The sequence below is a fragment of the Schistocerca cancellata genome, chromosome 1 (assembly GCF_023864275.1).
Source record: "Schistocerca cancellata isolate TAMUIC-IGC-003103 chromosome 1, iqSchCanc2.1, whole genome shotgun sequence".
Lineage (NCBI taxonomy): Eukaryota > Metazoa > Arthropoda > Insecta > Orthoptera > Acrididae > Schistocerca > Schistocerca cancellata.
Window position 1 is genome coordinate 148,085,070 of NC_064626.1, and position 72,089 is coordinate 148,157,158.

Consider the following 72,089-nt stretch of genomic DNA (forward strand, 5'->3'; position numbering starts at 1 on the left):
AGTGGAATTCTGCATGATCTGCTGAAGTGTTGGAACATTGCTGCTCTCAGTGACCAGCTGAATGGCTGTTTTCAGCTCAACAATGGTTTTGGTGTTATTGCTATTAACTGCGTCTTTAGTATAGCCCCACAAAAAGGAGTGCATGTGTTCAGATCTGTAATATATTGCGGCCAATTGAGGCCCGTGCCAGTGGCCTCTGGGTACCCTAGAGGTCGAATGTGGTCCCCAAACTGCTCCTCCAGGGCATGACTATTTCTTGTGCATCAGTGGAGTCGAGTTCCACTGTGCGTGAGAAACATCTTGTCGAAATCAGGGTCACCTCGAATAATGGGGATAAAATCATTTTCCAAAACCATCATGTGCCATTTGGTAGCCACCATGCCATCAGTGAATTTTTTTTTGGTCATCAGTCTACTGACTGGTTTGATGCGGCCCGCCACGAATTCCTTTCCTGTGATAACCTCTTCATCTCAGAGTAGCACTTGCAACCTACGTCCTCAGTTATTTGCTTGACGTATTCCAATCTCTGTCTTCCTCTACAGTTTTTGCCCTCTACAGCTCCCTCTAGTACCTTGGAAGCCATTCCCTCATGTCTTAGCAGATGTCCTATCATCCTGTCCCTTCTCCTTATCAGTGTTTTCCACATATTCCTTTCCTCTCCGATTCTGCATAGAACCTCCTCATTCCTTACGTTATCAGTCCACCTAATTTTCAACATTCGTCTATAGCACCACATCTCAAATGCTTCGATTCTCTTGTGTTCCAGTTTTCCCACAGTCCATGTTTCACTACCATACAATGCTGTACTCCAGACGTACATCCTCAGAAATTTCTTCCTCAAATTAAGGCCAGTATTTGATATTAGTAGACTTCTCTTGGCCAGAAATGCCTTTTTTGCCATAGCGAGTCTGCTTTTGATGTCCTCCTTGCTCCGTCCATCATTGGTTATTTTACTGCCTAGGTAGCAGAATTCCTTAACTTCATTGACTTCGTGACCATCAATCCTGATGTTAAGTTTCTCGCTGTTCTCATTTCTACTACTTCTCATTACCTTCGTCTTTCTCCGATTTACTCTCAAACCATACTGTGTACTCATTAGACTGTTCATTCCATTCAGCAGATCATTTAATTCTTCTTCACTTTCACTCAGGATAGCAATGTCATCAGCGAATCGTATCATTGATATCATTTCACCTTGTATTTTAATTCCACTCCTGAACCTTTCTTTTATTTCCATCATTGCTTCCTCGATGTACAGATTGAAGAGTAGGGGCAAAAGGCTACAGCCTTGTCTTACACTCTTCTTAATATGAGCACTTCGTTCTTGATCGTCCACTCTTATTATTCCCTCTTGGTTGTTGTACATATTGTATATGACTCATCTCTCCCTGTAGCTTACCCCTACCTTTTTCAGAATCTCGAACAGCTTGCACCATTTTATATTGTTGAACGCTTTTTCCAGGTCAACTAATCCTATGAAAGTGTCTTGATTTTTCTTTAGCCTTGCTTCCATTATTAGCCGTAATGTCAGAATTGCCTCTCTCGTCCCTTTACTTTTCCTAAAGCCAAACTGATCATCACCTAGTGCATTCTCAATTTTCTTTTCCATTCTTCTGTATATTATTCTTGTAAGCAGCTTTGATGCATGAGCTGTTAAGCTGATTGTGCGATAATTCTCGCACTTGTCAGCTCTTGCCGTCTTCGGAATTGTGTGGATGATGGTTTTCCGAAAGTCAGATAGTATATCGCCAGACTCATATATTCTACACACCAACGTCAATAGTCGTTTTGTTGCCACTTCCCCCAATGAATTTAGAAATTCTGATGGAATGTTATCTATCCCTTCCACCTTATTGTAAGGCAGACTGTAAGTCCTCCAAAGCTCTTTTAAATTCCAATTGTAATACTGGATCCCCTATCTCTTTTAAATCGACTCCTGTTTCTTCTTCTACCACATCAGACAAATCTTCACCCTCATAGAAGCTTTCAATGTATTCTTTCCACCTATCTGCTCTCTCCTCTACATTTAACAGTGGAATTCCCGTTGCACTCTTAATATTACCACCGTTGCTTTTAATGTCACCAAAGGTTGTTTTGACTTTCCTGTATGCTGAGTCTGTCCTTCCAACAATCATATCTTTTTCAAGGTCTTCACATTTTTCCTGCAGCCATTTCATCTTAGCTTCCCTGCATTTCCTATTTATTTCATTCCTCAGCGACTTGAATTTCTGTATTCCTGATTTTCCCAGAACATGTTTGTACTTCCTCCTTTCATCAATCAACTGAAGTATTTCTTCTGTTACCCATGGTTTCTTTGCAGCTACCTTCTTTGTACCTATGTTTTCCTTCCCAACTTCTGTGATGGCCCTTTTTAGAGATGTCCATTCCTCTTCAACTGTACTGTGTACTGCGCTATTCCTTATTGCTGTATCTATAGTGTTAGAGAACTTCAGACGTATCTCGTCATTCTTTAGTACTTCCGTATCCCACTTCTTTGCATATTGATTCTTCCTGACTAATGTCTTGAACTTCAACCTACTCTTCATCACTACTATATTGTTATCTGAGTCTATATCTGCTCCTGGGTACGCCTTACAATCCAGTATCTGATTTCAGAATCTCTGTCTGACCATGATGTAATCTAATTGAAATCTTCCCATATCTCCCAGCCTTTTCCAAGTATACCTCCTCCTCTTGTGATTCTTGAACAGGGTATTCGCTATTACTAGCTGAAACTTGTTACATCACTCAATTAGTCTTTCTCCTCTTTCATTCCTTGTCCCAAGCCCATATTCTTCTGTAACGTTTTCTTCTACTCCTTCCCCTACAACTGCAATCCAGTCACCCATGACTATTAGATTTTCGGCCCCCTCTACATACTGCATTACCCTTTCAATATCCTCATACACTTTCTCTACCTGTTCATCTTCAGCTTATGACGTCGGCATGTATACCTGAACTATCGTTGTCGGTGTTGGTCTGCTGTCGATTCTGATTAGACTAACCCGGTCACTGAACTGTTCACAGTAACACACCCTCTGCCCTACCTTCCTATTCATAACGAATCCTACACCTGTTATACCATTTTCTGCTGCTGTTGATATTACCCGATACTCATCTGACCAGAAATCCTTGTCTTCCTTCCACTTCACTTCACTGACCCCTACTGTATCTAGATTGAGCCTTTGCATTTCCCTTTTCCGATATTCTAGTTTCCCTACCACATTCAGGCTTCTTACATGCCATGCCCCGACTCGTAGAACATTATCCTTTCGTTGATTATTCAATCTTTTTCTCATGGTAACCACCCCCTTGGCAGTCCCCTCCCGGAGATCCGAATGGGGGACTATTCCAGAATCTTTTGCCAATGGAGAGATCATCATGACTCTTCTTCAAATACAGGCCACATGTCCTGTGGATACACGTTATGTGTCTTTAATGCAGTGGTTTCCATTGCCTTCTGCATCCTCATCTCATTGATCATTGCTGATTCTTCCGCCTTTAGGGGCAATTTCCCACCCCTAGGACAAGAGAGTGCCCTGAACCTCTATCCGCTCCTCCGCCATCTTTGACAAGGCTGTTGGCAGAATGAGGCTGACTTCTTATGCCGGAAGTCTTCGGCCGCCAATGCTGATTATTTATCAAAATTTAGGCAGTGGCGGGGATCGAACCCGGGACCAAAGGCGTTTTGATTATGAATCAAAGACGCTACCCCTAGACCACGAGTAGACCTTCAGTGAATATTGCACTGATTAGTCCTTATTCCGTGACTGGACACTGCACACAACACAGTTACCTGTTGAGGGTGAAGAGACTTCTCGATTATGAAATGAGGATTCTCAGTCCCCCAAACCAACCCAAATAAAAGTCGGCTTCACCACTAAACCAAACCATATTCACATCAAAGTCCTGTTTGTCAATTCTGTGGACAATAGTGTTGGTGAAATTCAACAGCTGTTCCATGGCCCTGGGGCATAATGAGTGATGGGTTTGAATTTTGTTTGCTAGGAGATGCAGATATTGAACAACAATTTGTTGCAGTCTCTCTTAGTTGATTTCCTCCTGTTTGGATGACTGACATTTCCAACACTGTCATCACGAACACTACCTGTTCTCCCAAACTTGCGAATAAAATTATTGATCGTTGACACCCTTGGACTGGTTGTTTTGAGCTTGAACTCAGTTGCAAATTTCCTTTGAGCTGCAGTTGGGCTGTTATTGCTCACATAGTAGACCATCACAAGTGCTATACCCTCAGGCATGCTGTACAGTGATATTTTCATGTGCAAATGCCTGACTACAACAAGATATATTCTCATGTGCATACTAAGTTCCATTGTGCCCTTGGCCAACTGTGCAGTTTGAATGTCCTAATGCAAACTGTTCAGAAGTGATGTCAATTTTATTTTGTATAGTTTAATAACTGTCACGCTGAAAATCCAAAATATGTAATGTGCCAAAAAAATATAGAATATAGAAATGCTAACTCCCATTGTGACTTGCAGGCATGAATGCCCCCAAGCATCACCACTGCTCCCACATGTGCACAATCATTCCTCAAGGTGCCTAGTGGTTGTGTGCCGATAGGCAGATTGCAGGTGAGAATATCTGCTGTAAGAATGAGGTAATGTTTCTGCAGTGGACTCTCCCCCAACATAGTAGTCAATAATAGAGTCAAGCAGTCAGAGCCGATATGTGTGTTTGACAACACTTTGGTAATAACTACAGTACTAGTGTAATACATCAGAGATCAGGACCTACTGGTCAACTATGTAGGCTGTCTCATATTTACAGCAATAGGTTCTACTAGATAATGCTCTGGATGATAGGTATCAGTAGCACAATCATGCTAGTTAGGTTTTATCCCAGTCCAAATAATATGTATTGCGCTGTTCAAGAAGTGCTTTTATTTATTTTTCTTTCAAGCCTTTGATCACAATAATATGACAGAAATGATATAGCCAAATACCTGTTGCATATAACCTACACACACACACACACACACAAACACACACACACACACACACACACACACATTAATTTTTAATATGGAGTAAATGAAAACAGTTTTTTTCCTTGGGCATGCACAAATATTAGTCACTTGATATAACGTGACTTGGTCCTGCTTTTGCACTGTTCGTATCTGCAAGATCTTGGCGAAGATATGTCATCCACTGTGCACCAATGGTCATAACCATCACAACACTTATCTACAGCTGGTTTTGCTGATGGAATGTAAATTTTCATTTTTTTTCTTCACAAGTTGTTCAGTTTTCAGATTGTAGGTTAACACGTCGCCTCTGCTGGAAAAAACAAAAAGTAACTGGCATCCCAGAGCCATGTCTATCAACAACTATTATAGTGAATATGCAGTCAAGCCATGAGTTCCATCTACACATATTTTGCTCTTGCAGTATACCAATAGCTGTTTATCTTGAAATCCAGTCATAATAATCAAAGCAATGACTTCATCTTCAAAGTTGAATTCAATTTGATTCTGCTGTTCGAAGTACAAAATCTCTCTGTCACTGTTGTGTAAATCCTTCTTTTCGAGTAGGTGTATTCTTTTCATTCGTGCCGTCACTGATGCATGCTGTACATCTTGGAGAACTTGTCCCACAGGAACACCCTCTGATAACTACCCATGAAAAACATATTTAGTTATTTATTTAACACAGCTTATGTAAATCTGATTCTCTGCTGAATGATTTCAAAGATGTGAGAAGTTTCATTTCTCTTACCCGCCAAGACTGCTCTCTCATATGTTGTGAGCAATATCCTTTGAGTGTCTGTACTGTGTCCCACATGACTGAGAAACAGTTTCACCATGCATTTGCCAGTTGTTATCAGTTGTGTGGTTGATGGACAAGCACTGACTGTTTTGTTAATTCTTATGTTTTTAAGGAACAGAACCCTTGTTCCCTTGTAGCTGAATTCAAAGGAGCTGTTGTTCTGAACATTCCATCACATAATACACACAATTCTTCTGTTTGTATGAAGTCTTCCATTCTTCAAACACTGAAAAAGTGTGATACAGGGGTTATATTGTTAAGGAATTCTGCATTTACATTTGACAAGGAAACAACTAAAATAAATACTCAAACAAATACAGAATATTATTAACCTACATTGTTGCCAAATTCTCTTTCTGCGCAATGGAAATGAAATACAGAGTTATCTGTCATGTGTTTCCCCAATTTATCATAAGACACAAAAGACAGGAAACACATGGGCATTTAATGTGATGTTTTATAATATTTTCACCTACTTCTACCACGTTTTATAATATTTCCATCTACTTCTAAGGTGCACCTTGAAGGAAATATCAAAGTGTTAAGAACTAATGTTTGTAAATCTCACAGAAAAACTAACAAGTAGTATATGTATTATAATATGTGATACAAAACAGTAATTTCAAAGTTGATGCACATAAAATTCCTGTGGTTGCAGACTGATATCAAAGTGAAACAAAGTTAGTGTAGTAAGATACTTGTCCAAAAAATTCTACAACATGCTATACACTTTGCATCAAAATGTAGTGATTTTGAGTGTCATGTGCACTTGACAGTCACGTGCTCACAACTAAATCATAGTGTGTGATGTGCTGATTGTCGAATTCTCACACAGGGAGCGAGGCCCACAAGACGGACAGGCTGTGGCTCATACGTCACATAGATGAGCCCGAACTCACTCACTCACTCACTCGCTCGCTCAGCTTGGCAGACAAAATGGATTTGTGAACCTTTCAACTCGCAGCTGGGTGCGTACCTACTAATGAGAATTGCATCTTCTATTGCTATCTACTATTATGAATTCTTACTTATAAACAGTACTACAACAAAATTTAATTTAAGATCAGTACTTGATATAAATGGAATAAGGGCTTGTTCATAGCATTTAGTTTCTTCTGCTTAACAGTCCTCATTTCATACAAGAAGTTCTAGTATAATGAAAATGATAATCATTTTGAATGATTTTAATTTTATTGTACCCCAGTGCTGCCATAGAAAATTACTAGAAGGTGGACTTCGAATCACTGTAGCACAAATAACAGTAAGACTCCATTATAGCAGATTCCAGTAGAAGATGCATTGCTTGTTTGTATGTACGCACCCAGTTAAGAGTTAACAGGTGTAGAAACTTAGATTGTCTACTGAGTTGAGTGAGTGGGTGAGCTCAGGCCTAGCTTTGTGACGTACGCAGCACAGGCTGTCTGTTTCATAGGGCTCAATGTGCGCTGTGTTGAAAACGAGAGTTTGTCAAGAATAGTTTTCAAACTGTTGAGTGCTCTCTTGTGAGAAGAAATGCATAGGCCCTTTGCTTTGTACACTACTAGCCATTAAAATTACTACACCAAGAAGAAATGCAGATGATAAACGGGTGTTCATTGGACAGATATATTATACTAGAACTGACATATGATTACATTTTCACGCAATTTGGGAGCATATATCCTGAGAAATCAGTACCCAGAACAACCGCCTCTGGCCGTAATAATGGCCCTGGTATGCCTGGGCATTGAGCCAAACAGAGCTTGGATGGTGCGTACAGGTACAGCTGCCCATGCAGCTTCAACACGGTACCACAGTTCATCAAGAGTAGTGACTGGCATATTGCGGTGAGCCAGTTGCTCAGCCACCATTGACTAGACGTTTTCAGTTGGTGAGAGATCTGAAGAATGTGCTGGCCAGGGCAGCAGTTGAACATTTTTTGTATCCAGAAAGGCCCATACAGGACCTGCAACATCCAGTTGTGCATTATCCTGCCGAAATGTAGGGTTTTGCAGGGATTGAATGAAGGGTAGAGCCACGGGTCGTAACACACCTGAAATATAACGTCCACTGTTCAAAGTGCTGTCAATGCGAACAACAGGTGACCAAGATGTGTAACCAGTGGCACCCCATACCATCACACTGGGTGATATGCCAGTATGGCGATGACTAATACACACTTCCAATGTGCATTCACCGCAATGTCACCTAACACGGATGCGACCATCATGATGCTGTAAACAGAACTTGGATTCATCCAAAAAAATGACGTTTTGCCATTCATGCACCCAGGTTCATCATTGAGTACACCATTGCAGGCACTCCTGTCTGTGATGAAGCATCAAGGGTAACCACAGCCATGGTCTCTGAGCTGATAGCCCTTGCTGTGTTCAAATGTCGTCGAACTGTTCGTGCAGATGGTTGTTGTCTTGCAAACGTCCCCTTCTGTTGACTCAGGGATCAAGACGTGGCTACACGATCCATTACAGCCATGCAGATAAGATGTCTGTCATCTCAACTGCTAGTGAAATGAGGCTGTTGGGATCCAGCATGGCGATCTGTATTACCCTTCTGAATCCACCGACTCCATATTCTGCTAACAGTCATTGCATCTCGACCAACGTGAGCAGCAATGTCGCAATACGATAAACCGCAATCGCGATAGGCTACAATCCGACCTTTATCAAAGTCAGAAATGTCATGGTACGCATTTCTCCTCCTTACATGAGGCATCATAGCAATGTTTCACCAGTCAATGTCAGTCAACTGCTGTTTGTGTATGAGAAATTGGTTGGAAACTTTCCTCATGTCAGCACATTGTAGGTGTTGCTACCGGTGCCAGCCTTGTGTGAATGCTCTTGAAAGCTAATAATTTGCATATCACAGCATCTTCTTCCTGCCAGTTAAATTTCACATCTGTAGCACATCATCTTCATGGTATAGCAATTATAATGGCCAGTAGTGTATTTGAGTGGTGGCTCGTGAGTGTAGCTGTACAGTTCCTGTGTACCGTGAATTCTGAAACGTACGGTACTACTTTCAGCACTGGTAGTATAGTATGGAAATGTTTGTGTCTCCTTCCTTGCTAGATTTCGAATTAGCAGAGTCATCTTCTTCATTTTGCCGTGTGGGCTCTCTGTTAATTTGTCTGCTGGTTCCATATGTGGATGGATTTTCTGGTGTGACAATTTCATTCGACACGACGAGTTTCAGATTCAGAGGTATGTGAGGTGTGTCTGCGTTTTTGATCACTGTTTTTTCTGTGTATGTGACCAGGATTGTTTCTGGAGTCAGAATTTTAGTTTTTGTGGCGCTGTGGATGGTGCATTGCTTGTTTTTATTTACTGGATTTGGAATTTTTTCTGCCTCTATTCAGCATGTTGGCACTGTGTTTGTGGCATTGGTTAATAGTTCATGGTGATTATAACTAGAAGAGTGATTATAGGACAATGAAGCTTTGTGAAAGTGTTAGCAACATCATTGCAGAAGAGAAATAGCGAATAAGCCATTGAAAGAACCACATTTTCATTTCCACATGAAGGGGTAGCACTTTTTAATTGTGCACACAGTGTACATTCCAGGTTACAAACATTGCTTGATGTGATGACCGTCTACATCCATGACAGCCTGGAACCGCACTAGAGATTGCTCTATTGTTGCCTGAAACAATGGTGGGCCATGGAATGTGAGGGTGGGGTGTAAGCTACCCCATCCGCTATGCTCATCTTCAGTCTCCAGTGTGTGTCAGGATGTCCTTGAAGTAACCTCACAGCCAGATATCACAGGGATTCAAATGTACTGATCTTGGTGGTTAGGCAGTTCCCAAATCGCCAGTTAATTCAGACTTCTGAATCACATTTTTCAACCCTGGTGCAGAATGAGGACCTCTCCATATTCCTTTAATGTGCCAATACTTGTGAAGAGCAGCTGCGCTGTTGCTGCTTTGGTAAAACAGCTTTACGAGTGAAGCCCTGCTCGCCTTGTCCAGACCCACATTCATTGTCTGCAACTAACCACCTCGTACAGTGACGGCAACTGTCATTTGTGACGTCAGCTCAAGCAGAGGGGGCTGTGCTGTAATGTGTGATTTGTCAGTGAGGATCATTCTCTCCTGCTCATGGTCATTGTAACCTGCCACTAACGCTGAGGCTGCTTTCACACAGGCAACTTCACCGCAGTGAGTCAGCCATGCTGTTTGATCACTATGATACGTGACTGTAGTGCATTTGAGCCACACAGTTGAATCGCTGGGCAGGTGACTGGGCTGCATGGCAGAAACTCTATGGCAACAGTGGTCTCTGCGCTTTTGTGAGGCAGTTACAGAATGGATTCCCCATGTTATCGAAGTCAACAAAAGTACTGGTTTCATCCTATTTTAACTACTAAAAGCACAGCACTTTTCACAATCTATAAAAAACTGAGGAAACGAGCCAGCCGATAGATTGGCAAAGGCTGCAGTCTCTCTTCCTCGGCCTGCTGTTGGCATGGTTCACTTTGCCGATCTACAGAGCATTTTAATCCATCGTGTTGCTCTTTTATGACAGTCACATTGGTTTGCACTTCCCAATAATAAATGACGGGACATAAAATGTCTTCCCTGTGGTTGGTCTTTTTACTTCTGGCCTCTTTGTTGGTAGGAGGTAATTTTAACTAGACTCCTGTTTGGGCACTGTTTTTTCCAGCCGTCAACATCTTTTGAGTGGCGATCCTCCCCTGCTTTGTCCCCATTGCTCTCTGTTTTGAACGGTGAGACACCTTTTACTTCAGTGCCCCTATCTCAATCTGCTACATGCCCGTTTACAGCTGTTGCTTGATATGTCTTCCCTTTTAGCAGATGATACACACTCAGCTGATCGAATCCTTGAGTTTATGTGTTAGTGAGATGACATTGATCATTTGAAGCTCTTTTTGGGGAAAACAACCCCCCTTCAATAGGAATTTTGTATGATTTCCTTCTGTTTTTAGTTTTCTCATTGAGTTTAGCTCCCATTGCTGCTGATTTAAATTTCAGTTTTTTTAATCTTTACTAAACCACAGAACGGGTGCTTATGACTGTAGCAGCTTTGTGCCCTAAAACCATAAGAAAACCATCCACAAAGCATTACTGCCCTCAGTCTCAATGCAGGAGGCATACCTGCTGTCACCATGTGTCTCTTGCAGTTAACTGGTGTGTACAGGGTGTTAAGGAATTCCTGTGCAAACTTATGGGACCTGTAGAGGGAGTAGGTACACAATATTTTGAATAGAACACACACACAGGTGATATGGTGCAGTGAAAGACTGATAGGCCAAGGTGGTCAAACAGCGTGCCTGCCACAATTGCCAGATTTAATTCCTGTGGATAACTTCATATGGCATAGTGTGCAAAGTTTCTGACACCCATAGAGATGGGGGTAGATCTGTTGGCATGAGTCCTGACTGTTCCACTAGAGATTCAAGAGACATCAGTGGGGTGGAGTGTACGTGCTCCAGGTACAATGGCTGTAACGCTAGTGGTCCCCATGTTGAGCCTCTGTTGTATCACATCAGTACTGTTCTGTAAGTGCAATATGCTGGGTTTCTCTTCGTTTTGGTATAATGTAAGAACATAATGTTAAAGTGTTAGTACAAATGTGCATAAGTGATAAATAGATGTTTACTTAAGTTTCCTTTCGAATTGTTGTCTAATAATTACACTACATTGTATCTAACTAAATTCTTCTAGCAGAAGTGGATGGGTTAAACATCTGAATTGAAAGTGTTGTAGGACTGAAACAGCAAATTTCCAGACATGGATTCCTATTAAAATAATATGTACTCAATCCCCTCCAGAAGTCCTCAAAGTTTGTAACAGGAATTTTGAACACCTACTCTTTCACAGTTCACTGTCCACTGCAGATTTTGTGTTAATTACTCTTATGCTGAATATCCTTACCTTCTGTTCAGGCTAGAGTACAGACATCATACAAAGAAACATGTCTGATATTGCCAGTGAATCTACTTCACAGCAATTATAAAACTGTTGCTTACAGGAAATCAGAGTACTGAAATTAATTATATGATAAATGAAGACATTTACATTTGTGAAAAGAGTATTGAATAGAAAACAATGATGTGTCAGAGTCACTGTTCTGGTGTTAATTTTCAAGGAAACTGTTTCCTCTACAATACATGCCTACTGAATAAGAAAGAAACACTTGGATTTCATATTCTGTGTACAGTTTTGAAAAGAAAAAATATTTTTTGATGAAATATATGGAAGGGGGTGGAGTGGATTGATGGCTCATTGGGTGTAGGCCCAGAGCCAAAGGTCTGGGGTATCAGTCCTGGCTGCAATGTGTAGCCGTGTGGTCTGAGGTGTCTTGTCATGGCTCAAGCAGCTCTCCCTGTTGGAGGTTCGAGTCCTCCCTCATGCATGGGTGTGTGTCATCCTTAGCATAAATTAGTTTAATTTAGAATAAGTAGTGTCTGAACTTAGGGACCGATGACCTCAGCAGGTTGGTCCCATAGTCCTTACCACAAATTTACAATCTTTATCAGTCCCCTGTCACCCAATAAATTTACATTTGTTGCCTATTTTGCCTTTAGCAGAGATTTATTAATGGGGGAAATGTCATTTTGCTCTGTGATATGGAGTTTATATTTGGGTCACAGACCATTTTCTGTAAATGGGTTTAATGTGGATTACAGAATTAGCACAATTGTCATTGAGAAGTGTAAATTGATACAGTTCCAGAAGACCAGGCATCGGACCTCATAATGGGCAGCAAAATCTACTTCACTGATGGTGAGGAGAGCTACATAGGAGTCTGCACAAAAACTAGAACAGAATGCACTGGGCTCATGAAGATGATGTCTGGAAACACAGCGGAATAGTTATTCTGTCACAGAATGGGTAAGGTTTGAAATGCTGCTATCGGCATGCCATGTTACTGCCAGAGTCACATGCAGGTATTTCCTCAGTGGATGTGAGGCTACTACTAGATGTTTAGCACTCAACCTCCCTAAAAGGGACATGACCCCCTCCTTTAATTTCCTGACCTGAAGGGTAAAAAGTGCCTCCAATTTACACTGGTTTCATGCAGCTTTGCATGCAGTCTATGCTATGCAAGCATCTTCATTTCTGTGTACACTACATCCATACTTAACTGTATTCAAGCCTTGGTCTCCCGCTGATTGTTACCCTTTACATTCCTTCCAGTACCAAACTACTCTGATGTCTCAGTATGCGGCCTTCCATGCAATCACCTTAGTCAATCGGCCATACTTTTTTCTCTCAAATTATTCATCATCTAGAGTAATTAAGATCTACCCATGTAACCTTGAACCATGTATTGTAGCACTTATTTGTTAGTGTGTAGAATAATAAATGAATACAGTTGTCCATGGTCCTGAGGTTGTGCACCGAGTGGTGTAAAATGATAGACAAATATCTATTGATAGTTATTGCCACGGCAACTAATGTGTCAACATATTGTGATGATACTTGTAAAGGCCTCAAAATAACAATGCAGTGATTAGTCACAGATAACGCATCTAATGTGCATAGCACTTCCAAACAAATTGCACTGCATTTTGTATGAATATTTGTAGTTATTAAGAGTAAAAAATTTTGGCTTATTTCTTGTCTAGAGACCATGCTCTGCCAGTTTAGTTTGTGTTGACATTTTAGTAAAATAATAGAAAATTACACCAGACCAGGCTTTCATCACATAGACTACAGTAAGTTTTGATGAAAAAATGTCTGGAAGTAGTGGTACATGGGTTGAAACTAAAAGTATTTACTGATGATTCATAGTTAATTCACAGATGACTAATTGCAACAGTGGTAACAACAAGAAAATGAATTTCTGCACAAAGTAAGAAGAAAATATTTCAGTCCAGCTCATTACATGTAGGGAATTAGTCAGCATAACTTTAAAGTATGTAATCCTTGACCCTACTTACAATGTTTTTATTCAGCATTGTATTGGTTAAGCTGTTTCAAAAATAAAGTGATGTGGTCGAGAAAGATACACTTTACCCTATTGGAATCATAAACAAAGAGCAGTAATTAAAATTTCTCTGCTCCTCGGAACAGATACCACTATCCAGAGATTCATAATTTTGTCGTGTTTCTTTGGGGTTTTTAAATGTTACAGCTGTTACCTATTAATCGTAGACACTTGGTGTCTGAAAAATGTAGTCACAGGTCCCTCGCAGTGCCACTGAGATGCAGACTTCTATTTGCACCCATTTCTAGACAAGAAAAGGAAAAAATACTGTCAAAATAATCTTATCAGCTAATATGAAGGTTCAAAATGTAAACCTTTGATGTTCATGTTTCTTATAATTGACCAGTACCCATACAGGATCAGTAATGGGCATTGCAAACACAAGAAAAATTAAATGGTAGATAATGAGTAGATGTCACCTTCCAGCACCATATTCTTTTTGTCTGAACTGTATACCAGGGTTTTAGGTTAGATGATCTTGGGCAAGTACAGGAAGGGCAACAGCCTCAGAGGGTGTGGGGCAAAGTCAGGACATGTTGGGACCAAGCAGGAATTGGTATTGTAATTGTAAACTCTCGAAGCTGCATTGGTAAAGTACCAGAACTTCAAGTGCTGATAGAAAGCACCGAAGCTGAAATCATTATAGGTATGGAAAGCTGGCTGAAGCCAGAGATAAATTCTGCCAAAATTTTTACAAAGGCACAGACGGTGTTTAGAAAGGATAGATTGCATGTAACCAGTGGTGGCGTGTTTGTTGCTGTTAGTAGTAGTTTATCCTGTAGTGAAGTAGAAGTGGATAGTTCCTGTGAATTATTATGGGTGGAGGTTACACTCAACAACCAAGCTAGGTTAATAATTGGCTTCTTTTACCGACCTCCCAACTCAGCAGCATTAGTGGCAGAACAACTGAGAGTAAATCTGGAATACATTTCACATAAATTTTCTCAGCATGTTATAGTCTTAGGTGGAGATTTCAATTTACCAGATATAGACTGGGACACTCAGATGTTTAGGATGGGTGGTAGGGACAGAGCATCGAGTGACATTATACTGAGTGCACTATCAGAAAATTACCTTGAGCAATTAAACAGAGAACCAACTCATGGAGGTAACATCTTGGACCTGCTGATAACTAAAAAGACCCGAACTTTTTGGCTCTGTAAGTGCAGAACAGGGAATCAGTGATCATAAAGCCGTTGCAGCATCCCTGAATATGGAAGTAAATAGGAATATAAAAAAAAGGGAGGAAGTGTTATCTGCTTAGCAAGAGTAATAGAAGGCAGATTTCAGACTACCTAACAGATCAAAACTAAAATTTCTGTTCTGACACTGACAATGGTGAGTGTTTATGGAAAAAGTTCAAGGCAATCATACAAAACATTTTAGACAGGTTTGTGCCAAGTAAAACTGTGAGGGACAGGAAAAACCCACCGTGGTTCAACAACAAAGTTAGGAAACTACTGCGAAAGAAAAGAGAGCTTCACTGCAAGTTTAAATGCAACCAAAACCTCTCAGACAAACGGAAGCTAAACGATGTCAATGTTAGCGTAATGAAGGCTACGCATGAAGTGTTCAGTGAATTCGAAAGTAAAATTCTATGTACCGAATTGACAGAAAATCCTAGGAAGTTCTGGTCTTACATTAAATCAGTAAGTGGCTCAAAACAGCATACCCAGACACTCTGGGATGATGATGGCATTGAAACAGAGGATGACACGCGTAAAGCTGATATACTAAACACCTTTATCCAAAGCAGTTTCACAGAGAAAGACCGCACTGCAGTTCCTTCTCTAAATCCTCGCACAAACGAAAAAATGGCTGACATGGAAATAAGTACCCAAGGTATAGAAAAGCAACTGGAATCACTCAACAGAGTAAAGTCCACTGGACCTGACGGGATACCAATTCGATTCTACACAGAGTATGTGAAAGAACTTGCCCTCCTTCTAACAGCCGTGTCCCGCAAGTCTCTAGAGGAACGGAAGGTTCCAAATGATTGGAAAAGAGCACAGGTAGTCCCAGTCTTCAAAAAGGGTCATTGAGCAGATAGACCTATATCTCTGACATCGATCTGTTGTAGAATTTTAAAACATGTTTCTGCTCACGTATCATGTCATTTCTGGAAACCCAGAATCTACTCTGTAGGAATCAACATGGATTCCAGAAACAGCAATAGTGTGAGACCCAACTCACTTTATTTGTTCATGAGACCCAGAAAGTATTAGATACAGGCTCCCAGGTAGATGCCATTTTCCTTGACTTTCGGAAGGCATTTGATACAATTCTGCACTGTTGCCTGGTAAACCAAGTAAGAGCCTACGAAATATCAGATGAGCTGTGTGGCTGGATTGAAGAGTTTTTAGCAAACAGAACCCAGCATGTTGTTCTCAATGAAGAGACATCTACAGACGTTAAAGTAACCTCTGGAATGCCACAGGGGAGTGTTATGGGACCATTGCTTTTCAAAATATATATAAATGACCTAGTAGATAGTGTTGGAAGTTCCATGTGGCTTTTCACAGATGATGCTGTAGTATACAGAGAAGTTGCAGCATTAGAAAATTGCAAAAATTGCAGCAAAATGCAGATAGGCCCTTGGTGCAGGGAGTGGCAACTGACCCTTAACATAGACAAATGTGTTGTATTGCAAATACATAGAAAGAAGGATCCTTTATTGTATGATTATATGATAGCGGAACAAACACTGGTAGGAGTTACTTCTGTAAAATATCTGGGAGTATGCGTGCGGAATGATTTGAAGTGGAATGATCATATACAATTAATTGTTGGTAAGGTGGGTACCAGGTTGAGATTCATTGGGAGAGTCCTTAGAAAATGTAGTCCATCAACAAAGGAGGTGGCTTACAAAACACTCGTTCAATCTATACTTGAGTATTGCTCATCAGTGTGGGATCCGTACCAGGTCGGATTGGCAGAGGAGATGGAGAAGATCCAAAGAAGAGTGGCACATTTCATCACAGGGTTATTTGGTAAGCGTGATAGTGTTACGGAGATGTTTAGCAAATTGAAGTGGCAGACTCTGCAAGAGAGGCACTCTGCATCGCGGTGTAACCTGCTTTCCGGGTTTCGAGAAGGTGCGTTTCCAGATGAGGTATCGAATATATTGCTTCCCCCTACTTATAACTCCTGAGGAGATCACGAATATAAAATTAGAGAGATTTGAGTGTGCACAGAGGCTTTCTGGTAGTCGTTCTTCCTGCGAACCATACGCGACTGGAACAGGAAAGGGAGGTTATGACAGTGACACGTAAAGTGCCCTCCGCCACACACCATTGTGTAGCTTCGGGGTATAAATGTAGATGTAGATTATTATACAAGATGAATATATTCAGCAAGCATTTCCTAAAGCCGTGTTGATAAAGAAATTTATCTTTTAGGAAAGCTGTTCTTTTATTTCTTTATTTATTTGTCCATATAAATCTCTTTTTAAGTACATATATTGCACACGGGATATTCGACAGAAAACCTTTTTAGCTATTGGATTTTCAAATATCAAACATAAATTTTATAAATTTTTATGACAAATTGGATCTATACAGTTAATAATTACAAATTTTTGAAATACTGTATATTTATAACTTATTTCTACAATTAGAGATACAAATTACATTTTGCATAAGATACTGTGAGACTGAATAGTAGCAGTTTTTCAGAAGGCAGGATTTCACAGACTTTTTAAAGCTTTGTAGTTCAGTAAGAGATTTTATAAGTCTTGGTAATCTGTTGTAAAGTTTTGTTCCTGCATGATATACACCTTTTTGGCATAATGTGGTGTTACAATGATTGACATGTATGTCACTGTCTGACTTGGTACTGTAATCATGGACACTTTTGTTTTGAGGAAAAAGGTTTTCTTTTCTCAGTATGCTTTTTTTGACATGCATGACTATTTCCAGTATATAAATGCCGGGAAGGGGTAGGATTTTTAGATCTTTAAAGAAAGATTTGCATGATTTTCTGCTGCTCACTTGTTTCATTATTCTTATAATTGCCTTTTGTTTCCTGAAAACTGTTATGGCCTGATGTACATTTCCCCAGAAAATGATACCGTACTTCAGTATTGAATGTACATGAGCAAAGTATACAGCCCTAACTGTTTCTGCACTAGTACTGTTGCAGAGAATTCTTACCACATAGCTCATTTTTGCTAGTTTTGAATTTAGGGCTGTGATATGAGTGTTCCATTTAAGATTTTCCTGGATATGAATCCCAAGAAATTTGGTTTCATTGACAGAAATAATGTTTTGATTATCTATACATATTACAGGTTGTGCCGGATTTTTTTCCCGGCAACAGTTGCATAGTAAGAATTGAAACTATTTGCAACTTCCCTAAGGTCAGTGACATTCTTGCCATCATGTGATATCGCAATATTTTTGTGAGTTGTCTTCTTCCCAGTAAGATCCTGCACAGCTTTCCACATGGACTTAGTTTTATTGGATGACTTCATAATATATTTGTCATTTTCCTTAATTTTTGCCTCCTTTATGATGCGTTTCAAAACTAGCTTGTATTTTTTGAAATAATTAATAAATTCTGGACTGCTGTTAGTTTTTGACTGCAGAAAAAGTTCCTGTTTCCTTTTACAAGATACTCTGATGCCTGGTGTAATCCAGTTTCTGAATCTATCTGTGCTCTTGGAAATAACTTTCCTTTGTGGAAAAGCTATGCCAAAGTTATGCTTGAAAATGTTCAAAAAATGTTCTATCTTTTCGTTAGTATTAGAGGTATCATATACTTCTCTCCAAGATTGTTCACTGATTAGGTACTGGAAGCATTCAATATTTTTCCCACTATAAATCCTTTTATGGATAACATTTTCTATACTGGTCGAAATGTGACTTACAGGTATCGTCAGTAATTGCGAAAGGTGGTCACTATAGCCGGTATCAAAGTTTTCTGATGTATACTTGTCCATGTTTACACATACCTGATCAAGGAGAGTGACACTAGTTTTAGTTACATGTGTTGGAGAGCTAACAGTAAGACAAAGATTGTAGGCTTTTATAACATTTAAAAACGTTTCCCTGTGAGGGCTATGGCTCAGAAAGTCAATATTAAAATCACCACATAGTACCACTGTTTTCCCAGTTGTCTTAAGTTTGCCTAAAGCAAGGTCCAATTATTTGAACAAAACACTTATGTTGCTAACAGGAGATCTATACACACATAAAATAATAGTGTTTTCAGACATTAATTCTACAGCTGAGATTTCAAAGTCTCTTTGCTGTTGACAAGTTACATTTTATTTATTCTGTACTTCTGACACTGCTTGTTACTTAACTACCTTTTTTTCATTTCTGAACCTAACCCACTCATGTCACTAGACTTCATTCATGTAACATGTTTTACTTTGTCTTGAAGCCTTTTCACAAGAAAGCATTCATTACTGTTTTTAAATATTTTCCATGTGATGGAATTGAATTGTCAATTAAATGTTTTATTTCCCTTTTCCACATTTTAATTTTTCTTGCATGTACAGCCTAAAATGTGTGGATTACAGCCCTTTTCTCCCTTAAAATATCTCCATTTCATCTTCCATTCATATATTTTACCTTTTACCTTTGCAGTCTGTTTACTGTAAGTAATCCTTGACTTGGAATTGGCTCCATCAGTCTGCATGTAACTTTGCTATTACACAACAAATTAAAGTTGGGGTAACATGTAATCAACTTAACAGAGAAAAGCATTTTTCATAAAGCACTACCACATATGCAAGAGAAGTCTTGAATATGTGGTAACACTGAGGGGTTGAAACATCCGATGATAAAACTGAAACCAGTGACAATTGTGTTTGTTTCTCTGCAGGTGCTAAAAGTTTAATTTCATTCTTGGGGAAATGGAAAATGCAAATGGAACTTCAAATATGCAGTCAGTAACAAGTAAGAAATGTAAATTTCGCTTGGGATTGACTTTTTGAAACTAGGTTAAAGAAAGCCAATTACACTTTAATGCTTGACTAATAGCTTGATACAAAGACCACATTACGTTCTTCTGTATAAAATAGCAGCTATGTATATGAAGATGGAATAGTTATACAGCCTATTTAAGATTCACAAGACATTTTAGATAAACATCAACATCACATTACACTTTCTTCCCCTTTCAAATTTTTTCCTCGCCCAAAAGGATTACTCTAAAAAATGAAACCTTAGATGGCAATGAAAGAATGCAAAAGAGCATTCAAAATGCCAAAACTGCAAAAGTTCTCAATGTTTCCCATCTTCATTGGCCACTCATATTGTTGGCTATTAAGAGATCCCCTTTAGGCAATCTGTGTGCTGTTAGCTTTACAAAACTTCATGTGACATAAAGATGTCTCCTGATTGACTCAAACCACTGCATGCTGCCAAAGTACCTCTACAATAAAAATTTTTGCTCTAATAGAGAATGCCCCGTATATAAAAATGACACCTGTGTAGAATTTAAAGTGTAACCTTAAACATAAACTACTGATGCATTTCCCCATTTGTAGATAAGATTATAGAATGCTTTGACCTTCTAATGCTTATGAGGGGAAAATCCCAAATTTTGTTGAACAAAATTGTGTACCCTCACATAAGCTTACCATAAGCACACATTTACCATTTACTGAACAGATAACGGTTGCATATTTTGTATAAGCATTTCATTCTTGTTGTAAGTGAGTTTCAAATAGGTTACTGATGAAAAAAGTATTTTCACTACCTGCCAATATTGTGTAAACTGTGAAAAATTTTCAGTTCTTTCAAAATTGCTACAGTAAAATATCATCAAAGCAAATAACTTTAGCCGTAGATTTTGTAATTCAAATTTATTGAATTTTTCAGAATTTATGAAATTCCTTGTCAACATACTCCTGTTGGCAAAATGTTTTGATACCACTTAATAAGAAGATATTAAGATATCAGTCATCTTTGACCACATTGATCTGTTAAGCTTTCCGTAGTCACATCTGTAATAGGAACAAAATGCTCCTAATTTAACCAGTCAGCATCTAGTCAATAACAGAGCATGTAACAATTTAAACATTCATTTACTTTCATTGTTTTTGTGTGTTCCTTGGTTATGTTTGCAACACTGGCCACGATGCAGAATATCACTGCAGTCAGAAGCGGAATTTCATGTGTGGAAACAATGTACTATTTACTTAACAGGATTTTTGTTTTGATGTTGGCATACAACAAAATTTGACAAATGTCAGCCAGTCACATATACACTATTTATTCAGAGTCATTGGCAGAAAAAGAGTTTTCAGGTAGATTTGATTTAAGAATTTTTAACATCGTCAGCCCCATGAAATATTAAGTGAACCATTTATTAACTATAACTTGAAAGTCATAAGCTTAAAAGCTTCTTCAAAATATGAGTCATGGACACATTACACAAATCCTGATGAATGAAATATTTTAATTTATATTCTAAAATGCTGTCAATTGAATTTTAAATCCCATATTCATTGGAGAAGCCCTTCTGGTTGCAGACATTTGCTCATTCTTAAATATATTGAATTTCCTTCCCCAAACCAATAGTTCATCAATCAGTTACCTGTCCTATATATGAGGTGTTCTGGCAATGACATACTTAGCCATGGTGAGTGGTTGGTGTTCACTGATGCAACGGAATGACTGTAGACATGGGCAACATTGCTTTTACAGAGTGGGTGCTGAGCTGCAGTCAATAGAATCTGTAAACTTGGATGGCAGTGATCACAGGGTATGAAGGAACATGCATTTGGAAGCAAATGCTGTGGGGAAACTTCCTCGTAAATTTTGGTCAAGGATTTATCAGACGACAGATAAATAAGCAGGGATAGGCCATGCACTGGGATGAAGAGGCACCAAATTCATTTTTCGGCTACTGTGATTTAATGCAGTCGTTACTAAGCCAGGCTGTATAGACCCCACAAATTCAAAAGCACAGAAACTACCTTAACAGAAGTAGTGGATTAAATTTAGATAAGTGGTGTGCCTTAGTACTGAGTAAAACATACATAACTCTTTCCCTGTGTAAGATCCATAACACTCACTGGTGGGACACTGCAGTCTTAAGTAGTGGCCTGATGTCACTGTCACTATAGCATGGACACATAGGCAAATAACCCCTTAACAGTTTTTTTTCCAAATTGTTCTGAGGAATAGTTTCTATCAATGAAAATCTAGACTGACATGGTACATAGTCATACAAAGACAGCTTTTAAAGTTGAAAATGAGTTTCAAAATTTCGAATATCCCCAACAATAAATCTTGAGTATGAGATCTGTTCAAAAAGTTTCGAAACACTCATAAATTCACACCAGTAGTGTGTTGGAGCAAGATGCTGTTGGCACCCCTGGTCGCATTTGTGTTTAATGCATAACTGTCAGAAGTTTCATTGTTGTAGGTCTGTCAGTTATCGTTCAGTACTATATTGAGCAGAATGTTGCCGAAGAGTTTGCGAATTTCGAGAAAGCAGTTAGAGGTGAAACACATCTGTGTTAAATTTTGTGTGAGACTCAAGAAAACCTTCACAGAGACACATCAGATGAGGCAGGAAGCATATGGTGGTGAGTGCTTAAGCCATAGCATGTAGTCAATGGTTCACACAATTAAAAAATGGCATTATGGAAGTTATGTGATCCTCATTCAGGATTCTCTGACGTCTACAGATGATATTCATGTCAGGAATGTTGATGAAATTGTGCCTACCTGTTCAGACTGACTGAAAGAGTGCAGAAGAATGTAAGATTTCAGTTGGATCATGTTCTGAAATCCAGACACAGCACCTTGGAATGTATCAGGTTGCCACCAAGTTCATCCCATGGCTCGTGAAACCAGAACAACCTTCCCCTTACAATCTGTAAAGAGCTTCAGGATTGCACAAATGAGAGACGTTTAACAGAATCATAACTGGTGATGAGACATGGACCTATGGTTATGTCACTAAATTAAATGTCAGCTCCTTTTCTGAAAGCATTGCTTAAACAAAACAGGAGAGTCTTAAAGTGTCTGTTTTGAGTATCCGAAGCTGCACACAGTAAAGATATCCGTTGGCAACTACCTTAACTCAAATAAGGCATCCACACTACAAATGTAGACCAGACATTCTCTATCAGCTGAACACTTGACTACAGTGCCTAAACAGATGTATGCAGTGTTCTATTTTTTTGAAGGTCTGTTCTTAAGTTGTCTGAGTGTGCTCAGGATTTTAAGTTCCTGCCTAAATAATAAAAACGTGAACTTGGGGGTTTTATTTTGAGGTGTTGAACTTGCTGAGCTTGTTTGGGTTTGTAATTGTTTTGTCACTGAAGCCTGAGAAGCTGCCAGTGTTGGAAATGTCTTGAAGCATAGTCCAGTGACCACACTACAAAATTCAAACTATGCAGGTATTGTAATTGAAATCTACAAATAATGGGACTCTCAGATAACACATCTGAAAGGTTGCCATTTACGAAGTATTTAACTGCAAAAATTGTTAATAAAAACACTCAATTTATGAAGCAACCAATTTATGAAGCAACATGAATTACTCTCATCGGCCATACTTCAAAAGATTGTATTTATCCAAACAGAATTTTACGATGATAATAAATGTCAGCTTGATCAAATGATAAAACATATCTAAGATATGGGTATATAGTTATGAAATTCTAAGTACAAAACAAATGCTGCTGTTCATTCACATCTGGTAAGCTCAGTGCACCCTAAACACATCCTTCCAACTGATGTCAGGGCCTCAGTGATACCTCTCCATTACATTCTTTGTGTGTTTCAATTAGTCTCAAATTCTAAGCCAACATCCCATAATATTGTAATGGTTGTGGAGTTGGGCAAGTTAAGTTTGCATTATTTGCATGTGTAATGTGGAGAGGTTATTTTAAAAGTTTTGCCAATCCTAACATTGACAAGCTCTTGATTTATGTAAAGAATAATTAGCTGCATATGTGGTATTGAAAATATATGCTTGTATTTTTATACTACAGGTATTTGTGCACTGGCAGTTAAACTACCTCAAGACAGTTTCTAATTGTAATACATCTTTGTTCCTCTATTATAAGATTATGCATATTAATGAGTATCTTATGATAGCATTTTAATTTTTACAGTTTGGCCAATAATTCAATGAACATTGAAAATCAAATTCTTATTGCCACTGTGCTTCAAATGGTACCAGATAACAACATAGTAAAATATTGCTAATGTCTCTTAATGTAACTGATTGGTATGCTCAGATGGTGCAGTTGATTGTAAAAATGTAGAGGTGATGATTCTTATAGACCTTTCGTATACTGTGGTAAATTATGTGTACATATCCCACAAAAAATATCATAGCTGATGTGCACAGGAACAATGTTAAACTGAAATGTGTATTTGATTAGGTGAAGTTTCACTGGTGTAAAGAGGGAGAACTTTTCCCAAGCAGGACTCTGAAATATGTGAGTACTGTTACTTTGGGGATCATATGTTCTCAGTGCAGGGGAAAATGTCTGTTAAGACATACATTAGTTACAAATACTGACTTGTTTCACATGTTTCCATCATGATACAAAGCATGAAGGAGTATTATTAGAGATTTGGTTTATGAGAACTGCATACTGCAGGGTTTAAAATAGATTTTGTCATGCAGATAATTCTGGAAACAACTGTGAAGCACTCATTCTCAATCACAGTCTTCGAGAAGAGCATGTACTGGTTGGACTGGGGAGACAGGAAGATTGCCTCATGTCACAAATTTAAGGGGAAGAACTAGAGTCCTCATGTGATGGCTCAGCTCACATTTACAGAATAAAGGACTACCACACTGCCCTCCATTCCTTACTAAGTCTCTGGTAGAGGCTGAAATCTTTCTTCCTATTTATCTTGTTTTGGAGATGGGTAAAAAATTAATTAGTCAGTCTGTAGAATGTGTAGTTTAATTCTTCAAAGTATTTGAAATATATTTGTTGAACACTGTATTTCTTGTGCTGTAAGGGTCCCCCTAATCAGTGCCCTTTACCTGTGGATTAACTCTTCTCGGGGGACTTCTCTTTTGTGTCAAAAGGTGCTGAAAGAGATTTGTTATCCACTGGAATAACAGATAGTTTTCTTTCGATGCCTATAATGTAAAAGTCTAGATGACAAATTACATCTGTATGTATTCCAGTCAGACAAGAGCCCATATAGACAATAATTTGCCCAAATATAACTTCATTTGTTCTCTGGTGAGGATTTCTTTGACAATGTGATCACCACTCTCCCTGGCCTTCAACCAAAGCACCAAAGAGGAGAATGCTCCGTCCAGCAGGTACATGTAGCTGTTTATGGCTCGCCTCCCTTGTAGAACAGGATTGTTAAAACTCTGATCTGCACAAACCATAAAACACCTCTTGAAAGTTGGCTATTTCTACTTCTACCTTAACATGCAAATATCATGTCAGCCAGTGGAAAGTGGGATATCTGATCCCAGAATGTCACAGATCAAAGCAGAAGCCTAGAGCTTCCATATTTTATGTACATGTCAGATTATGTAACTCAGATAACAAACGCCAAAGAAAAACAAGCAAAGTCACAAAGCAAATGGTATTATCAGCTATGAGACCAAAACTGTTCCATCAGTTGTCTGTAGAGGTAGACTGTAATAGAAATTAAACCTGTTGTGGTTTTACAATGTATATCTTGGTTGAAACTATTGTAGTTCTACATTACACAAGTTACTGAAATTTCCCCAAAACAAATTTTTCATATTTATTGATAAATGTAGACTTCTGAGTTCAGAATTAACCTTGCTTGGTATCAGCCACTTTGTATATTGCTGGGTTAAGGCTATCCTGAAGTTACTTCTGTGCAGTTATGAGAGACATGGGAAAGAAAAATAAACACTTGTGCCATACCTATACTCAATCAGATCACCTTTCCCATCTCTTTCAGGGTAATTCAAGAAGAGAACAAACTTCATTTCCACTGAACTCAAAATTATCTTCCACTTAAATCTCTTACCTGATCCATATTCACAATTTTTGTCTGGGCACAAAATCCAGTGATCGTTCCCTGTCCCAGGATGGTTACATTGATCTTTCTAGTAAAATTATATAGCTCTCTCTGGTTGACAACAAAGTGCATCACCATTTCATTTACTGTTGCTCAGTTCGAGTCACCTCATGTAACAATGAGGTCAAAAAAATTAATCTTGTTCCTGATTTGTTATAAAATTAAAATCTCTGGAGTGCAGCCCAGTCTGTTTGCTCCATGATCAGAAGTCTTGAAACTTCACCAAGAACAAAATTTTCTGTAATTCAGTTCCTCTAAAATGTTGTACAATGAGTGGAAATTCTGTTGACAACTTTGGCATTGAATCGTTGGTTCTCGTAAAGTTTGTTCACATCACAAACCAAATCTTGAGAAATTGGAGGTAGTTAGCGAGGCAGTCCATTATATTACAGATGGCATTCCACAACTGTCAGGTGATACAGTTCTCTTAGATGTTATAAACTTCTAAAACTTGGCACACAGATGAAACAGCTGCAAATGGTGTCTAACTGAGTTCAACACATGCTGGAGTAGAAATGTATTCACACTAAAGTGATCGCATGATGTTCAATTTTTTATGAGTGGGCTTTATTTAAGACAACCCCATAAAAATAAAAATGAATTGATGGTGACTTTAATGCAAAAGGTGGACTGCATCTGCAAACTAAAAAAAAAATTATATTGCAGCAAGGAATTAAATTTATGAAAAGAATATGAAGCAAGGGTTGGCCTCCTCCTTTGATGAGCATATTTAGCATGCTTCTCACTGTGTGAACAACATTCTGAGACCTTTACCTTACTGGAAATATTGCTTAATTACCTTCAGTGCAAGTTATCAAATGTAACCCAATCAGAGGACTGGCCAAACATTTCATGAAATATGACCTGGAACTGGGAACTTAATTTTTTCCAGATGGAGAATCCCTGTAAAGACGCTGGCTGAAGTGGTATTTGTGTGCTGCCCATAACAACTCTTACACATGTGTCTGCCCTGTGGACAAGGAAATTGGTATCAATTAGCATTCGTGCAGAGGTGAGATATAAAAAAGTTAAACGGCAACTTGTATTGTAATTAATTTTGCAATTTTAAGTTACTGTATAAACTGAGAGCTTTAAGTTCACATTTAAACTAGGGGAATGAGTACTGCTTCACTTGTGCAAACTGTACTGTCTGCACAGATTTCTTTTTCCTTAATTGTATTTTTATTTACAAGTTGTTACACTTTCCGAACTTTACACACTGATAAAGGACATTCCCGAAGATTGGCTAAAATTTACAGATGCACAAAACTTGGCACAGACTTCAATGCGAGATGCCTTTAATAGGTTCCACAATGAAACATTGTCTTGAAATTTGGTAGAAAATCTGAAGAAATTCTGGTATTATGTAAAGTACACAAGTGGCAAGATGCAGTCAATACCTTCGCTGCACAGTGCCGATGGTACTGTTACTGATGACTGTGCCACTAAAGCGGAGTTATTGAATGCAGTTTTCCGAAATTCCTTCACCAGGGAAGACGAATGGAATATTCAAGAATTTGAAACACAAACAGCTGCTAGCATGAGTTTCTTAGAAGTAGATACCTTAGGGGTTGCGAAGCAACTCAGATCGCTTGATACGGGCAAGTCTCCAGGTCCAGATTGTATACCGATTAGGTTCCTTTCAGATTACGGTGATAAAACAGCTCCCTACTTAGCAATCACATACAACCGATCACTCACCAATAGATCTGTACCTACAGATTGGAAAATTGCGCAGGTCACACCAGTGTTTAAGAAGGGTAGTAGGAGTAATCCATCGAACTACAGACCTATATCATTGACGTTGGTTTGCAGTAGGGTTTTGGAGCATACACTATATTCAACCCCCCCATGAACCATGGACCTTGCCATTGGTGTGGAGAGGCTTGCGTGCCTCAGCGATACAGATGGCTGTACTGTAGATGCAACCACAACGGAGGGGTATCTGTTGAGAGGCCAGACAAACGTGTGGTTCCTGAAGAGGGGCAGCAGCCTTTTCAGTAGTTGCAAGGGCAACAGTCTGGATGTCTGGATGATTGACTGATCTGGCCTTGTAACATTAACCAAAATGGCCTTGCTGTGCTGGTACTGCAAATGGCTGAAGGCAAGGGGAAACTACAGCCGTAATTTTTCCCAAGGGCATGCAGCTTTACTGTATGATTAAATGATGATGGCGTCCTCTTGGGGAAAATATTCCGGAGGTAAAATAGTCCCCCATTCGGATCTCCGGGAGGGGACTACTCAAGAGGACATCGTTATCAGGAGAAAGAAAACTGGCATTTACGGATCAGAGTGTGGAATGTCAGATCCCTAAATCGGGCAGGAAGTTTAGAAAATTTAAAAAGGTAAGTGGATAGGTTAAAGTTAGATATAGTGGGAATTAGTGAAGTTCAGTGGCAGGAGGAACAAGACTTTTGGTCAGGTGAATACAGGGTAATACATACAAAATCAATTAGGGGTAATGCAGGAGTAGGTTTAATAATGAATAAAAAAATAGGAGTGCGGGTAAGCTACTACAAACAGCATAGTGAACGCATAATTGTGGCCAAGATTGACACAAAGCCCACGCCTACTACAGTAGTACAAGTTTATATGCCAACTAGCTCTGCAGATGATGAAGAGATTGATGAAATGTATGACGAGATAAAAGAAATTATTCAGGTAGTGAAGGGAGACGAAAATTTAATAGTCATGGGTGACTGGAATTCGTCAGTAGGAAAAGGGAGAGAAGGAAACATAGTAGGTGAATATGGATTGGGGGGAAGGAATGAAAGAGGAAGCCGCCTTGTAGAATTTTGCACAGAGCATAACTTAATCATAGCCAACACTTGGTTCAAGAATCATAAAAGAAGGTTGTATACATGGGAAGAAGCCTGGAGATACTAAAAGGTATCAGATGGATTATATAATGGTAAGACAGAGATTTAGGAACCAGGTTTTAAATTGTAAGACATTTCCAGGGGCAGATGTGGAGTCTGACCACAATCTATTGGTTATGAACTGTAGATTAAAACTGAAGAAACTACAAAAAGGTGCTAATTTAAGGAGATGAGACCTGGATAAACTGACTAAACCAGAGGATGTACAGAGTTTCAGGGAGAGCATAAGGGAACAATTGACAGGAATGGGGGAAAGAAATACAGTAGAAGAAGAATGGGTGGCTCTGAGGGATGAAGTAGTGAAGGCAGCAGACGATCAATTAGGTAAAAAGACGAGGGCTAATAGAAATCCTTGGGTGACAGAAGAAATATTGAATTTAACTGATGAAAGGAGAAAATATAAAAATGCAGTAAATGAAGAAGGCAAAAAGGAATACAAACATCTCAAAAATGAGATTGACAGGAAGTGCAAAATGGCTAAGCAGGGATGGCCAGAGGACAAATGTAAGGATGTAGAGGCTTATCTCACTAGGGGTAAGATAGATACTGCCTACAGGAAAATTAAAGAGACCTTTGAAGAGAAGAGAACCACTTATATAAATATCAAGAGCTCAGATGGAAACCCAGTTCTAAGCAAATAAGGGAAGGCAGAAAAGTGGAAGGAGTATATAGAGGGTTTATACAAGGGCGATGTACTTGAGAACAATATTATGGAAATGGAAGAGGATGTAGATGAAGATGAAATGGGAGATAAGATACTGCATGAAGAGTTTGACGAAGCACTGAAAGTCCTAAGTTGAAACGAGGCCCCGGGAGTAGACAACATTCCATTAGAACTACTGACGGCCATGGGAGAGCCAGTCATGACAAAGTATACCATCTGGTGAGCAAGATGTATGAGACAGGCGAAATACCCTGACTTCAAGAAGAATATAATAATTCCAATCCCAAAGAAAGCAGGTGTTGACAGATGTGAAAATTACCGAACTATCAGTTTAATAAGTCACAGCTGCAAAATACTAACACAAATTCTTTACAGATGAATGGAAAAACTGGTGGAGGCGGACCTCGGGGAGGATCAGTTTGGATTCCGTAGAAAAGTTGGAACACGTGAGGCAATACTAACCTTATGACTTATCTTAGAAGAAAGATTAAGAAAAGGCAAACCTATGTTTCTACCATTTGTAGACTTAGATAAAGCTTTTGACAATGTTAACTGGAATACTCTCTTTCAAATTCTGAAGGTGGCAGGGGTAAAATACAGGGAGCGAAAGGCTATTTACAATTTGTACAGGAATCAGATGGCAGTTATAAGAGTTGAGGGACATGAAAGGGAACCAATGGTTGGGCAGGGAGTGAGACAGGTTTGTAGCTTATCCCCGATGTTATTCAATCTGTATATTGAGCAAGCAGTAAAGGAAACAAACTAAAAATTTGGAGTAGGTATTAAAATTCATGGAGAAGAAATAAAAACTTTGTGGTTCACTGATGACATTGTAATTCTGTCAGAGACAGCATAAGACTTGGAAGAGCAGTTGAACGGAATGGACAGTGTCTTGAAAGGAGGATATAAGATTAACATCAACAAAAGCAAAACGACGATAATGGAATGTAGTCAAATTAAATTGGGTGATGCTGAGGGAATTAAGTTAGGAAATGAGACACTTAATGTAGTAAAGGAGTTTTGCTATTTAGGTAGTAAAATAACTGATGATGGTCGAAGTAGAGAGGATATAAAATGTAGACTGGCTATGGTAAGGAAAGCGTTTCTGAAGAAGAGAAATTTGTTAACATAGAGTATAGATTTAAGTGTCAGGAAGTCATTTCTGAAAGTATTCGTATGTAGTGTAGCCATGTATGGAGGTGAAACATGGACGATAAATAGTTTGGACAGGAAGAGAATAGAAGCTTTCAAAATGTGGTGCTACAGAAGAATGCTGAAGATTAGATGGGTAGATCACATAACTAATGAGGAGGTATTGAATAGAACTGGGGAGGAGTTTGTGGCACAACTTGACAAAAAGAAGGGACTGGTTGGTAGGACATGTTTTGAGGCATCAAGGGATGACAAATTTAGCATTGGAGGGCAGCGTGGAGGGTAAAAATCATAGAGGGAGACCAAGAGATGAATACGCTAAGCAGATTCAGAAGGATGTAGGTTGCAGTAAGTACTGGGAGATGAAGAAGCTTGCACAGGATAGAGTAGCATGGAGAGCTGCATCAAACCAGTCTCAGGACTGAAGACCACAACAACCACAACTGTATTCAAACATTATGAATCACCTCGAAGAGAATGATATATTGATACATAATCAGTATGGTTTCAGACAGCATTGTTCTTGTGCAACGCAGCTGGCTCTTTATTCGCACTAAGTAATGGCTGGTATCAACAGGTGTTCTCAAGTTGATTCCATATTTCTGGATTTCTGAAAGGCTTTTGACACCATTCCTCTCAAGTGACTTCTAATCAAGCTGTGGGCCTGTGGAGTATCGCCTCAGTTGTGTGACTGGATTTGTGATTTCCTGTCAGGAAGGTCACAGTTCGTAGTAATAGATGGCAAATCATCAAGTAAAACTGAAGTGATATCAGGTGTTCCCCAGGGAAACATCCTGGGACCTCTGCTGTTCCTGATCTATATAAATGACCTGGGTGACAATCCGAGCAGTTCTCTTAGGTTGTTCGCAGATGATGTTGTGATTTACCATCTAGTAAGGTCATCCGAAGACCTGTATCAGTTACAAAGCGATTTAGAAAAGATTGCTGTATGGTGTGGCAGGTGGCAGTTGATGCTAAATAACGAAAAGTGTGAGGTGATCCACATGAGTTCCAAAAGAAATCTGTTGGAATTTGATTACTCGATAAATAGTACAATTCTCAAGCCTGTCAATTCAACTAAGTACCTGGGTGTTCCATTGGCAGGACACTTACAAGATGCAACAAGTCCACTAAAGAGACAGCTTACACTACACTCACTCGTCCTCTGTTAGAATATTGCTGCGCAGTGTGGGATCCTTACCAGGTGGGATTGACGGAGGACATCGAAAGGGTGCAGAAAAGGGCAGCTCATTTTGTATTATCATGTAATGGGGGAGAGAGAGTGGAAGATATGATACGCGATTTGGGATGGAAGTCATTAAAGCAAAGATGTTTTTCGTCATGGTGAGACTTTCAGTCACCAACTTTCTCTTCCGAATGCGAAAATATTTTGTTGAGCCCAACCTACATAGGCAGGAATGATCATCAAAATAAAATAAGAGAAATCAGTGCTCAAACAGAAAGGTTTAGGTGTTCGTTTTTCCCGCGCACTGTTCGGGAGTGGAATGGTAGAGAGATAGTATGATTGTGGTTCGATGATCCCTCTGCCAAGCACTTAAATGTGAATTGCAGAGTAATCATGTAGATGTAGATGTAGATGTAGACATAGAAGCATAGTATTTTCTCAGTGCACTTCTTACCTAAGGATTCTGGTAGCTGGAATCAAAATTTCTTGTAAATCATGCATTTTGCATTCTTGTAGATATATTTCCATAGAAACTTCAATCCTGAATACAGATTTCATTATAACTGAGAAGTGAAATAACAATTTCCATAAATTTAACATTAGAAATTGTTCACTATAACTACTTTCTTACAACGGAAAATCTTGGACGAAATGTAACATTATGAAAAAGATAGTTGCCACTCACAATATAGATGTGGAATTGCAATTAGGCACAAAAGATGACAGACTTTTTCTTGTGCTTATCTCTGACTCAACATCTCTACTATATAGTGAGTAGCAACCACCCTTTTGGTACTGTAAAAATATTTTCATAAATTTTCATCCCCCATTGAACTCCATTAGGGGTTCAATTTTCAAAAAAGAGTGACACATGTTATTTATTTGTAAGAGTCAAATAGTGACATCTGTATATGGAGATCGAATAAAAACTTTAATAGTTTTTAATTATGAAAAACATTTCAGCCACTATTGATCTCCCATAAGTGTTAAATTTCGAAAAATGCTGAAACACGCATTTCTTAATTTGACTGAGGAACAAAGTAAAATTTTCGTAGGTGAGCTTAAAAACTGCCTCAACAGTGACCTGTTAGAAAAATCTTTCATCCCTATTCTACTTTGTTTGGGCTGAAATTTCAAAACATCCTTTCTTGGACACCCTTTACAATTTTAAAGTTTGCATTTAGTGGTTCCGGTTGGGTAGACAGGTGAGACATTTCCTTCACATATAGATAAGAATGCCACTGTATGAACAAGCCACTGTGTACTAAGTGGTGCTTGCAACAGCTGGTAACCATTCAGTTGTGCTGAAGAAGGAAGTGGTGGTGGCAGTGGCTGGGAACCACACAATCCAGGCAGAGCACTGGCTGCTTGGCCAGCATACCCAGTCAGTCATGCTGACCAGAAGTGTCCACCATGCCAAAGCAGTCATCTGTGGCTCCATGGGTGGTAACTAGTCTCTTGCAGTGGTGGGCCTGACTGGTGTCACCACATGTCCATTGGCACTTGATGCGAGTCTGCTCTGGAGAACATCAGCCCCATAGGACTGCTATATCCTGGCTTCGCGGAACCATTTTACTGCAGCTGTGGCTTTGATTCAATGCATCTATATTTTTTTGTCTAATCTTAAAAGGGAATCTTATGGACTTTCTTCTTAGATTATTTTCGTACTTAAAGGTCTTAAAGGATAATGTATGGATATCAACATTCTGAAGCAGTATGATGGAATTAAATAGCCGACAAATTTAACTAAAATGAAATTTTTTATACTTAACGGCACACAGAAGACTTAAAGTAGATTTTTACTATATTTGAGTGGTGTCACACAGGATTAGGAAACGTGTCTCCACACTGGATGTCAAATCCTGCAAGCATGAATACTAGGGCAAGTCTGCAAAATCTCATGTTTCAAAGGGCAGGCCGTGATATTCAGATCAGATTTTCTGTAGATTTTGTACATTTTTCTTTTTTTAAAAATATTAGTCCATTAGGACAACATAATGTGTAAGTAGTAAGTCATACTACATAGGAGACAGAAAAACTTGCAAGAGAAGTTCTTCATGTCAGTGATGTACTAGTACATGTTGATCATGCCAGTGAGCTGGCAACAGTTGTGTGGTTAGCATTAAAGCTCTGCAGTCAGTCGATTGTTGGATCAAGTCCCACTCATGGTTTTTGGTTTTTCAGCACTAGCCATATTTCACACATAAGACTTTTGAAAGATATAATGTCAAGTGCATTTGCATAAACATACTACCGAATTTTCAATTTATTTGGTAATTTGCTAATTTTTAGCACAGCAAATGTTAACTATCAACAAGCAAACAACCAAACCCATTGCATTCCTGAAAATGTATGCCTGTTGTGATTTCTGGAATCTTACACCTGTAATCAGGGGAAGGTAATAAGAACTGCTTCACACCTGAAAACAATCTGCAGACACAGATTTCAAGGATGTACCAGTTTGGATGACCAGTGAAACACCAACAAATAAGGTGCAAATATCTGCATTTGATAATACTGTCTTACAATGTTCCAGAATATGACAGTAATGAAAGATGAATTGTCAGATATGCTTTTGACATCTTTTTTATACAGACATGAGTAATGTAACAGCAGCTATTACATTGAATGAATGTAATTTTCCCACATACACAAGGAATCTCCAAAGATTATAAGGGAAAAAAAGCATGTTAAAATTTTCAAAAATTTCTCTTGAAAAACGATAAAAAAACCATGCATAACACAATATTTATGTAAATGAGTGCCAAAAATTAGCGATGTATGATTGAATGTATTGTAGTAGCATCTTCCTGAAAAGCAATTTCTCATTTGTCAATTGAATATGAAAAAGCTTGAATTCTTAAGTTGTTGTAGAAATTGCATACTATTTACTGTAATAACAAAAATTAGTGAACAGCTGAATAACATTGAAAATTCAGTAAAATGTCATTTGTGTAAGTTCATGTCTTCATCATATTACCTTTCAAATCTAATATATATTGTGGTGTCACCGCCAGACACCACACTTGCTAGGTGGTAGCTTTTAAATCGGCCACGGTCCGCTAGTATATGTCAGACCCGCGTGTCGCCACTGTCAGTGATGGCAGACCGAGCGCCGCCACACGGCAGGTCTAGAGACAGATCCTAGCACTCGGCCCAGTTGTACAGCCGACTTAGCCAGAGATGGATCACTGACAACTACGCTCTCATTTGCGGAGACGATAGTTAGCATAGCCTTCAGCTACGTCAATTGCTACAACCTAGCAAGGCGCCATAGCATTTTATATTGAGATTCAAATTATGTATCATCAAGAGAGATGTTCTACAATTTTGGATTAAAGTTAAGTATTCTACCAGTTACTCTTGTTTTGCTAGTCTTATTTCTCTGACCTGTTACAGACCTCACACCAGTCAGCGTGTAATTAAACGCGTGCATTTCGGCCTACTCTAACAACACAGTGTTGGCTCTTCTGCCAACACTTCATATATAAAGTGACTAATGTTGAAAAAAGATAAATAAAATGCATGGGTGGAATGTGTCCAATATTAAGATTACAGAGCTTGTGCTCAGTGGCATTGCATTGGTATATCACTGGTGCAGAAAGCTTCTCTTGCAATTTCATTGAAATTGCCTCAATATATGTTACTAACTCAGCACTGACCTAATAAACATGTATGGGATGAGGTAAATCTGTGATATGAACACCATGGCTCCCCTTGATAGACCTTTTACAGCACCACATTTCAAAAGCTCCCATTCTCCTCCTTTAAATTTTTGGTTACATGCTATAGAGGGCTACATTGCAAATAGTTTCAAAAAACATTTCATGACACTTTAATTTGTTTGGATTATCATTTCAGAAGTTAACATCTCGTTATTGTGAGCTGGCATTAATATTAGAGCCAGTTATTTTGCTCCCCAAATAGAAAAAAATCTCATCCACTATTCAGTGTCTCATTTACAAATTTCTTCAGAATCACCTAATTCAATTACTCAGTTAAGTCGTTTTAACTTTACTTTATCTCCATATTACAATTTGTTTGCAAGAGACTATCCATTCTGTTCAACTCAAACTTCAGAATTTCAGTGTGTGTTAAAGTAACATATTTTAGACATTTTCTAACTCAAAAAATTTCTGCAGATAGCTAATATGTCTAATAATGTTAGTAGTGAATAATGTTAGTAGTGAATTACACCTAAAAAGCTGCTCTTTATTGAAGTAATTTAATATGTAATAGCACTGCATTCCAGTTTACTGACTTGAATGAATGTTGGATGATCTAGTGCCAATGATGAGATTCATATATCTAAAAACAAAGATGATGTGACTTACCAAATGAAAGTGCTGGCAGGTCGACAGACACACAAACGAACAGAAACATACACACAAAATTCAAGCTTTCGCAACAAACTGTTGACTCATCAGGAAAGAGGGAAGGAGAGGGAAAGACGAAAGGATGTGGGTTTTAAGGGAGAGGGTAAGGAGTCATTCCAGTCCCGGGAGTGGAAAGACTTACCTTAGGGGGAAAAGAGGACGGGTACACACTCGCACACACACACATATCCATCCACACATATACAGACACAAGCAGACATATTTAAAGACCAAAAAAAAAGGCTACCACTTTAGTTGAGAAATTGAAGTCAGGTACAGTGACTTTTTGTGGGCCACATGAGATCCTGATACTGAAATCCCAGATGAACACCAATTTTCATTCAAATTACTCCACCTTTTTGGGGATACTGCTTCATAGGACGACTTATAGAACTAATTACATGCTTTAAATCAGAAGTGGCCACTATAGGCTATGTCCATGAAACATGATAATGGCCAATTAGCCATGTTGTTCATATCTTCAGGAGTAGCTGTTAAGATTATTTCCAGATCACTTTATCTGTGTGCATATAAACAGAAAAGCAGCTACACTGAAAACAGAAAACCGTGCTGCTTGTCAGCTCAGCAGTTGCCTTGTGGCAATGGAAATGAGCTTTGTCCTCTAGTCCAAATTTTGAGTTCTTTGAGGAGTAATAGCTATTACAGTATTCTTCCTAGTTCTTCTGGATATCTGGTTATTTTGTCTGATCTCTTATGGAAACTGTCTACTCTTACACACTGGATTAGAAAATTTCACTGCCTATTATGGTTTGGAGTGTAGAGGTTGTATTGGTATTCCTTCTACCTCTTAAGAGGGTTCCCATTAACTGCCTTGACCATGAGGTTGAAAGCTCTTGAAAGTTAATATTGGAATAAGTGTGAAGGAAGATATTTCTCAGTATCAATATGTTAATTGGGCAGCAAGAGTTAACATAGCCTTTTCAAATTGAAAGCCAAGCATGTAACAGGATGGAGGCTAATTAACATCGGTTGCCACTTCATTGTCTAGCAGCTCAGGAGCTCCTTGTCCATGGGAAGCCCAGTAACATGAACGATCATACAGAAGGAAATCCATGGCAACACATACTTTGACACTTGTGATGATGTAAGCACATCATATAGCAGTCTTGTGGTGCTGTATAATGTCCCTGGAACATGTTCATCATCAAAGAACACAGTAACAATGCAGAATAGCATTAAATACATAACTAGTTCATTCTAACAAATCCTATGTGTCACTGAGTATGAAAACTCAATTATTTAAAATGTCATTGGTACAGGCATTCTACCTATCCACTCTAAAATTATAATTCTGTACATTTAAGCTATAATATTGTGGGTGTGAATTGGTGAGCTCATTTCTAAGCCACTGTTAACCAAATACCATCAGGGAGTATGTTTTGCCATTTATGTGTAAGACTCTGAAGATCATTGAAGACACTATTGCAAAATGTCTGCTTGTCAACTTTGGGATAAGGAATAATGCAACAACACTGAAAAACATGATTGGGAGGAGGTATGTGAAAATAGCCTTGCCATGTGAGATTGACATTGTGAAGTAGTTCACAACTTGACAAGTTTCCTTTTAACTCCTTACATATTATTATAAATGCAAACATTTTCATGAGATATTAATATAGAATGAAAGCAACACTTTAGAAATCACTTATCTCTCTTTGACACAAAGTGCAACATTTACATACTAACATTTTGTCATGTGATAACAGGGTTTATTATACTGTTCCTCAAATCCGTGTGAAGGAAGCCTTAGTATCTTGCATGATCAGTCATGGTTCAAGCTGCTTGTAGGGAGCACATTGTGCTCATGTGGGAGCAATCTAGATGCTGGTAAAACAGTAAATGGGTAGACAGGATCGCAGGAATTCTTTTTATTCCATAATTACTGGTTTCGGTGAAACTGAAGCCACCATCATCGGATCTTAGGACACATACCAGTAATCGTGGAATAAAAAGAATTCCTGGGATCTTGGCTACCAGTTAATTGTTTTTCAAGCTGCTTATTTTCAACCCTTACATGTGGTTAGTAGGTGTGGTTGATAATGAGTAGATTTTAGATTCAGAGATTGTTTTCTTCCTTTTGTCTTAATGTAGTTCTAAAAATTTTGTACCAGGAATGCCCAGATTTATGCTAATAATGTCTTAAAAAGACAAGTTCATTGTTTTGAAAGTGAAGTATACATGGTCATTGTTAAGGCGACAGCAACCGACCGTGGCTGCAGAAGACAGATGGCAACGCTGATGACTGCAGTTGGTGCGTTGCGGAACGCAATGACAGACAAGCTATGCATTTGCCGGGAACAACTGCGTGAGGCGAGATGTCTGTTAACACCACCGCTGTTATTGGAAGAGGAAGATGATGACATTTTATTGTTGTATTCCAGGAAAATACAAAAGCGGCTAATGCCTTTATATAAAAGTAGAACTGCAGAAGATAGTTACACAGCACTGATAAAGACATTTGTTAGGTGATGAAAATATCTTCAGGAGCTACTGGTGTTTGAATAAAAAACAGTTTAATTTCATGCTCAGTTTTATTAAAGATGACATACAACCACAGTGCCTAAGAAATGCAATAAATGCAGAAGAAAAATTATATTTGATGCTGAGATAAGTCCACAAAATGTTATACATTTAGATTGTGCTGCAGTTCCAAGACTTTGAGAGGGAGCTGTGGAGGTTGAAGGGCTACTGTTATCACTTGGCTGATGTGTGTTGCACTTTGCAACCATTATTTCATAATCAGAAATAATCAGACTAATTTTTATTTTTGCTTCTGCCTTATAAACGGGAGGTAAACTCCTTACACCTGTGCTGATGTGACAGAAAAATAAGTCAATATCATCATCTTTGTGTACCATAAACGTTTTCAGTAAATTTTACCTAATTTCGTCTCTTTCTTTCCACATTTTTAATATTGTATCATCATTACTATGAACATAATTACATTTTCTTTTCATTGCTGGCACATAATGTTCATCGTTTGTTACCACAGATGTTTCACCACTATTTTCTATTGTATGTGTTTCTGCCATATCTTCTTCCTGTGATGGTGAAAGGTCCAGTTGACAAGTTTGATCTCCACTGCCTTTTTGGCTTTCTTGTATTGTTGTCTGTGATGATGTCAATGTAATATTTGTTCCTCCAGACCTGTGTTGTGGGACACTGTCAAGGAACGATAGCTGTTGGAGTCATTTTGTTTTTGAATTTTTTGAGGCAGCAGAGCCTGTTCCTAATTTGCTTCTTATCTTGAACCTCTGGAAACTGTCACTTAAAAATCTCCACTTCTTCTTACAGTCATCACTTGTAAATGGAAATTATATTAGCTGTATGTTTCCATTTGTTTCAGATTCTTGGCCACAGATAAAAGTTACTGGTCTCTATCATTTGCCTAGTGTATATCACCATCTTACATATCAATAGTTGTTAAAAATGTTTTGAAGATATTAAGAATAAGGCTGCTCCCCATATTGATGCCACCTTCTCCTGAATCGGATTTCAGACATACTGAAGAAGAATTTTGGCTTAAATGGAATACACTTAATTGTGTAGGCGCTATAGGTGGAAAACATAAGGGCACCAGAGAAAAGTGGATCTCTGTTTTTTAATTACAAAGAGTTTTTTTAATTGTTCTGTTGGCTATTGTGGACACAAATTGTAAATTCACTAGTGTTGATGTTGGTGCTTATGGGAAAGATTCTGATAACTGTATATTTCAGAAATTGGCTATGGGCAAGAAAATAGCTGCAAAGGAGTTTAATACACCTCCACTAAAATGTTTGTGAGGCACAACTGTGATATTACCACATTTCCTGATAGGATATGAAGTGTTTGCTCTCAGCGATTGTATGATGAAACCTTCTTCCAGAAGAGTTGCTACATCTCATCGAGGCAAACAAATCTATAATTGTAGATTATTCCATGTTCATCAAGTGTCAGGAAACACATCTGGGCAATTAAGGCAAGTATTTAGGTTATTTTATAGTCCTATTGCTCTGGCGCCTGATGTGGCTGACGACCTCATATTGTCGGCATGTTGTTTACACAATTTGCTATGAGACGGTTATCTTGAACAAAATGGTATTCCATTTTATGGCCATAGTGTTAATGAAGCAACCAGCCAAAAGAATGTGCATAGCTTTTCTCGTTTTGGAGGATTTCTAAAAAGCAGTGGTTTTGAAATTAGAGACAAACTTAAAGATTTTTTGCTCCAGTGAAAATGGTTCTGTGATGTGGCAAGAGGCAGCAGTTGACAGTGGGTTGTGAATAACAATGGATTGTAAATAATGACTTGTGTAAAATGTAACATATATACTGTTGCCTTTTAAATACATTCATATAATTTTTGTTAATGCACACATGGATCTATTTGTTAGTAAATAATTGGTTGAATATATGTACTTGTTTTATTTAGCTCTTGTGCTACAGCTTTCCAGACATTATCCTTCACTAAATGTTGTTGTTGTGGTCTTCAGTCCTGAGACTGGTTTGATGCAGCTCTCCATGCTACTCTATCCTGGGCAAGCTTCTTCATCTCCCAGTACTTACTGCAACCTACATCCTTCAGAATCTGCTTAGTGTATTCATCTCTTGGTCTGCCTCTATGATTTTTTCCCCCCACGCTGCCATCTAATGCTAAATTTGTGATCCCTTGATGCCTCAGAACATGTCCTACCAACTGATCCCTTCTTCCTGTGAAGTTGTGCCACAAACTCCTCTTCTCATCAATTCTGTTCAATTCCTCCTCATTAGTTATGTGATCTACCCATCTAATTTTCAGCATTTTTCTGTAGCACCACATTTCGAAAGCTTCTACTCTCTTCTTGTCTAAACTAGTTATCGTCCAAGTTTCACTTCCATACATGGCTACACTACATACAAATACTTTCAGAAATGACTTCCTGACACTTAAATTTATACGCGATGTTAACAAATTTCTCTTCTTCGGAAACGCTTTCCTTGCCATTGCCAGTCTACATTTTTCATACTCTCTACTTCAACCATCATCATTTACTTTGCTCCCCAAATAGCAAAACCCCTTTACTACTTTAAGTGTCTCATTTCCTAATCTAATTCCCTCAGCATCACCTGACTTAATTCGACTACATTCCATTATCCACATTTTGCTTTTGTTTATGTTCATCTTATATCCTCCTCCTTTCAAGACACTGTCCATTCCATTCAACTGCTCTTCCAAGTCCTATGCTGTCTCTGACAGAATTACAATGTCATCGACATACCTCAAAGTTTTTATTTCTTCTCCATGGATTTTAATACCTACTCCGAATTTTTGTTTTGTTTCCTTCACTGCTTGCTCAACATACAGATTGAATAACATTGGGGATAAGCTACAACCCTGTCTCACTCCCTTCCCAACTACTGCTTCCCTTTCATGCCCCTCGACTCTTATAACTGCCATGTGTTTTTCTGTACAAATTGTAAATAGCCTTTCGCTCCCTGTATTTTACCACTGCCACATTTAGAATTTGAAAGAGAGTGTTCTTGCCAACATTGTCAAAAGCTTTCTCTAAGTCTACAAATGCAAGAAATGTAGGTTTGCCTTTCCTTAATCTTTCTTCTAAGATAAGTTGTAGGGTCAGTATAGCCTCACATGTTCCAACATTTCTACATAATCCAGACTGATCTTCCCTGAGGTCGGCTTCTACCAGTTTTTCCATTCATCTGTAAAGAAATCACGTTAGCATTTTGCAGCTGTGACTTATTAAACTGATAGTTCGGTAATTTCCACATCTGTCAACACCTGCTTACTTTGGGATTGGAATTATTATATACTTCTTGAAGTCTGAGGGGATTTTGCCTATCCCCTACATCTTGCTCACCAGATGGTAGAGTTTTGTCAGGACTGGCTGTTCCAAGGCCATCAGTAGTTCTAATGGAATGTTGTCTACTCCTGGGGCCTTGTTTTGACTCAGGTCTTGCAGTGTTCTGTCAAACTCTACACGCAGTATCATATGTTCCATTTCATCTTCATCTACATCCTCTTCCATTTACATAATATTGTCCTCAAGTACATTGCCTTTGTATAGACCCTCTATATACTCCTTCCACCTTTCTGCTTTACCTTCTTTGCTTGGAACTGGGTTTCCATCTGAGCTCCTGATATTCATACAAGTGGTTCTCTTTTCTCCAAAGGTCTCTTTAATTTTCCTGTAGGCAGTATCTATCTTACCCCTAGTGAGATAAGCCTCTACATCCTTACATTTGTCTTCTAGCCATCCCTGCTTAGCCATTTTGCACTTCCTGTCAATCTCATTTTTGAGCTGTTTGTATTCCTTTTTGCCTGCTTCATTTACTGCATTTTTATATTTTCTCCTTTCATCAATTAAACTGAATATTTCTTATGTCACCCAAGGATTTCTACTAGCCCTCGTCTTTCTACCTACTTGATCCTCTGCTGCCTTCACTACTTCATCCTTCAGAGCTACCCATTCTTCGTCTACTGTATTTCTTTCCCCCATTCCTGTCAATTGTTCCCTTATGCTCTTCCTGAAACTCTGTACAACCTCTGGTTTAGTCAGTTTATCCAGGTCCCATCTCCTTAAATTCCCACCTTTTTGCAGTTTCTTCAGTTCATAACCAATAGATTGTGGTCAGAGTCCACATCTGTCCCTGGAAATGTCTTAAAATATAAAAACTGGTTCCTAAATCTCTGTCTTACCATTATATAATCTATCTGATATCTTCTAGTACCCACAAGATTCTTCCATGCATACAACCTTCTCTTATGATTCTTGAATCAAGTGTTAGCTGTGATTCAGTTATGCTCTGTGCAAAATTCTACCAGATGGCTTCCTCTTTCATTTCTTACCCCTAATCCATATTCACCTAATATGTTCCCTTCTCTCCCTTTTCCTACACTCGAATTCCAGTCACCCATGACTATTAAATTTTCATCTCCCTTCACTATCTGAATAATTTCTTTTATTTCATCATACATTTCATCAATTTCTTTGTCATCTGCAGAGCTAGTTGGCATATAAACTTGTACTACTGTAGTAGGTGTGGGCTTTGTATCTATCTTGGCCACAATAATGCGTTCACTATGCTGTTTGTAGTAGCTTACCCGCACTCCTATTTTCCTATTCATTATTAAACCTACTCCTGCATTACCCCTATTTGACTTTGTGTTTATAACCCTGTAGTCACCTGACCAGAAGTCTTGTTCCTCCTGCCACCGAACTTCACTAATTCCCACTATATCTAACTTTAACCTATCCATTTCCCTTTTTAAATTTTCTAACCTACCTGCCCGATCAAGGTGTCTGACATACCATGCTCGATCCATAGAATGCCAGTTTTCTTTCTCCTGATAACGACGTCCTCTTGAGTAGTCCCCGCCCCAAGATCCAAATGGGGGACTATTTTACCTCCAGAATATTTTACGCAATAGGACAGCATCATCACTTAGCCATACAGTAAAGCTGCATGCCCTCGGGAAAAATTATGTCTGTATTTCCCCTTGCTTTCAGCCGTTTGCAGTACCAGCACCGCAAGGCCATTTTGTTTAGTGTTACAATGCCAGGTCAGTCAATCGTCCAGACTGTTGCCCCTGCAACTACTGAAAAGTTGCCCCTCTTCAGGAACCTTGTGTTTGTCTGGCCTCTCAACAGATAACCTTCCACTGTGGTTGCACCTATGGTATGGCCATCTGTATCACTGAGCCATCAAGCCTCCCCACCAACAGTAAGGTCCATGGTTCATGGGGGGGCATTTCTGTATTCTTCGTGTCCTGCATCATAAATTACAGAATATTTTGCCACACTGTTAATTAACTTTTTTTTTCTTCATCGGAGTCCAAGAAAGCCATTTTGACTGAATTGGGTATATTCGGCCAGTATAAGCAGTCACTGGTCACTATGCAGTTCGGCGGCAGCGGCACTACAGGCTCCTGTCCGGATGTGCGGTCTGTGGCCAGAGCAGATATACACCAGCAGATGACACTGCTGCTGCGTTCTGCACGCCTCACATTGCAAACAATGGCAACAAGTGGTGCCACCTGCAAACCGGTCGGTGCAGTCTGTGGTGTGTGGTTGTGTTCGAAATCACCGCTTTAGTGTACCCTATCATCTCTGTTGACAACTGGGCCTATTTTGCAACATGTAGCTTATTACATTAACATAATGTGTGGACCCTACTAACTAAGCAGGTGCCAAAATTGAGTGGATAGTTATTTATGGAACTTTGTGATGCAACAAAATCTGAACCTTTACTGTTAACATATAACAAAAATATTGAAAGTGAATGCACAAAATTTAACCTTAACATTACTGCTTCTAGACTTGCTGATACTGAGTGAGAGTGAAGAGAAGAAATTGTACCCAATGATGATGTCTACCAATGTAATTAGACCACTTGTCGAGAAAGGAATTGGGAACATTACAAGCTCGTCATATGATAAGTAGGGTGGGCTGTTATATTGTGTTGTTGTAAGTAAATGTCACTTTCTTCTAACAAGTGACATTTGCAGATCCATACGTTAACACTGTGTACTGGAGCAATGCTGAGCCTGCAACAATGAATGGGACAAGAACGAATGTGAATATGGTGGCTGGTGATGTTGAGAACTTTGGGGGCCAAACTGCTGCTGAGTGTAGCCATTGTCCCAGATCAGGGGTATGTATCAGCTGTGGGACTGTAAGGCATAACCAGTTGCAGTATAAGGAGCCGTCCACAAGACAGTTTGCTTTGTCTGTTTGTAAACATAAATGTGACTAAATGGATGATTTGTTGGCCAGTATGAACATTCACTTGGATAGTATGTGTTTATATATATGCTCTCTCAGGAGACATCATCTTAGAGTAGCACTGTCCATGTAGGCGAGAGTTTTTGTGGGCTCCCGTGAAGCAGAGGGCCATTCCGGTGGTAGCGTAGCTACCGACAGGGCCTCCCGAGCCAGAAGGGCCTCTGCAGAGGAGCCAGGCAAGGTGTGTCTCACAACACCCTTTCTTTTCTCTTACCTTATCCTTTACCCCATCTCTTGTCTTCAGAGATACGGACTTCGTTAGCACTGGCATGCCATCTGTATAGGAGAGGGACAACTCCAAATTGAAACCTGGAATTGGCACTTCCGTTAGGCGCAAGTACTGTCCACCTGGAAACAAGCAGAAATTTCCTGCCACATTGTGCATTTTTGCACCTGTGGAACCAGTCAGCTAGGCCGAGAGGGTGGCATGAGTAGTGGGTTAGCTCTCCGTCACCTAAAATCTGCGTCCCAGGCACAGTGGCATCCATGGAGAGGTCACTCCATCTGTGAGAAAACAACACAGATAGCAGCAGTTACCACTCACAAGCTAACTGTAATGGGTGTAGGAGCAGGCAACAGGGGTCGCTATTTACAGTGGGAGGGTCCATCATAGGTCCACTGGCCAGTCAGCACCTGCTTTGACCTGGGCAGCCCCCAGTCAGTTAGGCACTGGCCGTCCTTGTGCTGATTGTTCCATTGTATGTCTGGAACACTAGCACTGCTAGAAGTCATCACCATAATATCGACACCTGCTGCTACAAAAATAAAGAATAAAAATAGAAATTAAAGATATTTCATTATGCATCAGTACACAAAACATCTACACTATGATGCAAGGCTTCCTGGACACCTGTGGAAGCTCACAAGAGCCACGCAAAATGGCTGATATCAACTTAGAGCTGGCCAGACTCAGTATCACTATAACAGCATTGCAGGACACCAGGCTACTAGAAGAAGGCTCAATACAGGAAAAAACTACACTTTTTTCTGGGGGGGCAAAGATTTTACTAGCCCCTGACAGCACGGAATTGGCTTTGCTGTCCGCAATGACTTGCTGTGTTGTACCAAAAACACAATTGGGATCTCAGAATGCATTTTGACTCTACATTTCACAACAAATAGTGGACCAATGACGCTGATATCTGTATATGCAACAACACTTACCTGAGCTGCAGATGCCAAGAATGAGTTTTATGAACAACTCAGTGATGTGGTATGAGGACTGCACTCCGGGGGCTGTCCAACACTGATATGGGCAGCAATTGTACCAATTTGCCAGACTGCTTAGGCAAACACAGAGTGGGCAAGATGAATGAAAATGGTCTGCGGTTGCTTGAATTCTGTGCAAAGTATCAGTTGTGTGTCACCAATACATACCTTAAAGGTAGCCCAAACCACAAGCCTTCTGGAATGCGCCACTACTCAAAACATTGGCACCAGTTAGATCTTATTCTAACTAAAAGGAAAGATATGTGTTACTTTCTTCATACATGATCTTTCCTTAGTGCAGACTGTGACACGGATCATGCACTAGTAGCGACAAAAGTGAGCTTTGTGACTAAAGAGTTTCACTCTGCCAGAGCACCTTGCAAAACAAAAATTAATCCTTGCCAAACAGGAAACATTACTGCAGTAGGATTGTTCAGTGATGAGATACAAAAAGAGATGGATCCCTGCAACCCAGCTGCTCCTATTTCTGAAGACCGGCAGAAGAGAAAATCGCTTCTTACCATTGTGGCTGGAAATGTGTTTTGTAATCTGGAAGCAAAATCCCAGGATTGGTTAACCAAGAACGTAGATGTCCTGAAACCTCTCCTTGAGGCTAAGCATCAGGCCCCTGTCATCAGGCATAAAAACCCATGCAATTCTACACCCAGGGAGCTAAACAAAGCAAAGGCAGATGTTCAATGCAGTGTCCACAACTGGGAGCAACTTTGCACTGGCATACAGGAGTGTTTCAATGCTGGAAACATTGGTGGTGTGTACTCGGGGTAACAAATGGGTAATTGGACCCATTCCAAAGAAGAGTGTACCATTCAAGGAAATAAATGGAAAAGTCATCACAGATCAAAATCGTCACTTGCACTGTTGGGTAGGACATCACTTTAGCTTCGACTAACCTCCCATCAACATTAGTCCAAATGCAATGGATGAAATTCCTCAGTTGACACCTTAACAAGGCTTGAATATCACACCTACTATGGAGGAGCTCCAAAGAGCAATTGCACACCTCAAATATGGGAAGTGCAAAGGCAAAGGAAACACCTCCACAGAAATTGTAAAACTTAAGCAAGTTTTTCCGCTGCTTTTCAACCTTTATTGAAATTTTGGGCTGAGGGCACTGTGCCTCAAGACATGCATGATGCTAATAGAGTTACTTTATACATAGGTATAGGTGACTGTGGCAATTGCAACTTTCACCATAGAATCTAACTTTGAATATACCTGGAAGAACATTTGCCTGTGTCATGTTGGGCAGACTTCAGAAGCTTGCCGAGTGCACATACCCAGAGGAACAATGTGGGTTTCATCCCCAACAATCTACAGTTGATACAATCTTCGCACTCTGGCAAATTCAGGAAAAGTGCCGTGAGCAGAAAACCCCTCTGTTCATTGCCTTTATCGACCTAAACAAGCCTTTCAGACTGTATGCAGTACTTTGGAAGATAGGGTATCCTGAATAGCTCTCAAAGATCATCAAGGGTTTTCATGAAGATATAGAAGATGGTCTTCGACAGAATCACATCTGTCCTGTTTGCTGTGAAAAGAGGAATTTGTCAAGGCTGTTCAATTTTTTTTTTCAGGACCCCTCAAAGTTGCTTTTGGCGAAACTAACCAGCGCATTCATCTGTATATCAGAGTTGGTGTGGAGCTCTACAGCATTTCTCTACTCAGATCCAAGCACTTCCGAGAAGACTTGCTTGTAAGTAGCCTTTTATTTGCTGACAATGCTGCATTTGTAGCGCATACTTGAGATGATCTCCAAGAGCTTGTGGATAAATTCTCTACTGCATGCAAGCTCTTCTCCATATCTATAAACATAAAGAAGATGGTTATCGTGGCATGTGGATACACAGATCTGCCTGTCATCGAACTGGATGGCTCCTTGTTGAAGGTAGTTGATAAATTCCGCTCTCTCAGCTCAATAATGACAGAAGATCTCTCCCTCGATGATGAGATAAATGCAAGAATAGGAAAGGCTGCCAGCACTTTCAGAAAGTTTCACACACAAGCATGGGACAACAAACATCTTATATTGTTGACAAAAATACTTGTGTATCAATCATGTGTGCTGAGTACTCTGCTGTATGGAACTGAGACTTGTCTGTCATATGCCAAACAGGAATGAAAGCTCAATGCCTTTCACCTGCGGTGTTTGCAGAGCATCTTGGGAATATCATGGGAGGATCATATGACAAATGATATGGTTCTGAATACTGCAAAACAACAGAGTTATCACTGCCACACTTCAGCAACGGTGCCTCTGGTGGTTAGAACATCTACATCATATAGACCACTCCCGTCCAATAGACAAGAAGGAGCAAGAAGGAGCAACTCGCTGAAGATTGCAGCAAATGGAGGGAAGTGACTGCAGATAGAAGCAAGACGCATAACAAAGTATGGCTTAACAACTTAGCAGCAAAATGATCAAGCAGAGATGAGTTTACGACTAATCCTCCTGCTGGAGTGAATCATATTTGCCTTGCTTGTGGGTGCCAATTCAGCTCCCACATTGGACTTCTGAGGCAACAGTGAAAATGTCTCCAGGATGCCCTTGAATCTTTAGACAGGAAGCACCAGGCCATTATATGACTGTGGGCAGTTCTGATTTTGTTTCCTTGAAGGGGAGTTTCTGGTCACAAGTTCATAACTTTATACTTACATGGAGTGAATTTTTGTTTCATTATCTGGCAGTAGCAAGATCTTGTCATTAATTTGGGCAGCTGGTTGAATACTACTTTGCCACTTTGAATTCTGATGTAACATTATCCACCATCATAGAACCAGAATACTTTCATTTACTCTTGTTTAAAGAGCAGACAAGTACATATTTTCAGAGCTGTAGAGGTACTTCCTGAAATTCTTTGTTCTACCATTTCATCAGTTTAAACTTATTCCAGGAATTGGTTTTAATGAGAGCAGTGTATTACCACAGGCTGCTGTAAAAGCTCCTAATCTAGAGATCCCAAATGTTCCCTAAAGCTGACATTAAGTCAGCCTGGTGTGAATTTTCCAGTTTATGCTACATACTTCCTGAAGTATTCTCTCCATATAACTTGTATTTTACATGTTGTTCATTAACTATTACAAAGTTGCCCTCTAAATAATGCTACACTAATAATGATTTGCTTCTTTTGGTGACTGGTTACTCCAGAGGTATGAATCAACAGGAGTTGTATTATTGCCATGACATTCCTTTTTGGGAAAGGACACTCACAGCATTAAAGTTGTTTATGAATTTTATGTGCTTGCAGTGACAATGTCATAGTGCTCTCTATCACAAGTGCTATAGTAGCCTAACATACTAGTCTGCAATACATGTCCATTTGAATTTATATGCTTTGCACTGACACAGGCAACTTAAAGACTCACTAGCTTTGTGTTTGTTCTGCAGCTTACCACTAGAGTGTGTGAAGGGTTTTGTAGTCTGTACTCTGACCCATACGCTTTGTGCAATTGTTTCAAATACTGACACTGTGGCTTTACTATGCCAGTTTGCGCCCTGCTGCATAGAAATACGCGGCACTTGGTGTGTAGTACACACTAAAATAACAGTCCTTTTGTTTGTACAAGTAAAACACGTGAAAATAAAAGCTAACATGCAGCTATAGGTTTAGAGATGCTGTGCTCTCATTTGGCAGTTCATGCTTAAGTAACCAGATTACTTCTGCTTTATTAGAACAGAGGTATCTCACCTGGTTGGCAATTTGGGGGGGAGGGGGGGGGGGGGCAAATTCACATTCTTGAGGGAAAAAACCTTGTTTCACAAAGATCCTAGCATCCAGCACATGTTGGTCTATTGATTTTTCATATGATTTTGTAACGTATCCCTGATGGTTTTTGAACACATTTGAACACAATCTAATTTGATTTCTGAATGAATTGTAGCTGATTTTTGAATCTGTGCATAGTGTCCGTGATGTGTCTGCTATGGGAATTCCTGTCTTATCTAGAAATAAACTTCCCTGCAATCAAAAGGGGATGGGGCAATACAAGCTGGGCGGAGTAAATCTGAATGGATGAATGCCAATCACTGTCTGATTATGTGGTTGACTGGGTTTTCGAATGATCAGTGTTGTTATAATTACTACCAAAATGCAAAATTTCAGACTACCAGAGTGGAAATAAAGTACTAACAGGAGGAACAGGTAAGAAAGATTATGTATTATCTACTCAGTGTATCCAAGAAAATGAAATTTTGACAGAAAGTTTTTGCCCAAGTTGCTACACTAGTAAGGATGTATTGTACAGTCCCTAGCTTAAGTTCTATTCTGGAAGTAGCACAGAAAATGCATTGTATGAATATGTAACAGCACCTAACTGGAGAATAATTGTGGGATAACTCAACTGGTGATCCTGGCAGACTTAGTGAAGTTAACTAGTGAAGAAGTTTTGACAATGGCAGAAATAGTTACAGAATTAGTGATGACAAGACTATTTGTTAGATCAAGGAAGTACAAGAAATGGGGACATCACAGAGATTATATGGAAGAGTATAATGATTCCAAATTTATATAAAAATTTTTGTACTACTACTATTCAATCTCATGCTTGGAAAACTGTAGTGTATGAATGAAATGTGGAACTATATCCTAACATAAACCTTTTTGGTTGTAGTAGGCCTAATACATGTTTGATATCGGTACTTCATCAATTATGTTCTGTCGTGTTATAAAAATGACCATTTTTGTCAAAGCAGTCTTGTTCATTTGGTGTGTGTTGAAATTGCTGCGATGTTAGAAAGGCCTGTTGTTTTTAGCTACCAGACAGTGACAAAATAGATGTAATCAAATGGAGAAACCACACAAATCTTGGGTACCATTTTTGTTAACAGTTTTTTCGGTATTGCTCAATGACATTTCCATTTTTCATGTAGCAAAACGTTTGACGAACTTTGATGAGGTAATAGATTATTTTGCAGAAAGGAAAGCACACCATATAAAGCTGTTGTAAGAATAGAGAGAAGAAAATGCTAGGAGCTCAGGACTGAAGAAATACACGTTTCAACTCTGCAGAGCGAAATACAGTGACATGTGATAGAAGAATGCTGTGTGAAGAGGTGTGGCACTACACTTTGGCACACTTAAGACCAATTAACATGTATTACATTTCCCTGAACAAATATGTTCTATGTATCAGACTCTTCAGAAAAATGTGCACTACAAAAGAACATATTTTTGAAAATTTGGTTTTTTAAAACTAACTTTTGAAGTTCTGTCACAAATGTTCTAGGGTTTGGCGGGGAGGGTCGGGGGGAGGGGGGGGGGGGGGGAGTTTGGCACTATCTAGCATTGCCTCAGTTTGGCTAATACACAGATCAGCCTGAGTAATAGTGAGGAAGTGGGTGGTCTTCATGTGACATGTGTTTACATTTAGTGATTTTACTGTTTGATCTTCATTCACTGCTCTCACCTCAAATGAAAACGAAATGAATTTCTGTGACCAGGAGCTATAGAGTGAATTGAAATAGATTCACGTTATTATGGAAGACTAAAATACGTTATTAGTTTCAGATTTTATTTTATTTCCACCTTTCTGACGGTCAAGCATTAACCACTTTGCAGAACAATGAACTTATATTTGTCGGTTTGCTAAAGAAATTTTGCAGTTATTAATCTTTTCTACTGAGGCAGTCAGTGTATCTGAAACGAAGTGTTTAATTTCACAATATTGGCCAGTTTCAACTGTTCACTACATTTCAAGTGAACATTTTCATCTTCTAGCATGCATGGCATTATGGCATAATAAAGAACCAAACACGAGATAATACAGTACTAGTGTAGCACTCCATAAAAATTTAAATCCTGAAAACCACACTGAAAAGCTTAATATCAGGTTGAGGCCTACTTCATTGGTAAGCTGGACATATGAATGTGCACTTTAAGTACACCCTTTAAATGTGCACATTTTAGTACAGTTCACAAACTTCAGATGCTTGTGGAGTATCCTCTGATGTCTTGTTTCTTTTAGGACATATTGTAAAATCTTTTAATGTCTCACACATTTGAACATATGGGCTTCCTATTTTGTAGCTGTGCAAGAGTGGCAGTGCCAGTTATCTGGCACACTCTAGCAATTGCTGAAATGAATCCTTCTAACAATTGTGGCACAATATTGAAAATGGTGGTTTGAAAAGCATTACTTTCAATGTGCTTTTCCTTTTCAGAAGTTGTACTATGTATGGGGATGTACAAAGAATAACTCAAGTCACAGAGTGTTTGACTCTCATTTAAAAATCAACTCTTTGATGACCAGCCATTTAGAAGAATTTTGAACCTAGAAGATCAGACATCTACGTCGATATTAAAAATTTTACTGGCACATTTGTGTGATATATGTTAAAGTGTAACACACATAAAAAAGATCAACATTATATGTGAAAGCTTAACTTCTCTTGCAGCATATTAACCTTAGGGACCAGTATTATATGTGAAAGCTTTTCTTTTTTTGTAGCACACCATGTATATTAATTTAAACCATTAACTTCACCTGTTTGTGTGTTCATGCTACTGAACAATGATGTTACTATTGGCTGACTACATTACGTAGTCATTGGTTGGCGAGATCATGTGACATGAGCTACGACTGGCTTACAAAAGTGCAATCTCAATTTCAGTACTTCAGAGAGTAACATGCAGTGTTTGGTGGAATTAGAATTTATACTTTCATAAAACGAAAATATGCAGCATACATGTTGGTGCACATCAAAGATATTTCCAAAATGTTTTTTTTTTCCCCTGTGTTTCATTTCCTAAAGTGCTGGGAGACGTGATGCCTGTGTATAAAACTATAACCATTCAAAGAATTGATAAGTTTTCAGTTACAAAGAAAATATACAGTGTGTTTTCACCCAGGAGAAAGTGTATTTTCAACCAGGAAATCCCAGAAAAATCTGGAATTTTTTTGTCCTTCACCACATATACAACCTTATATTAGAATTCCTTAAGTTAATGGCTGCCTCTTTGAAGTCAGTCAATGAGGAGAGAGTAATGGTTGGTTCAGTGTAGTAAGTAAGTGCAGTACAATAAGATTTAAACCACTTCATTACTCAGTACCTGTTATTGTATTGATTTGTTATCCAGCTGTCTGTTTGATGTATTTTGGAATATTGTAGAAGCCAAATGAATTAGCAGGCAACATCTGAAAAAATTTGAAGCAGACTGCCTTAAATGATTTGTTGGATTTAAATGTGCTGTAAAGCTCACTAGCTGTGCATACTACAAAAATAAGAAATTGACTTGAGTAACATGAACTGGCTGGTGTTTTGCTGCAGGTACATGTTTGTGGCATTCAGTTCATTGTCACATGTGCACATGGACAAGATCTTGATGGACGGTTCTGGACAGCAAGTCCACATGCTGGAGGAAGTGTCAGGGCACTACATGTCTCTATGGTACAACAGCAGCCTGGACTAAGTGTTCATGGTAGATTCGAGGACAAACACCATAGGAAGTATTGCCTCTGATGGTAAAAATAGCTAAACTGTTATTTTTGTTCCATAAATTAGTCACAAAACTATTCTGCAGGTGCAAAAGCTTTTCCACTCTCCATGGCATTCAGATACAGCAACCGGTATCTCGAGTGAGAAGAGTCTTGGTTGCAACATTGAAATTACCTGTTTTTTATTCATCAGTGATGTGTATTTTGCCTAATTTGAGGCACCTTCCAATTTGCTGATAAGTGATAAGTTACGGATATAAATAAAACATCCCCATGAAGGAAATTTATTTTTGTTGATTTTGTATCATAGGTATGTCCAACTTACTTATCAACATTAGCCAATCTCAAAATACCTGGAATTATGCAAGCTGTGAGTCATTGATAAGTAAAGAAAAAGTAATTTCAGCATCACAGCCAAGTCTGCTTTCTTCTTCTTATTCAATAGGTGTAAAGCTGAAGATATCTGTGGTGTCACTGCCAGACACCACACTTGCTAGGTGGTAGCCTTTAAATCGGCCACGGTCCGTTAGTATACGTCGGACCCGCATGTTGCCACTATCAGTGATTGCAGACGGAACGCAACCACATGGCAGGGAGACTCCCTAGCACTCACCCCAGGTGTACAGCCGACTTTGCTAGCGATGGTTCACTGTCTACATACGCTTTCATTTGCAGAGGTGACAGTTTAGCATAGCCTTCAGCTACGTCATTTGCTAAGGCCTAGCAAGGCCCCATATTCAGTTACTATAAGTACTATGTGAACAGATAATACTGTGACTCATGTACCATCAAGAGCAACGTTCATCATTAATGGATTAAATTTAAGTATCAAACTAATTCTGTCCACTTTCTGAATTCTAATTCCTTGTCATGTTCCAGACCTCACGTCAGTATAGTTCTTCCCTCCTCACACCAGCTTGCGTGAGCTAAAACATGTGCATTTTGGCCTCCACTTGTAACATGGTGTTGGCTCTTCTGTTAACACAAAATTGGTGACGAGGAGTAAAAATGGTGTTCTTAACTATACTGCCATATGTCATTGAGACTGCCCTGATTTCACTGTGTAATGGCTTCACCACAATCTCCAGATGCACTGACCGAATTTTATCGCTTACAGAATCAGCAGATGCAGGCATTACACGATGCCCTTGGACAGCTCGTCCAGGGTCAATGTGCAATGCAAAACTATGCGGCAGTCGCCGCTCCACCATTAACACAGCCACAACATGCAGTTGCACCAACCTTCAGACCTTTTAAAGCTGCACTGGAAAGCTGGGCGGAGTGGTCACGCCAATTTGGTTTCCATCTCACTGCCTACAGAATTCAAGGTAATGAACAGCAGCCTTTTCTTTTGTTGTCCATCAGTGTGCAAACCTACCGTGTGATAGACAAATTATTTCACTGATGTGATGTAGCGACTCTGTCCTATGAAGAAATTTTGTCTGCATTAGATGGATATTTCAAACACTCAGTCAATGTCATTGTGAAACGGTATAACTTCTTTCGTACAAAACGTATGGCATGTAGGACTAATCGGGAGTGGGTTGCAACCTTGCAAGGCCTTACTAGGGATTGTGCTTTTGAGTGTCAATGTGGACTCCCATGTTCAGATACTATGGTACGTGATACAATTGCACAGAATGTTTCTGATGTTCATATAAGGGAACAGATTTGAAACTAGTCAGTCCCTCCCTTCAACAAGTGATGGACATATTGGATCAGCAGGACACACTTGACTTTACTCAGGAATCATCTGAAAATTAGCCAGCCATGTGTCAGGTTAACCTGCCCGCCGGGCGAGCTGCATGGAGCAGTAAACAGCCCTCGTGCCCGGCCGCGCTGCTGCTGCCAGGCTCTCAGCCACATGTGCCATGCCGGCAAGCAAATGCAGTGCTCAAATCATGCCCACGGTGTGCTATTAAACATTCACGTGAGAATTGCCCATCACGGCAAGCTATTTGCTTTTACTGTAATAAAAAAGGACATGTTCAGTGAGTTTGCCAGTAAAAGCTCAGATCGGAAACTCATAACCATTCCAGGCCCTTTGCTTTGTGCCGGAATTGGAATCGAACCAAGGATACTCAGGCTCACGAAACTTCACCCATGGAAATTCATGTCGTTCATCCAACTCTGCTCAGAGGTGCCCGTCTCTAGCAGTGACTGTGTTCGTCCCACAAATAGTGTGCGTCGACATCGACAGAACTCCCATCAAGTCACAAGGCTGGCCAGTGTGGCCGACTGGTTCTAGTATGCTTCAGTCGGGAACTGCGCAACCGCTACAGTCACAGTTTCGAATCCTGCCTTGGGCATGGATGTGTGTGATGTCCTTATGTTAGTTATGTTTAAGTAGTTCTGAGTTCTAGGGGACTGATGACCTCAGCTGTTAAGTCCCATAGTGCTCAGAGCCATTTGAAACATCAAGTCGCTAGTGATTTTGTACCAGTGTCAGTTCACATTGCACGAGACAGTCACTCTTGTCATCAGCAGAACAATAAACTTTTTGTAGACTTGGACATTAACGGCAAAGTGATACCATTCCAGCTCGATACCGGAGCTACAGTTTCGCTGATCAATCAAGACACTTACAAACTGCTTGGCACACCTCCGTTGCATGCCGCAAATGTTATGTTAACTAACTATTCAGTTCAGGAGATCCCTGTGTTAGGACAGTGCAGCCTTCTTGCAACATACAAAGGACAAACAAAACTTGTGTCATTTTATGTCCTTCATTCTTCTTCTGCAGTGAACTTGTTTGGTTTCAATTCATATCAGTTGTTTAACTTGTCTATAGTAAATCAGGTCCTATCAGTGAACCAGACTGTGCCTTCAGACAGTGTTACTCATCTATGTGAAGAATTTGCAGACATTTTTGCACCAGACCTCGGCTGAGCTAAAAACTATAAAGCACATTTGTAACTGAAAGTAGACGCACAACCGAAATTTTTCAGAGTGCGCAACGTTCTCCACGCATTGCGTGATGAGGTTGCAAAAACATTACACGATCTGAAATCACAAGGTCTAATTGAACATGTGAAGGCTTCTCTCTGGGCATCACCCTTAGTAATTTTGCCAAAACCTTCAGAAAAATTGAGACTTTGAGTGAACTTCAAGGCAACAGTGAATCCAGAACTAGTGATTGCAACTTTTCCTTTACCCTGCCCGTAAGATCTCCTTGAGAAACTGTGCCCAGGCACATATATTTCGAAGTTGGACCTAGCAGATGTGTATTTGCAAATACTGGTGGACAAAGAATCCCAGCGCGTTTTAGTGGTTAACACGCATCTTGGTTTGTATCAATTAAAACGACTGCCATTCGGGTGTGCATCTGCCCCTGCATTGTTTCAGCAATATCTACAAACTGTTTGTGCATCGGTCCCTACTGCAGCAAACTATCTGGACGATATTGAGATCACTGGAAATACAGAAGAAGAACATTTATCCAATCTCAGAACATTATTTCAGGTCTTGTGACAAAATGGTCTTCGCTTACAGAAGGACAAATGTGTGTTTTTTGCTAGTGACTTGCGATACCTGGGATATGTACTCAATGCCCAAGGCATACATCCCAGTCCCATGCATTCGGTGCCATACAAGACTTGCCTTTGCCACAGAATTTGAAGCAGATACAGAGTGTGCTGGGAAAAATCAACTATTATCTCAGACATGTGCCGCATGCCTCTTTCATTTCAGCTCTGCTTCATCGCTTACACCGTAAAGGTGCTTTGTTCGTCTGGATGACAGAATGCGAATGCACCTTTCGCCGGTTGAAATCGGTGTTGCTTTCCAATACTTGCCTTATGCCATTCAATCCCCAGAAGTCCCTCTTGTTGATGGTGGATGCATCGGATTTCGGGATCGGTGCTGTGCTTGCACACAAAGATGGCTCGAATGATCGCACTATTGCCTCTGCATCCAAATTGCTCTCGTCTGCACAAACAATTTATTCACAGATTGAGAAAGAAGCATTGGCTCTCGTATTTGGTGTTACGAAGTTTCATGACTTCTTGTATGGTCATCACTTTACCATAATCACAGACCACAAACCTCTGACATTGGTTTTTCATCTGAACAAGCCTGTACCTCCAAGTACAGTGCAGAAATTCATTTGCTGGTTTATTTTCCTCTCACAGTACCACTATGATATCTTGTATCAGTCCACTGCTAAGCATGGAAACGCCAATCGCTCCCCTCGACCAGTTGTCCTCCGACATGCAACTCTTGCCCGCTCTGGACCATATGTCATCTTCGCCCGTCGGGTGCCCGGCCCGATGGAGGTCGACCCTTCGGCCCCTCCTGTCTACGGGCGCATACACAGCGTGTTGGTGTGCAACCTGGAGTAGGTTTTCAGGCATTCCCTAGCTCCCCGCAGTCCGAATGGCATGGTGCGGGTGGCACAGCCTTGCCTGTTGTTAGGCTCCACACATTGTCGCATATGTCAATGTGGGTTCCTCCCCACGGCGGGGAGGCCTGTTCCATAGAGAAACTTGTGTACCTGAACAGTGAAGTATGTTGTTGTAACCCTGACCCATGGCTTCCTTGTCATTGGCCTGAGGTGTCAACAATGTATCCAGCATATTTAAATAAGAATTTCCATTAATGTAGACTTCAAAAGTCAAAGTATGCTGACATCCTGGTCCATATCATGAGAGGTGGGTTCCTCTACAACTCTTGCACATAATGGTTGTCCTTTGGCCAGGAAACATCATTCCTACATCTACATCTACATCTACATCTACACTCCACAAGCCAGCTGACAGTGTGTGGCGGAGGGTAACTTGAGTACCTCTATCGGTTCTCCCTTCTATTCCAGTCTCATACTGTTCGTGGAAAGAAGGATTGTCAGTATGCCTCTGTGTGAGCTCTAATCTCTCTGATTTGATCCTCATGGTCTCTTCGCGAGATATACATAGGAGGGAGCAATATACTGCTTGACTCCTCGGTGAAGGTATGTTCTCGAAACTTCAACAAAAGCCCATACCGAGCTACTGAGCATCTCTCCTGCAGAGTCTTCCACTGGAGTTTATCTATCATCTCCGTAACGCTTTCACAATTACTAAATTATCCTGTATGGAAGCACACTGCTCTCCATTGGGTCTTCTCTATCTCTTCTATCAACCCTATCTGGTACGGATCCCACACTGCTGAGCAGTATTCAAGCAGTGGGCGAACAAGTGTACTGTAACCTGCTTCCTTTGTTTTCGGATTGCATTTCCTTAGGAGTCTTCCAATGAATCTCAGTCTGGTATCTGCTTTACCGATGATGAACTTTATATGATCATTCCATTTTAAATCACTCCTAATGCGTACTCCCAGATAATTTATGGAATTAACTGCTTCCAATTGATGACCTGCTATATTGTAGCTAAATGATAAGGGATATTTCTTTCTATATAATCGCAGTATATTACACTTGTCTACATTGAGATTCAATTGTCATTCCCTGCACCATGCGTCAATTTGCTGCAGATCCTCCTGCATTTCAGTACAATTTTCCATTGTTACAACCTATCAATGTACCACAGCATCATCCGCAAAAAGCCTCAGTGAAATTCCAATGTCATCCACAAGGTCATTTATGTATATTGTGAATAGCAATGGTCCTATGACACTCCCCTGCGGCACACCTGAAATCACTCTTACTTCGGAAGACTTCTCTCCATTGAGAATGACGTGCTGCGTTCTGTTATCTAGCAACTCTTTAATCCAATCACACAATTGGTATGATAGTCCATATGCTCTTACTTTGTTCATTAAACAATTGTGGGAACTGTTTCAAACGCCTTGCAGAAGACAAGAAACACAGAATCTACCTGGGAACCCGTGTCTACGGCCCTCTGAGTCTCGTGGACAAATAGCGTGAGCTGGGTTTCGCATGATCATCTTTTTTGAAACCCATGCTGATTCCTACAGAGTAGATTTCTAGTCTCCAGAAAAGTCATTATACTTGAACATAATATGTGTTCCAAAATTCTACAACTGATAAACTTCAGAGATATAGGTCTATAGTTCTGCACATCTGTTCGACACCCCTTCTTGAAAACGGGGATGACCTGTGCCCTTTTCCAAGCCTTTGGAATGCTACGCTCATCTAGAGACCTATGGTACACTGCTGCAAGAAGGGAGGCAAGTTTGTTCAGGTACTCTGTGTAAAACTGAACTGGTATTTCATCAGGTGCAGCTGCCTTTCCTCTTTTAAGCGATTTTAATTTTTTCTCTATCCCTCTGTCGTCTATTTTGATATCTACCATTTTGTCATCTGTGCGACAATCTAGAGAAGGAACTACAGTGCAGTCTTCTCCTGTGAAACAGCCTTGGAAAAAGACATTTAATATTTTGGCCTTTAGTCTGTCATCCTCCGTTTCAGTACCATTTCGGTCACAGTGTGTCTGGAGAGTTTGTTTTGATCCACCTACTGCTTTGACGTAAGACCAAAATTTCTTAGGATTTTCTGCCAAGTCAGTACACAGAACTTTACTTTCGTATTCATTGAATGCCTCTTGCATAGCTCTCCTCACACTACATTTTGCTTCGCGTAATTTTTGTTTGTCTGCAAGGCTTTGGCTATGTTTATGTTTGCTGTGAAGTTCGCTTTGGTTCCACAGCAGTTTTCTAACTCGGTTGTTGTACCATGGTGGCTCTTTTCCAACTCTTACGATCTTGCTTAGCACATACTCATCTAACACATATTGTATGATGGTTTTGAACTTTGTCCACTCATCCTCAACACTATCTGTACTCGAGACAAAACTTTTGTGGTGAGCCATCAAGTACTCTGAAAGCCGCTTTTTGTCACTTTTGCTAAACAGAAAAATCTTCCTACCTTTTTTAATATTTCTATTTACGGTTGAAATCATCGATGCAGTAACCACTTTATGACCGCTGATTCCCTGTGCTGCGTTAACTGTTTCAAATAGTTCGGGTATGTTTGTCACCAGAAGGCCTAATATCTTATCACCACAAGTCGGTTCTCTGTTTAACTGCTCAAGGTAGTTTTTAGATCACCATCATCATCATCATCATCATCATCATTTAAGACTGATTATGCCTTTCAGCGTTCAGTCTGGAGCATAGCCCCCCTTATACAGTTCCTCCATGATCCCCTATTCAGTGCTAACATTGGTGCCTCTTTGGATGTTAAACCTATTACTTCAAAATCATTCTTAACCGAATCCAGGTATCTTCTCCTCAGTCTGCCCCGACTCCTCCTACCCTCTACTGCTGAATCCATGAGTCTCTTGGGTAACCTTGCTTCTCCCATGCGTGTAACATGACCCCACCATCTAAGCCTGTTCGCCCTGACTGCTACATCTATAGAGTTCATGCCCAGTTTTTCTTTGATTTCCTCATTGTGGACACCCTCCTGCCATTGTTCCCATCTACTAGTACCTGCAATCATCCTAGCTACTTTCATATCCGTAACCTCAACCTTGTTGATAAGGTAACCCGAATCCACCCAGCTTTCGCTCCCATACAACAAAGTTGGTCGAAAGATTGAACGGTGCACAGATAACTTAGTCTTGGTACTGACTTCCTTCTTGCAGAAGAGAGTAGATCGTAGCTGAGCGCTCACTGCATTAGCTTTGCTACACCTCGCTTCCAGTTCTTTCACTATGTTGCCATCCTGTGAGAATATGCATCCTAAGTACTTGAAACCGTCCACCTGTTCTAACTTTGTTCCTCCTATTTGGCACTCAATCCGTTTATATTTCTTTCCCACTGACATTACTTTCGTTTTGGAGATGCTAATCTTCATACCATAGTCCTTACATTTCTGATCTAGCTCTGAAATATTACTTTGCAAACTTTCAATTGAATCTGCCATCACAACTAAGTCATCCGCATATGCAAGACTGCTTATTTTGTGTTCACATATCTTAATCTCAGCCAGCCAGTCTATTGTTTTCAACATATGATCCATAAATAATATGAACAACAGTGGAGATAGGTTGCAGCCTTGTCTTACCCCTGAAACTACTCTGAACCATGATCTCAATTTACTGTCAACTCTAACTGCTGCCTGACTATCCATGTAAAGACCTTTAATTGCTTGCAAAAGTTTGCCTCCTATTCCATAATCTTGTAGAACAGACAATAACTTCCTCCTAGGAACCCGGTCATATGCCTTTTCTAGATCTATAAAGCATAGATACAATTCCTTGTTCCACTCATAACACTTCTCCATTATTTGCTGTAAGCTAAAGATCTGGTCCTGACAACCTCTAAGAGGCCTAAACCCACACTGATTTTCATCCAATTGGTCCTCAACTAATACTCGCACTTTCCTTTCAACAATACCTGAGAAGATTTTACCCACAACGCTGATTAAAGAGAGACATCTGTAGTTGTTACAATCTTTTCTGTTTCCATGTTTAAAGATTGGTGTGATTACTGCTTTTGTCCAGTCTGATGGAACCTGTCCCGACTCCCAGGCCATTTCAATTATCCTGTGTAGCCATTTAAGACCTGACATTCCACTGTATTTGATGAGTTGCGACTTAATTTCATCCACCCCAGCCGCTTTATTGCACTGCAATCTATTGACCATTTTTTCCACTTCCTCAAATGTGATCCTATTTCCATCATCCTTCCTATCCCATTCTACCTCGAAATCTGAAACATTACTGATCGCTTTTTCACCTACATTGAGCAACTCTTCAAAATATTCCCTCCATCTGCCCAAGGCATCCACAGGATTCACCAGCAGTTTTCCTGACCTGTCCAAAATACTTGTCATTTCCTTCTTACCTCCCTTTCGAAGACTGCTAATTACACTCCAGAATAAAGATAAAGCACTTAAAAAAAGTTCACTGGATTCTTTGTCCCTGCCACCAGTTATGAAGGTTTGAGTCTCCCAGTCTATATCCCGCAAATTAAAATCTCTGCCCAGAACTATAACATCATGGGGAAATCTACTCAAAATATTTTCCAATGAATTGCAATAGGTCACACATTTGTCAGAAAATACTATTGAGGAAGGCATGGAACTTGAAAATTATGCCAACAAACAACTACAGGCTGCTGCTTACTGCTCTCAAGTAATTAAAACATATTTCAGTATACTTAGATTTTCTAATATTGAATGTCGCTTGCATTTTTGGCCTCAGTACTGGTTCAGTTGACATGGTAGAAACAGATTTCATTGGCAGCTGCTCAGCTGGTTGAGCAATGGTAGTACATGCTTCCTCACACATGTCCACCACATAAGCTGTCCGCCCCAGTAGCTGAGTGGTCAGCGTGACGGATTGCCGTCCTCTGGGCCTGGGTTCGATTCCCGGCTGGGTCGGAGATTTTCTCCGCTCAGGGACTGGGTGTTGTGTTGTGTTCATCATCATTTCATCCCCATCCGGCGTGCAGGTCGCCCAATGTGGCGTCGAATGTAATAAGACCTGCGCCAAGGCGGCCGGACCTGCCCCGCGAGGGGCCTCCCGGCCAATGACGCCAAACGCTCATTTCATTTCCATACCACATAAGCTGTCTGACACTGCCTGAAACTAAAGTAGGTTTATCCAATTGGAGTAGGGATGGTTCCATGTGGTCCTGCCAAAGCAGTATCTATTAGCATTTATCTCCATTTGCATTTTCTGTAGGTACTTGCACACTCACACACATGGCACTAGTGACTCCTAAAGAGTGTAACTGTATTGGCTCAGTGTAAATGTGTTGGCTACATAACTGAAACAGTGAAATAACCTACATTACAATGAAGCTCAAAATGCTTCTCCTAGACTTCAGTGTTGGTGTAGCCATTAAAGACCTATAAATGTGCATGTTTGTAGAAGGTCAGGAGGGGACAGGGACTTCAGATATGCTTAAATTAATTACATAGAAGTTGTGTACATTGCAGTAGCTGGGAAGGTTTAAGCGCACTTGCCATGTGACAACAGGTGGACGACTAAGGTGAAGAAGCAATAGTATCAGACTCTGGGACTGGGGTTCATCTGTCTTAAGATTTCTCAGAGGCTTACATTCAGTGAGCACAAGTTTGCTAATACCAGGAAACTTGCACTCTTTATACACAGAAAGCTCGCAGAATGTGTGCTTCCTGCTGTGCTTAGACCTGCGCCACTTATTAATGTTAATTTAGTACCTTATCTGCAGTGTTGAATTCCTATGAAAAGTAGGACTAGCCTAAAGATCCTGTGACTTGAAGTATCACTCACTGCTGCCCATGTAGATTAGCCTTTTAGCATTGGTTATCCTCAGCATGCCTGTTTTCATCCCTACTTTGAAGTAACTCTTGGGGTTCCATGTATGTAGCAGAGACCTCACAACTGAAGTAAACGTCAGTGTAGATTGCAAAAAGGTGAGTTACACAATGTTGTCAAACATGTGCAGTAGGCTCTTTCTCTGATGTACTACAGGGAGTACATCACCACAAACAAACTGGTTTTAGGTTTTCAGGAATGTTCTCTCAATTATGTGTGTAATTTCCAAAACCTTTGCTTACATTTGAAAATTCTCAGAGTTCCTGATGTTCTTGCCCTTCTAGAAGTGGGCTTGCAATGTCACAGAGCCATTTCTTAATATACAAAATATTGCTATCTTTCTTATATTTTTCATTTGAAATTTTGCTTCATTGTCACTAATGCTCTGACAAAACCGTTTTCTATTACTTTGGGAAGTCATTTTGCTAATCTAAAAACAGAAAAAGCCAGAACACAGTGCACTGTTACACACAAACTAGGAGCTTGATAGCACTTTCAGCAAGCTGTTGAACTCTTCCCTCATGCTTCAATTTTAATCATCTCATTTGGACATCTGTTAAAATTTATTCACAGTGACATTTTGAAACTACTGATAATGCTACATTTGGATCCAAATTATTTTTGATTTACTACACATGGAAACCATGAAAAATTTTCCATGTTGCTAGATTTTTTGTTTTTAGAATCTTATAGTGCACTGAAAAGCCATCATTTTCATATGGTCAGTAATCATTTTTCTCAAAAACTATACAGTCATAATTTTTATCTACAGTGTTCAAATACTAAAATGCAACTATTTCCACACACAATTCATTAAATAGTTTTGGAGTCATTGTTTTTCGGTTTATTAACTTATATGTCTATTTCACTATCCAAGTTTAAAGTGTACTTTCTCTAAACTTTTTGGTGGATTTTTGAGAATCATGCACACTGTTCTCCCATAAAATAGTACCTATAATTTTGCCATTTCTTAGTTGTACAGTTCAGAGTTAAACTTCTTTACCTACTGTATCTGTGGAACCTACAAGTTTGCTATCTTCTGTTTAATAGCTAAAATGTAGTAGATGAGTATTTTGCATATTTACAGTTTTTGTAATTCATGCATCTATAAATAGGCATCATGCACAAAACATATGTCATCACACAATTGTCAAGATAAAAATATATCACAGTCAAAACCTAGCAATGAACTTCTGCATGATCTATATTTCTTCACATAACTTGTCAGAACTTGTGCACAATCTATATTTCTCCACATAACTTGTCAGTGCCCCCGAATGAAATTTTAGACATGCACTTTTCAGAGAATTTGAAGCTGGTATTCACTATGTAACCTATATAAGCCTTATAATGCCAGTGTTAACACTTTAAAAACCACATTAAGCCTCTCAGAGTATGTGAAGTACCAACCTGTGGTATTTTATCTGGAAAATACTCTACACAATCCAGTCTTAGGATTAAAGCACTGATGAAAAAGTGAACTTGTGATAAGCTATTGTATGATTAACAAACTTCTCAAGTAGCTAAAAACTTTTCAAGAACAACAAGAAGTACAAAATGTGAAAAGTTAGCAATATTACAATATGAATCAGAAACATTCTGCAGTATCCATGAATTTTCAGAAATTACCATACAAGGCTCTCTTTATATAATTTTTCAGAATATCAGATCTGAAGCATGTAAATTCCTCTTACCTGTAATGTTCAACACAGACTAGTTTTGACTTTTCCATTATGTAGACATAAGATAGTGTTCTGTGTAGTGCCATAAATGCATTCAAATATTTGCTAAAAGTCTCAGCCAAGTTATGTCGAAGTCCACAGTTAATTTTTAAAGTTATCCTTAGAATCATCAGTTTATGTCTAGAGTATTTAAAAAAAGTGCCTGGACTGGTGACTTTTGCCTGTTAGTGGTTACTAAATTTTGCACATTTGCTGAATGCTCTGACTTCTCCTGGAAAGCCCTGCAAAAATTAAGCTAAACCTACACCAGATGTGTAAAGGCCCAGTGTAAAGAAAGCACAATATGGTATTTGTGTTGATAAAAACAGTAGCTAATACAACAAGTAACTATAAAACCTGCACCTCAATGATATTTGTGTTAAAAATGTTAACAAAATGTATTTTATTATCAAAGAGTAATGATGCCATATAAAGACATTCTTTGTAACCATGGACATCTCATTAAAATTAAAATGGAATTGGTTCAAAGATTGACTACTACTTTTGTCTCTGCTGTTTAAGAATTAAGTTGCTTAGCTACTCTGACACAGTAGATATTGGTGTACATATTTTCTTTTTTAATGTGTGGTCAAAAGTGAATTTCTCTTGTTCCTGTTCAGAATATCTCCCTTTCTGTGGAAATATTAGAGTGAAGACGTCTGTAGAAGACTGACCACCTAACTTTCTTTTGTCGTAATGGCGCACAAGTGACCATTATTTAATACTGAATTAGATATTAAATATTAGGCTTCACTTTCAAATTAACATTATAAATACTTTGAATATTGAAACTTCCTGGCAGATTAAAACTGTGTGCAGGATCGAGATTTGAACTCGGCACCTTTGCCTTTCGTGGGCAAGTACTTTACCAACTGAGCTGCCCAAACATGACTCGCGACCCATCCTCACAGCTTCAGTTCTGCCAGAACTTCGTCTCCTACCTTCCAAACATCACAGAAGCTCTTCTACGAACCTTGCAGAACTAGCACTCCTGGAAGAATGGATATTGCGGAAACATGGCTTAACCACAGCCTGGAGGATGTTTCCAGAATGAGATTTTCACTCTGCAGTGGAGTATGTGCTGGAATGAAACTTCCTGGCAGGTGCTTGAATATTGATAATTTTCAAGCATTAATATTTACAAAGTTCATTTTATCAGAATTTTTATGGAATTCCATCGACAGATTCAACTGTAATAGGCAACAAGGCTTAGGTTTGCTTCACAATATCTTTGGGTTTACAGTTGAATTTATTTCTGTCAATGAAATGCTTAACCTCAAATGAAGCCAGCTAGCTATCAATAAAATTATTTTTCATAAGTACAAATCTTTAAGCTACATATGTGGTTATATCTCCCTTCTTCGCAACAACTAATTTAACTGGCAATAACATTAATAGTTTCATGCTACTTCTGATTATCTTTGAGCTAGCCACTAGTTTTGCTAATGTAATTAAACCATTACAAGCACAACTGTACCCATTTTTACTAATACACTCCTGGAAATGGAAAAAAGAACACATTGACACCGGTGTGTCAGACCCACCATACTTGCTCCAGACACTGCGAGAGGGCTGTACAAGCAATGATCACACGCACGGCACAGCGGACACACCAGGAACCGCGGTGTTGGCCGTCGAATGGCGCTAGCTGCGGAGCATTTGTGCACCGCCGCCGTCAGTGTCAGCCAGTTTGCCGTGGCATACGGAGCTCCATCGCAGTCTTTAACACTGGTAGCATGCCGCGACAGCGTGGACGTGAACCGTATGTGCAGTTGACGGACTTTGAGCAAGGGCGTATAGTGGGCATGCGGGAGGCCAGGTGGACGTACCGCCGAATTGCTCAACACGTGGGGTGTGAGGTCTCCACAGTACATTGATGTTGTCGCCAGTGGTCGGCAGAAGGTGCACGTGCCCGTCGACCTGGGACCGGACCGCAGCGATGCACGGATGCACGCCAAGACCGTAGGATCCTACGCAGTGCCGTAGGGGACCGCACCGCCACTTCCCAGCAAATTAGGGACACTGTTGCTCCTGGGGTATTGGCAAGGACCATTCGCAACCGTCTCCATGAAGCTGGGCTATGGTCCCGCACACCGTTAGGCCGTCTTCCGCTCACGCCCCAACATCGTGCAGCCCGCCTCCAGTGGTGTCGCGACAGGCATGAATGGAGGGTGAATGGAGACGTGTCGTCTTCAGCGATGAGAGTCGCTTCTGCCTTGGTGCCAATGATGGTCATATGCGTGTTTGGCGCCGTGCAGGTGAGCGCCACAATCAGGACTGCATACGACCGAGGCACACAGGGCCAACACCCGGCATCATGGTGTGGGGAGCGATCTCCTACACTGGCCGTACACCATTGGTGATCGTCGAGGGGACACTGAATAGTGCACGGTACATCCAAACCATCATCGAACCCATCGTTCTACCATTCCTAGACCGGCAAGGAACTTGCTGTTCCAACAGGACAATGCACGTCCGCATGTATGCCGTGCCACCCAATGTGCTCTAGAAGGTGTAAGTCAACTACCCTGGCCAGCAAGATCTCCGGATCTGTCCCCCATTGAGCATGTTTGGGACTGGATGAAGCGTCGTCTCACGCGGTCTGCACGTCCAGCACGAACGCTGGTCCAAGTGAGGCGCCAGGTGGAAATGGCATGGCAAGCCGTTCCACAGGACTACATCCAGCATCTCTACGATCGTCTCCATGGGAGAATAGCAGCCTGCATTGCTGCGAAAGGTGGATATACACTGTACTAGTGCCGACATTGTGCATGCTCTGTTGCCTGTGTCTATGTGCCTGTGGTTCTGTCAGTGTGATCATGTGATGTATCTGACCCCAGGAATGTGTCAATAAAGTTTCCCCTTCCTGGGACAATGAATTCACGGTGTTCTTATTTCAATTTCCAGGAGTGTATTTGTGCCTGCTTACCAACTTTGATTACCATCTGCATATATTTAAACCATATTTACGAACATGCAGAATATATGTGACACCAACAGTATATTAAATATCCTTTACTTTTTTCCCAACAATCCTGACCAGATCTTACATTAAAATCAAAACCTTTTAATAGCAAAGAATGGAGAGGGAAAAATATAAGGCTCTGCTTTAAGATGGGATTTATGCAACAGTGTTCAAGGAAATGAATGGACTAAATACTGCACAAGAGCCAGTATGTTTCTTTAATCCTTCAGAATTATATCAGCAGGGCCATATTGGACTGGGGAGTGTAGGTGGATGCTGTCCCCCACTTTTGCCAATGTGTAAACCAGCCCTTTGTTACTTTATATGGAGAACATTTTCTTATTACAGTAATTGCTTTCATTGTCTCTTGGTTTAATAATTCAGAATGGTGAGGTCTAACTCTTAGAATATTTACTGTTCAGTCAATTTAGCATTGTTTAAATGAAACAGACAAACAAAAAAATTATGAATAGGAGGTGTGTGGGGTCAGGTATATGCTGAGCTTGTGTACATTACCACTTTACATACTTATCATGTAACATGATTGATGAAAATTAAAGACAACTCCCTTCTTAGTGCTTTCTCACACTGACGTTGCATTCTTTAATGCTATAATCTAACTTCACTCTTATCTGAAACCTTAGCAATAAGAAGCCATTAGTAAAATAAAAAAATTTCCTGCTTCCTTATGCTGATATTGCATCATTCATTACAGAAAATTAAATGTCAAATGTTAATCATCTACTATGATATTTTGCAGTAGGTAGCTGGGCTTCTTATTTTCAGTCATTGTGTCTTTCATTTGTGTATTTACAGTCTGATTAATGGCTTTAATCATTAGTCATGGCATGGCAGGATGAGATGAGTATTGTATCAATTTTCTTGTCAGTAAAGAGATAGTCAATGAATCAAATAGTTCTGTTTACTTCTGTGGTTCTGTGTGTAACTTCAGTGTTTTCAGCCCTGATGTATTGCATTTTTAAGTGATAAGTATATAAAATGTCCTAGTAATTGAAAGGTGTAATTTTTCAGTATGAAACAGTATAGCACATTATTTCAGTGAGTTAGTCTCAGCTGCAGAAAACTGACTGCACAGTGCAAAGAATGTGTAACTGGTAACAGTGAACCTGCACCATATACAAACAGTACCACTGTAACAGGCGGTGTTCAAGATGCGTGCTAAACATAAGAAGTAATCCCTTGATATGTGGAGTCTCAAAATAGCTACATATCCCAGTTGCTTGAACAACAGTACACACATAATTTCTAACAAAATGAGAGTGGGTGTGTAAAGAAGACAAGCTGGAGTGCTTAGTGTGGAAACATAGTCAAAATGTAAGAATGAGTAAATCACAGGGAGTGTACATGTTTCAAGAGTCATGTATTTCCAACCTGTAGAAATAAACAAGCTCAGTACATCACTGATTAAGATTCATATACATAGGAATTCCAAAGCCCATTTAATTACACACAAACAAAGAAAAAAGAATGTTGTAAATAACATTGTAGCTGAGCAGCAGAAAGACATTTTTTTAAAAGTACAAGAAATGCTTCACACAACATATTTTGTAGCAAAAATCTTAGGTGTATTTGGTCTTACAAAACATTGTAGATATGTAAATTCAAAATAGTCTCCACATGGGCAAGTTACTGTTGGATCAACAGGTCACTATGCAGCGACTGCATTGCAGAAACTGAGGAAGAAGCTCTCTTCACAATATCAAAGAATTCCAGTATGTAACAATGTATGTAATTCACTGAAGTACAAAAAAGATATGCAGAAAAAATAGACCATGAACTTTTAAATTTTTTCTCTAAGTGTTTTATAACTATTTAAGCACAAGTACAACAAGCTATTCAAATGACATTGTACCAGTGCATTGAATTGATTAAAACAAGAAATTTTCTGTAAATGTTGTGCAGTGTTGTTGATAAAATCAGAAAAGGAAAAATTAAACTGGCGTCACAAGTCCTATAAAAGCTGATAAGATGGTCCCACCATGCTCTTGCAATTTCTATTAGCAGCAAGTGATATTTACAAGAGAATAAAAATTTCCAGTATGAAACCCTAATAGGGATGCATAATTCACATGGAAATTATTTAGACTGTGGATACTCTGGTTGTGAATTGCATGATTCATCCTACATTGGGCATTACTGTTAAGCACAAATGTTAGAAAATGAATGAGTGGATTAACACATACAATAAATCCAATAATCTCTAGTTTCCTGAAGATTTTCTGAAAGATGTTATCAACTTTCCTAATTTTTGTAGAATAAATCCTTCTGATCTAACTTGAGTTGCCTTAGAGGATAACACTGTAAGGCAGTGTAGACAGAAAGTCTGCTAGCAGTCAGTTTTCTGCCACCAATGAATATTTTATGTCAGGTGGCAGAAGTTCCACATAAAGAAACACATTGTAGTAGAGTGTGAACATTTGTAGATATTGATCGCCACATCTTCAAGAGGCTCCCAGGTAGATGCTATTTTTCTTGACTTCCGGAAGGCATTCGATACAGTTCCGCACTGTCGCCTGATAAACAAAGTAAGAGCCTACAGAATATCAGACCAGCTGTGTGGCTGGATTGAAGAGTTTTTAGCAAACAGAACACAGCATGTTGTTATCAACGGAGAGACATCTACAGACGTTAAAGTAACCTCTGGCGTGCCACAGGGGAGTGTTATGGGACCATTGCTTTTCACAATATATATAAATGACCTAGTAGATAGTGTCGGAAGTTCCATGCGGCTTTTCGCGGATGATGCTGTAGTATACAGAGAAGTTGCAGCATTAGAAAATTGTAGCGAAATGCAGGAAGATCTGCAGCGGATAGGCACTTGGTGCAGGGAGTGGCAACTGACCCTTAACATAGACAAATGTAATGTATTGAGAATACATAGAAAGAAGGATCCTTTATTGTATGATTATATGATAGCGGAACAAACACTGGTAGCAGTTACTTCTGTACAATATCTGGGAGTATGGGTGCGGAACGATTTGAAGTGGAATGATCGTATAAAATTAATTGTTGGTAAGGCGGGTACCAGGTTGAGATTCATTGGGAGAGTCCTTAGAAAATGTAGTCCATCAACAAAGGAGGTGGCTTACAAAACACTCGTTCGACCTATACTTGAGTATTGCTCATCAGTGTGGGATCCGCACCAGATCGGGTTGACGGAGGAGATAGAGAAGATCCAAAGAAGAGTGGCGCGTTTCGTCACAGGGTTATTTGGTAACCGTGATAGCGTTACGGAGATGTTTAACAAACTGAAGTTGCAGACTCTGCCAGAGAGGCGCTCTGCATCGCGGTGTAGCTTGCTCGCCAGGTTTTGAGAGGGTGCGTTTGTGGATGAGGTATCGAATATATTGCTTCCCCCTACTTATACCTCCTGAGGAGATCACGAATGTAAAATTAGAGAGATTAGAGCGTGCACAGAGGCTTTCAGACAGTCGTTCTTCCCGCGAACCATACGCGACTGGAACAGGAAAGGGAGGTAATGACAGTGGCACGTAAAGTGCCCTCCGCCACACACCGTTGGGTGGCTTGCGGAGTATAAATGTAAATGTAAATGTAAATCTGTAACACTGGAAACTGCTCTGGGGCAGGATCTATTCTGGGCCATTCGTGGCCAGTGCAGCTTGTATTGGGCCAACAAATTCTATGTAGCTTCCACAGTGAAGGAGATTGACCTTAGTAAGTGTTCCAAGTGGTGGATGCTGGTGCACATTTTATCTTGCTGTGGCTG